At 48.8% G+C, this 72,089-nt stretch overlaps 1 protein-coding gene across 1 annotated transcript; it reads left to right on the forward strand.

Moving 5' to 3' along the window:
• The first annotated feature begins 33,492 nt into the window (after positions 1-33,492).
• On the forward strand, positions 33,493-49,514 carry LOC119977549 (transcription factor Sox-7-like). Its single transcript, XM_038818617.1, has 2 exons — positions 33,493-33,737; positions 48,674-49,514. Exons 1-2 carry the CDS (start codon positions 33,518-33,520, stop codon positions 49,477-49,479), a joined length of 1,026 nt encoding a protein of 341 aa, XP_038674545.1. The 5' UTR covers positions 33,493-33,517; the 3' UTR covers positions 49,480-49,514.
• Positions 49,515-72,089: the final 22,575 nt, after the last annotated feature.

The following is a 72,089-nucleotide window of genomic DNA, read 5'->3' on the forward strand; positions in this document are numbered from 1 at the left end:
CCCAATCAAACCGTGAGGCCTGAACCCTAAGGGCATCAATACCACAGAGGCAGCAGCCAACAATCAAAACCCAAGGTCTGGGCTTTAGCACTGGGGATATCTCCGCAACCAGAGGGTGAATGTGAAAGTACCTGAGCACAGTTCCCCGAGTGTTCCCGGTAGGGGTCTGGGACCCTGCTGTGGCCAAGGGTAAATGTACAGGGTACGGTCCCTCAGCACAACTAGCTCAGTGGACACAGGCAGACATGGGGAGAACATACAAACTCCACACAGACAGTGACCCAAGGCTGGAATTGAACCCGGGTCCCTGGAGCTGTGAGGCAGCAATGCTAGCCACTATGCCACCTTGCCACCCTTTCAAAAAAAAATTGGACATTGTTGGCATAATCTCCTGCGCATGCAGTATTTGCGACTCCTCCAATTGGCTATGCATCCGCTGGAATGTCGCTAACACTCCAGCACAGTGGCACAGTGGTTAGCACTGCTGCCTCAAAGCTCCAGGGACGCAGGCTCAATTCCGGCCTCAGGTCACTGTCTGTGTGGAGTTTACACATTCTCCCCATATTTGCGTGGGTTTCCTCCAGGTGCTCCGGTTTCCTCCCCAGTCCAAATGTGTAGGTTAGTTAAGATTGGGCGTGCTAAATTGCCCTTAGTGTTCAAAAAGATGAGGTGGGGTTACTGGGTTACAGGGATCTGGTGGAGGTGTGGCTTAAGAAAGGTGCTCCTCCGATATGCAACAATCACAGGTTTGTCCCGGGTAGGATGGATGGTGGATTCCAGAGCTGGCAGAGGGCAGGCATCAGAAGGATGGGAGATCTGTTCATAGATGGAAGCTTTCCCAGTTTGAAGGTGCTAGAGGACAAATTTAATCTGCCACCAGGAAACATCTTTAAATATCTGCAAGTACGAGCCTTCCTGAAAAAACAGTCAGTGGCCTTTCTGACGCTGCCGCCACAGAGGATACAGGACAGGGTGGTCTCCGGCACCTGGGTGGGGGAGGGGAGGGTGTCGGATATCTACCAGGAACTACAGGAGGCGGAGGAAACCCCGGTGGAGGAGCTCAAGGGCGAGTGGGAGGAGGAGCTAGGTGAGGAGTTGAAAGTGGGTCTGTGGGCAGAGGTCCTGGGCAGGGTTAATTCCTCCTCATCATGTGCCAGGCTCAGTCTAATTCAATTTAAGGTGGTCCACCGGGCACACATGACGGCAGCGAGAATGAGCAAGTTGTTTGGGGTAGAAGACAGTTGTATGAGGTGCAAGGGCAGCTCTGCAAACCATGTCCACATGTTTTGGGCATGCCTGGAGCTTAGAGAGTTCTGGCAAGGATTCGCGGGGGCAATGTCCAAGTTGCTGAACACACAGATGGTGCTGAGTCCAGAGATAGCGATCTGTGGAGTGTCAGAAGACCCGGGAGTTCAGGGGGTGAAAGAGGCCAATGTCTTGGCCTTTGCCTCCCTAGTAGCCCAGAGACGGATTTTATTAATGTGGAGGGACTCGAAGCCCCCGAATGTAGAGGCTTGGGTTACCGACATGGCTGGGTTTCTCAGCCTCGAGAAAATAAAGTTTGCCTTAAGAGGGTCTATGCTAGGGTTCTCTCGGAGGTGGCAGCCGTTTGTCGACTTTCTCGGGGAAAATTAAAATGTCAGCAGCAGCAGCGATCCGTGGGGTTGGGTGAGGGGGGTGGGTGGCTGGAAGGGGGGGGTGAGTGCTTCATTGGGATGGTGTGGGAAGACTGGGTTGCGTGGGGTAATGCCTATTTAATTGTTATTGGATATTCTCTTTTTGCACTATGTTAATGTTCACTCTAGTTTGTTTTGTTATTATGGTTACTACTGTTTCATTATGAAAAATTCTGCAAAACCTTAATAAAAATACTTTATAAAAAAAGAAAGGTGCTCATACCAAGGGCCGGTGCAGACTCGATGGGCCAAATGCCCTCCTCTCCACTGTAAATTCTATGATTCTAAGATATCCCCTCCTGAACCTCACGGCTGTGCCCGAGTGTCTGCATCAGCTTCAGGATAACCTTGTCCAGAAGCTCGGTATCTGACTGGGACTCAGCAGAGTCCTGGGATCCAAACCTCCAACTGCTGATTCGCTTGGATGTTCCTGCCTCCACCTGAGGCCCGGCCTGCGATGTTCCGTCCCCGACCGGCCGAGTCCCCAACGCCATGAGTCTCTCATGGCCTCATCCGACAGGAACTCAGAGTGGCGGCTGCGGACTGTGGGGGGGGGGGGGGGGGGGGGGGGGGGGGGGGGGGGTAGCCTCGCCACATCAGGTGGCGATCCTGCGAGTGAATGGACATGGGCTCAGTGAGAGGGAAGGATCAATTTGTCTTACACAAACAGCTCATTTGTTGCAGGTCAGCTGGGTGAAGGGCAGTGGATCCTCACCTCTTATGCGCAAGACAATCGCGCTGTCGGGAACTGCTCGCTCCTTGACCAATCACACGATCTCCAGGGCCCTTTCCTCATAGGAGGGGGGGGAGGACTTTGATGTTCAGAATCCCGCTGCCCGTCTCACTCTTTCCAGCCTATTTTCGGCTAACTGATCTTGCGGGGCAAAAAGAGGGCATTTTGAGCTACACGCATGATGCATTGGGAGTGGGGTCTAGGACAGGTGGCATGTTTGGGCACTGCTCCTGGGCAGGCAGGGTTGTGCTGGAGGGTGCCAGGGTGTGCTCAGGCACAGGCGCAGGTACGGTAATATGCTTGGGAGGGGTAGGGGGTGAGAAGTGTGAGATGCCAGCCTCTGACATGTTGTGGGGGGAGGGGTGGTGGAGGTGAGGGCGGTGGCAGGTTGAACTGATGCCGGGGCTGGTGTCAACTTACGCATGTGACCCGGTGGAGGTCGTTGGTCTTCTTCCTGCACGGGACGGCGGTCCTCCTGGTCAAGCTGCCCGAATTGACAGCCGCTGCCACTAACTCCCAGGTGGCATTGGCGGCCCTGGGGTTGGTCCGCTTACCCCCCTCAGCGGAACAGGGTGCTGGATTCTCCGTTTGGGAGACTAAGTCCCCACGCCGGAGTGAAAACGGGTGTGTTTTACGCCACGAAAACTGGCGCAAAACGTCCACCGATTCCCTGCCTCCAGGCAGTGTCGAGCTCCCAGGATCGCCCCACCACAGTGCTCCCAGCCCCGCATAATGCCACCCCTGCCCGCGGATTGGCCGTCCCCTGACTGTGGCGGTGCTGGACTGAGTCCGCAGCCGCCACTCTGAGTTCCTGTCGGATGAGGCCATGAGAGACCCACGGTGTTGGGAACTCGGCCGGTCGGGGACGGAACATCGCAGGCAGGGCCTCAGGCAATGACCTGAGGCCGTGGCTGCAGCGCGCGGTGTACTCCTCTGCGGGCAGAGCAGCGCAAAAGCAGCGCCGCCCCCTAATTTTGTCCTCATTGGGGATTCTCCGCCCTATCGCCGAATGAGATTTTGGCTTCGGGAATCGGAGAATCCAGCCCAGGGTCTCCCGTCTCCCCTCCATGGCAACCACCAAGCTGGCCAGGCTGGCATCTCTGAATCATGGGGCAGGTCTCCATGGTGGCATAGCTGTGTGCTGACTGGAGTGTATTGGGAGGGAGCCCTTATGAGAAACTCTCCTTGTTAGCAGGAAGCTGCTGAACACAGTCCAGGCGAATCTGCAGACGGGACAGCCATTTCCACCCTGGAGCTTGTGGGGGATCATTTCTGGCACTAAGTGCCGTTAAACATGGGCCGAGATCTTGCTGGCTCTGCTGGCGGGAAGCACACGGGAAGTGGGGCCCGATACAGCACTTCGAGCATTTCCTGTTTAAATTGCACCCATGGTCTTAATTCCCACATTACCTCCCCCATTTAGAATGGATAAAGGCAGGCTTCTTTCAGTGATCTTGCGTTCCCAGTAGGGAGGGTTGCGTTCAAATGTATTGCAGGTCAGGACAAAAACCAAAGGAGGAGGAGGAGCGGAATGAGAACACCCGAAAGAGAAACAGGAAAGAAAACAGGAAAAGCTTTGAAGTTATTGGTTCAAACGACAGAGCTGAAGAGTCCGCTGAGAAAATGCGCCCGAGGTTTGTATTGAACATCTTTTGGAGAGATAGACTTAAAAGATGTTCTGAAATCCAATGGAGGGTCCACCGAGTGAGGCATTTAATAACCTGGATGTCAACAACTGGTGAAAATGGGGTTGATTGTGATTGTGATTCCCCCATTGACGAATAGTCCATTGCCACCCATTCTTTGGGTTGGGTTGGGTGGGGCGGGGGGTGGGGGGGTTGGTGTCTACTGGGTAGCCCTTTTGTAGGGTGGCAGTTGACACTTGAGAAATTGTGTCATGAAGACCTTCAGCACCTTCTGGAAAGAACCATAGAATTGAATTAGCAAGAATAAGGCTGAGTTCCATTGTGTGGTGTCACCTCTCTATAAGAGCAACTGACTGACTCCAACCCTTCCGCCATTTCCCCTTGGCTCTGTCACTTTCTGCACTCCAGATAATGATTCAATTCTCTTTTGAAGGGGGAGGGGAAAATTGGAACTTCAAGAAAACCAACCAAATTGTTTCAAATTCACTTCTGGCAAGTGGCCATTTCTGGTGAGTCCAGCCTTTATCGGTAATCCCTCGGTGCACTGAGCAGGCAGTTGTGACCCTTCTTGAATCATTGCTCACTGGGCTGACAAAACCGAGTGTCTGTCTGAGTCTTTCTGGGTCACTTCATGCGGCAATTAAAGATCAAGCACTTTCAGAGCAACTTCTTTTCCCTGAAAACCAAAAATCCATTTTTAGAGTGACTTTTATGGCCAGTGGGTGGTCCAAGATGCTGAAGTGTAGCCACGGTTGCGATATTAAAAAATGTGGCAGAAATGTTGTGTACAGCAAGATTCCATAAATAGCAATGCAATAATGAGCAAATAATCTGTTTCAGCGACGTTGTTTTGAAGAATAAACAATTGCCACAACAGCAGGGATAGCTCCATGGGACCGTTTACATTCATTCTGCAAAGATAAACAGGGCCTAGGTTTAATATTTTGTCGGATCTGACAGTGCCGCACTCCCCGAATAGCAACTAGACCTGGTGCTCAATTTTTTTAGAGTGGGACTTGAAGCCACAACCTACTGCCTCAGTAGCGAGAGGGCTACCCACTGAGCCATGACTTTCAGAGTCAGGTTAAGTTCGATCAACACGGGTAGTATTTGCACGCACTGCTTGCTTCAGCTCAGTGCTGTCACTAGTCCAGGAGTGAGTATACACAGAAAGAATGGCCTCGAATGTTTACATAGGTTTGATGGGCGGGGAGGTGGAAGTACGAGGTGTGTTAGAGCCCGTAAATGAAATGAAATGAAAATGAAAATCGCTTATTGTCACCAGTAGGCTTCAATTAAGTTACTGTGAAAAGCCCCTAGTCGCCACATTCTGGCGCCTGTCCGGGGAGGCTGGTACGGGAATCGAACCGTGCTGTTGGCCTGCTTGAAAAGCCAGCGATTTAGCCGAGTGAGCTAAACCAGCCCTAAATCAGCTAAATCAGCAAATAGCCAGGGAGTTCAGGGTCAGTGCAACCCTGTTGTTCTTAATAGCAGAGTTTTATTTAAATTACAGATCCTGAGAGCCCGCCCAATAACTGTTCACATTCACCAACCCTATTGAGACTCTATCTCAATTCACTACACCGCCCACAACCACCCGATCCCTGTAACCCCACCTAACCTGTACATCCCTAGACACTAAGGGGCAATTTAGTGTGGTCAACCACCTACCTACACATGTTTGGATGCTGTAATACCATATAAATGTTCAGAGCTGGTCCTGGACAGGTCCACAGGTCACTGAAAGTGGCAACACAGGTGGAGAAGGTAGTCAAGAAGGCATACGGTATGCTTGCCTTCATTGGCTGGGGCACTGAGTGTAAAAATTGGCAAGTCATGTTGCAGCTGTATCGAACCTTAGTTAGGCCACACTTGGAGTATAGTGTTCAATTCATGTCACCACACTACCAGAAGGATGTGGAGGCTTTAGAGAGGGTGCAGAAGAGATTTACCAGGATGTTGCCTGGTATGAAGGGCATTAGCTATGATGAGATGTTGAATAAACTCAGTTTGTTCTCACTGGAACGATGGAGGTTGAGGGGCGACCTGACAGAAGTCTACAAAATTATGAGGGGTATAGACAGAGTGGATAGTCAGAGGCTTTTTCCCAAGGTAGAGGGATCAATACTAGGGGGCATAGGTTTAAGGTGCGAGGGGCAAGGTGTAGAAGAGATGTACGAGGCAAGTTTTTTTTACACAGAGGGTAGTGGGTGCCTGGAACTCGCTGCCGGAGGAGGTGGTGGAAGCAGGGACGATTGTGACATTTAAGGGGCGTCTTGACAAATACATGAATAGGATGGGAATAGAGGGATACGGACCCAGGAAGTGTAGAAGATTTTAGTTTAGACGGGAAGCATTGGCGGCGCAGGCTTGGAGGGCCGAAGGGCCTGTTCCTGTGCTATACTTTTCTTTATTCTTTGGACATCAGGAAGGTTAACTTAATCAGAGTGTAAATTTGGCTGGGGTGCAAAACGAATGTCCAACCCAAGCCAGTTCCTACTGGATGAGTTAGGATAAAATCAGCTCTCCGCTCCATTCACCTTTATAGGTTGTTTACAGTTTGAACACAAACAAAAACTACAATTGGTATGTATAAGTCTGTCATGTCTGAAATGGAAGGGCAGCACGGTGGCCTAGTGGTTAGCACAACCGCCTCACGGCGCTGAGGTCCCAGGTTCGATCCCGGCTCTGGGTTACTGTCCGTGTGGAGTTTGCACATTCTCCCCGTGTCTGTGTGGGTTTCGCCCCCACAACCCAAAAATGTGCAGAGTAGGTGGATTGGCCATGCTAAAATTGCCCCTTAATTAGAAAAAAATAATTGGCTAATCTAAATTTATTTTAAAAAATGTCTGAAATGGATTTCAATCATTCACTCATAATCAAACAGCCTGTTTGCTTTGAATATAAACATAATGCGAACATTACTCAAATAATGCTTTTATAATTCACAGTCCAAATTTTCTTCAAATCATTTGAAAAGTAGCCACAAAGATATGAAGTGACTGAAGAGAAACACCTGTTGAGCTCACTAAGATCTATTGACTCATCCTGGCAATTATAAGTATTCCCGCTCAGGCTGTCAAATCTTAAACTAGCGGAACTACAGCTCCAGGCAAAAAATACTACTTTCAAACCAGGCCTTTGGTTGAGTCTGAGGCCTTCAGGTGGAGATTAACAGAAAAATAAAAATAATTTGCATTTAAATAGAATTTAAACAAGCCCTCACAATATCCCAAAATGCTTTAGAAATAGCAAATTATTTTTGAAGCGGCCCCTCTTGTTGGGTAGGTAGACCAGCCGGAGACAAATGTTAATTGCAAAAAAAGCAAATGATTGATTGATCAGAAGATCTGCTTTTAGTAGTGCCAGATGTGCCAGAAATATCAGGCAGGATACAGTTGAACCTTCTTTATCAACACAAGCAAACAGATAAAAGTCCCCTTTTAATATTTCATCCAAAATATGGTATTTCTGATAATGCAGCACTCCCTTAATGCCACACCAAGGTGGGTCTCAAATCCATCGCCATCTGACTCAGAGGAGAGCTGTTGAACCTGTAGGAATGCAAAGCTGACTAGATTTAACCATGTAATCACAAAGTATTTCATCCTACAATTTTTTGCATTTTACTCACAACCATATTTTGAACCCGAGATATTTCAATTATTTTTTTAAATAAATTTAGATTACCCAATTATTTTTTCCAATTAAGGGGCAATTTAGCATGGCCAATCCACCTACTCTGCACATTTTTGGGTTGTGGGAGCGAAACACACGCAGACACGGGGAGAATGTGCAAACTCCCCACGGACAGTGACCCAGAGCCGGGATCGAACCTGGGACCTCGGCGCCGTGAGGCAGAGATATTTCAATTATGAGGAAATATTGAAGTGATTCAATTGGTTCATCTTGGTTTTCCTTTCATTGGCAGTTCAGGATTGCCTATTAGTAGATTCTCATGGTTGTATCTGAGTTGCTTTGCCCATTGGTCTGTAAATTAATTTCATTTTATGTATTAAAAAGGAATAGACAAGTTCTAATGTATGAACGGATCGGCAGGTGTGTTGTGTACTGCAGGCAGTTTTCTTTTGAAGCTCTCCGGCTATCTTCCCTTAAAGTTGCTAAGACCCGCTGAATGCAAATTATTGGGGAAGCCAATGAGACAAGACAAGACTTCACATTCAGTGATCAGGTTAGTCACTGGTCCAGTGTCTCCAATCCCTCTCTCCTGCACGCGGCGCTCTTCCAGAGGCAGTATCTATAGTTGGAGGGGCACCAAGAGCAGGAGAGAGGGAATCTGTAATCGGACAAGATAACTGAGTTACCATGAGTGGGGTGCGTGAGGGCTGTGTCAGTGTGCACAGGAAAGGAGGAGGGAGCTTAATAATAATCTTCATTGTCACAAGTAGGCTTACATTAACACTGCAATGAAGTTACTGTGAAAAGCCTCTGGTCGGCACATTCCGGCACCTGTTCGGGTACACTGAGGGAAAATTCAGAATGTCCAATTCACCTCACAAGCCGTCTTTCAGGACTTGTGGGAGGAAAGCGGAGCACCAGAAGAAAACCCACGCAGGCACAAGGTGAAGTGCAGACTCCACACAGATAGTGACCCAAACCGGGAATCGAACCTGGGACCCTGGAGCTGTGATGCAACAGTGCTACACGGCAACAAATGAGATTGTTCCCTCTCCACTTCCTCTATCCCCCCTCCCCCTTCTTTCTCTTCTGCATCTCTCCAACAATGAAACAATGGGAGTTGCAGAATGGAGGCAGACTTTCTTTTTTATACAGAGCAGATAGTTGAAATATATAAAACAAAACCTGAAAGATTTTCTTGCAATTTGGGTTGTACATATTGAAACTTTCCCCCAAATATAAATATACTGTCGCTGTGTACATGTGGTGCAATGTGTAGAACATGTTAATGAGGCAGCCACCAAAATTAGTGTTATCATCTGCACAAATGGGACAGTTCCCTTTCATATTAACAATATTGTATGATGCTGTTAAAGTAAAGGTTGTACTCTGATTTGTTTAATTGTCGCCAATGGATCGCCTATAGGGTGCACACATACTAACATTGCATTATATCATTGCTGCTCGGAATATAATGACACACACTGCTGAAATTTGCATGATAGTGGTAAGCAGATGCCAACAATGGGCATGCTCAATTCACCAGGGTCTCTCTGTGATTGGTAAATTGATTGTTGAATCTTGAAAGGGGAAAAAAATAACAGCTATGGTTGAGGGGGAGGGATACAGTAGGGAATGGGGAACAAGGAACGCAGAAACAGGAGAAGCACCACTGTCCATGACCCCTGGCCCTGCAGCTGGGGAACTTGAGAACAATCCTCAGCAGTCAGTTGGAGAAGTGTTCCAAGGGAATGATGGATTAGCGATGGGATGGGTCAGGGTGCTTTGTCATTAGAGGGGAATTGCGATCAAAAAGAAACAAAACTTTGGCTACGTGGGCAACTAAAGAGCTTCGAAAACTGAAAAATCAAGCTTGATTTCTAATTGCATTGGGATAAAAAATTCAAGTGAGACCCCCGCTGGAATTCTCAAATCTTTGGAACAGAAGTTAGGAGTGTGCAAGGATGTTGAATGTTTTTTTAAATAAATTTAAAGTACCCAATTATTTTTTCCAATTAAGGGGCAATTTAGCGTGTTCAATCCACCTACCCTGCACATCTTTGGGTTGTGGGGCCGAAACCCACGCAGACACGGGGAGAATGTGCAAACTCCACACGGACAGTGACCCAGGGCCGGGATTCGAACCCAGGTCCTCAGCGCCGTAGGCAACAATGCTAACCACTATGCCACCGTGCTGCGTGGATGTTGAATGTTTGAGAATGTGAGATCCAGTGAGTATCTTGGACTGAACAACGAAACAAAAGAGGCCAACGTTACCTGCAACAAGAACAAGAAGAAATCCCCTTCTATCAAACAGCAGGAGCGTTTTAAGAAAATAAATTCAAAAGGATTATAAACATTGCTGCTAGGAGGAAAATTGGATCCTCAGCCTGGCTGATATAATCGTACTACGTGGAAATTCGTGCAGGAATAATGCGATTGAGGTTCTTGGTCAGGGTAGGTGAGTGAGAAGACATACGCTTTCTCTACTTCAGATACACTACAATTTATTTAAACCGTTAGCGTTTGCATTAAAGAGTTGAATCTACTGAAGCACCACAAAAGAATTGAATGAGAATTGCTCTTATTGGGAAACACTGATGAATGTTCAGAGCTTCCTTGTGCAAAGCTTTAGTTAGTCTTCAGCCTAGTCTAAGGAGATGCTATCCCCTTTTTAAACCGCTTGCATTGGCTATATTTTAAACCATTGAATCAGATCGAGCAACATGCCATTTAACCTATTCCAACTATTTTTGAAAATATCCATATAGTTTCTTTAAAATTCAACAAATTTTGTAGAGAACTTTAACAAACGGTGGCCTATTTGTAGCAGTGTTACTGCCATTTGCTTTGAAAAATAAAGATGCGTTGTGTTTTACAAGAACACTGGGATCGATAGATAAATGGTGTGTTTAGGTGTTTTTTCCATACCTCTAAATTCAGTGCATGTAGGCTAATAAAGGGATCGTGGTCAAGCAAATGTGGTGGCCAGCGAAATAAATATTCAAGAATGACCTGCAATAGTGCTACATGGTCACGGTGAGGACTATAGCCCCACTGTTGCATCTTGCCACCATTGTCACACCACCTTCTTTGCCGACCAGGTATTTTGACTTGATGGCCATTTGGTCATAATTGGCTGAGGACTTGTCACTTTTTCTTCACATCATGAAGAATACAATCTTTGAAAGGGAAAAAAAAAGCCTTTCTTCCCCTGTAAAGAGAAATAAACCTGAAAAGTGTAAATGATGCAGAGGAATTTGAAACGGTTCAACAAATCAAAATGGAAATGCATCATGCCCTACTCTGCTGGATAGCATTTTGGAACTCCTTTCCCTCCACAATTTAAGGAACTCAAAATGGACTTGGGAGAGCTGGAAGGGGGCATGAAAAGCCCTGGCGGGAAGGATTAGGAAAAACCCCAAGGCGTTCCACACTTATGTGAGAAATAAGAGGATGATCAGAGTGAGACTAGGGCCAATCGAGGATAGTGGAGGGAATTTGTGCCTAGAGTCTGAGGACGTAGGGGAGTCCCCAAATGAATATTTTGCTTCCGTATCCACTATAGAGAGGGACCTTTTTGCTCTTGAGAACAGCATGAACCAGGTTAATAGGCTCAAAAAAGTTGATATTAAGAAGGAGGATGTACTGCAAATTTTGAAAAGCATTAGGATAGATAAGTCCCCTGGGCCTGACGGAATATACCCAAAGTTACTACGGGAAACAAGGGAGAGATTGCTCTGCCGTTGGTGATGATCTTTGCGTCCTCACTTTCCACTGGAGTAGTACCGGTTGATTGGAGGGAGGCGAATGTTGTTCCCCTGTTCAAGAAAGGGAATAGGGAAATCCCTGGTTACGCCTGTGGTGAGCAAAATGCAGGAAAGGATTCTGAGAGATAGGATTTATGATTATTTAGAAAAACATTGATTAAAGATAGTCAGCATGGCTTTGTGAGGGGCAGGTCATGCCTCACAAGCCTCATTGAATTCTTTGAGGAGACACATTGATGAAGGCCGGGCAGTGGATGTGGTGTATATGGATTTCAGTAAGGCATTTGATAAGGTTCCCCATGGACAGCTCATTCAGAAAGTCAGGGAGCATGGGATACAGCGAAATTTGGCTGTCTGGATACAGAATTGGCTGGCTGAAAGAAGACAGCAAATGGTCGTGGATGGAAAGTATTCCGCCTGGAGATTGGTGACCAGTGGTGTCCCACAGGGATCTGTTCTGGGACCTCTGCTCTTTGTGGTTTTTATAAATGACTTGGATGAGGAAGTGGAAGGGTGGGTTAGTAAGTTTGCCGATGACACGAGGTTGGTAGAGTTGTGGATGGTGTCGAGGGCTGTTGCAGGTTACAACAGGACATTGACAGGATGCAGAGCTGGGCTGAGAAGTGGCAGATGGAGTTCAACCTAAATGAATATGAAGTTATTCATTTTGGAAGGTCGAATTTGAATGCTGAATACAGGGTTAAAAGGCAGGATCCTTGGAAGTGTGGTGGAATAGAGGGATCTTGGGGTCCACGTACATAGATCGCTCAAAGTTGCTACCCAGGTTGATAGGGTTGTTAAGAAGGCGTATGGTGTGTTGGCTTTAATTAACAGGGGGATTGAGTTTAAGAGCCACGAGGTTTTGCTGCAGCTTTATAAAACCCTGGGTTAGATCACACTTGGAATATTGTGTCCAGTTCTGGTCGCCTAATTATAGGAAGGATGTGGATGCTTTGGAGAGGGTTCAAAGGAGATTTACCAGGATGCTGCCTGGACTGGAGGGAATGTCTTATGAAGAAAGGTTGAGGGAGCTAGGGCTTTTCTCACTGGAGCGAAGAAGGAAGAGAGGTGACTTGATAGAGGTGTACAAGGTGATGAGAGGCATGGATAGCGTGGATAGCCAGAGACTTTTCCTCAGGGCAGAAATGGCCGTCACGAGGGAACATAATTTTAAGGTGATTGGAGGAAGGTATAGGGGAGATGTCAGAGGTCGGTTCTTTACACAGAGAGTGGTGGGTGCATGGAATGTACTGCCAGCAGAGGTGATGGAGTCAGAGTCATTAGGGACATTTAAGCATCTTTTGGACAGGTACATGGACAGTAGGTTAGGTCGATCTTAAATTAGGATAAGTGATTGGCACAACATCGTGGGCCAAAGGCCTGTACTGTGTGTACTGTTCTATGTAATTTGTACTGTAGCAGCTGAAACAATGTCGAGTGCCAAAGATTTATTAATTGTATTCAGGTCATACTTTGGATTTCCAAAGAGTTTGGAGGAAAAAATAAATAAATGTTCATATTGAAAGTAGGCATATAGGATGCCATTCAAACTGCTTGGTTCTTTGCTTTTATTTGATTAGGAAAATAAAGAAAATTGTGGTATTGATGTCTCGCAACTCTTGGTATCAAACGTAAACTAAACCAGAGACACTTGTAAAACAAAAGTGGCATATTTTTCCAACAAAGTCTGAACTTAAGAAATGTCAAAACATTCCCCAGCACAACTTGTACTTAGTCTTAAATTATGTGATTGCTGAAATAACTATACTTCCACACAATAATGTAGCAACTGTATTCAGGGTACTGGATATGTGTGAATACAGTTTGGGGTAGTTCAGTGTTCTTCAAACTTTTTTTCTGGGGACCCATTTTTACCAACTGGCCAACCTTCGCAACCCACGCTGGCCGACCTTCGCGACCCAAGCTGGCCGACCCACGCTGGCCGACCTTCGCGACTCACGCTGGCCGTCCTGCGCGACCCACCATTTTCTCTTACCTTGTTTGTGCTGACAAAAATGGAGGAAATGGTTTTGGGTCCCTTTGGCACTCGTACACTCTCCTCCAATGGAACGTGTTGGATGAAGTGAAGCCTTCTGGTGACGGAAAGTATGGAGTCTCCATCTGTCCAAAGTTCTGAATTGTTTTCCTGTAAAATTTTATCAAATAAACCTCTCCCCCCGAACTTTTAAAAAAAAAATACAATGAGTAAAATAAATGAAAAAAATTAATAAAACCCCCCTGAACTTGTAAGAAAAATAAAATGAATAAAATAAATGAAAAAAATAAAAATTAAATGAATAACATAAATGAATAAATGAATAAAAACCACTACAGAACTTGTAAAACAAAAAGCTGCAACCGTTTTTTAAAAATAGCGGCCGCACTGCGCATGCGTGCCCGATTATCGCTGCACATGCGCAATGCGGGCGAATTTTTTTTTTAACATGTTCGCGGCCGCTTGCAGTCAGCGTTATGAAAAGCCAGCTGCTACGCGGGGATTTGTGTGATCCGGAGCGCCGCGGAGAATGGCTCCGCGACCCTCCCGACACCCACCCGCGAGTCGCGCCCCCGACTTTGCAGGCTGAGAGTAGAGGCAGCGTATTTACACTGACAAAAGGGTGTTTTCTCCAGTTATAATTGCATTCTGGGAAAGGCCTGGGCCTTTTCGTGCCATAATTTGGAGATTGTACTGATGGGGAATTCGGATCATTCCTCAGTGATCATGGGTTTCCTCCGGGCGCTCCGGTTTCCTCCCACAGTCCAAAGATGTGCAGGTTAGATGGATTGGCCATGATAACCTGTGTGTCCTAAAAGGTTAGGAGGGGTTATTGGGTTACGGGGATAGGGTGGAAGTGAGGGCTTAAGTGGGTCTGTGCAGACTCAATGGACCGAATGGTCTCCTTCTGCACTGTATGTTCTATGTACCTGTTGCTGTCTTGTGAGCTTACAGCTGTAGAAAACAGGAAAATAAAGTACACTGAGAAATAAAAAAATTAGAGGGGATCTGAAGGTCACAGCAGAATGGAATTATGGGGATGGACATTCCTTCAAGATCGGGGGCAATAACCACTGGCAACCACTTTGGAGTACAAATGCCTCTCCTTCTGTTATGTAAAAGCTTTAAAAAGCTGCTTTGCAAGTGACAGGAATGTTTGGCAGGTCACATTTAACCTTCCACACAGGCCCATCAGTTAGTGATTTGCATATAGTTAGATTTCTCACTCAAGTTCCCACACTCTGATTTGCATAGTTCTGTCTCCAAAGGACAATCATGTTAAAATTCTTTCTGATTTGATGGGCAAGTAAGGAGGCTTATTTTTGTGGTTCAATAAGCAGCACTCTTCCCTCTGAAGGCAGTGGCTTTAAGTCCTTCTGCAAAGGCTTGGACCAATAATCTAGGCTAACATTTCTGTACCACTATTGAAGGAGTGCTGCACTGTTGGAGGTCCACTCTTTAGACAAGCTATTAAACTCATGCCCTGCCTGCCCTCCCTGATGAATAAGAAAGATGCCACAACACGAATTTGAAGAAGAGCGGGGCGTGTCCTCACTGATAATTAACCCTTAACAAGCATGAGTGACTAAAATTAATGATCTGGTTATTTATCACAATGCTGCTTGTGGGGGCTTACAGTGAATTTTACAGCCGTGACTATTCTTTGAAAGTACTTGAATACCTGTAAAGCGATTTGAGATATCCTGAGTGATGCAGCAGTGCTAACTACTGGACTACCATGCCGCACCGAGTCCAGTTCACCAATTGCCCTTACATTTGCTGACTTAAATTGTCTCCCAGTTAAAAAATGGCTTGATTTTAAAACTCACATCCTCATTTTCAAATCCCTCCACGGCCTCTCCCTTCCCTATCCCTGTCATCTTCCATGATCTATCTACAATGATTCTGGACTCTCGAGCATCCCTAATTTTAATTGCTCCAATATTGGCAGTCATACCTTCAGCGTCCAAGGCCCAATCCTCTCAACCTCGCTCTCCTCCTTTAAGATGCTCCTCAAAATGTACCTCTTTGATCACACTTTGGTTATCTGCACTAGCTGCTGTCTCCTTGCGCAGTTCAATATGAAATTGTGCTTTATAGCGCTCCTGTGAATTACATAGGATGTTTTGTTACTTTAGAAGTGTTATATTGGTAAGTTAACATGATACCAAGGTTAAAATTCTTGCCACTTATTTATATTAACACTCAACCCACCACCATTGTGGGTGGGGTCTTGAGATGTGCAGCCGAGAGCATGCCTGTTTTAAGGGGTAGCCTCCTGTAGATTGCAAATCCATGTCCTAACACTGACTGCACATAGAACTCCAATTGCAATTTTGAGATGCAAATGTGCAAAACATGCACCATTATTAGTTCACTGAGCATGAGCTGTGTCCTCTATCGAATTAATACTGACATTTCCCCTTCCCAGTTAATACTGACATCCTCTCAATTAATGCTAAGACCTTCCCCTCCCAATTGATACTGTTTTCTCGTTACAGGTATGACTGATTCTGATATTTTCCTACATTATCAGAACCTGTTTGACGGGTTCTAGATGTGAAGCTGGCTCATGCCAAAAAAACAAAATAGATTTGTAGCTAATTTTTTTTTCTGTATAGAACCATAGAATTCCTACAGTGCAGAAGGAGGCCATTCAGCCAATCGAGCATGGTAGCATAGTGGTTAGCACAATTGCTTCACAGCTCCAGGGTCCCAGGTTCAATTCCCTGTTTAGGTCACTGTCTGTGCGGAGTCTGCACATTCTCCCTGTGTGTGCATGGGTTTCCTCCGGGTGCTCTGGTTTCCTCCCATAGTCCAAAGATGTGCAGGTTAGGTGGATTGGCCATGCTAAATTACTCCTAGTGTCCACAATTGCCCTTAGTGTTGGGTGGGGTTACTGGGTTATGGAGATAGGGTGGAGGTGTGGGCTTGGGCTCTTTCCAGGAGCCGGTACAGACCCGATGGGCCGAATGGCCTCTTTCTGCACTGCAAATTCTATGATTCTATGAGCCTACACCAACCCTCTGAAAGAGACCCCTATATAGGCCCACCCTTCGCTCTATCCCTGTACGTCCACCTAACCTGCATATCTTTGGATTGTGGGAGGAAAACCAGAGGAAAACCATGCAGGCACGGGGAGAACGTGCAAACTCCACACAGTCACCCAAGGCCTGATTTTCTTTCGATTAATGTTCACAGAAGAATCACTTAAACTCTATTTGGAGACTGATTCCATATTTGACCATCACTTTTATTTGGTTTCAAATTAAAAACCTGGGCAATAATTTCTAAGTCAGTAGTAGTACTACCCATGTACCCTGGTTAGATGGCTGACTCATGATCGGCCTGGTGCTGGCCCGGAACCCCATTTGGGGTTCTCCCAGGATTCACCTGGCGCGCCCAAATCCGTGCCAGGTGCAATGCGATCGCTGAATCGTGCCCAATATCTTTTAATTTCACCTTTGATTATCCTCCCATTTTGTGAGAATTCTGTATATCTCCCAGAAACTGTGAGGGTATCAGGTTCTACCCAAAGATCTTATCAGTTGCATTCACAGATGTGAAGCATGAACAATCAATTCTTTTAAACATTAGTTCGTGGAAGAGAGATAGAACTTGTGGTTTCACAGAGAGTTTGGAATGGTGCCATGCTTAGGCAGGTCACTTGGGGGCAATGGATTGTGCCCAGGGCTTCTGTCATTTCTGGATAGAACATCATTTATTGTGGCTGCGCAGGCTGATTCATTAGGATAGTTCCTTCCATTGCTGGCACTGATGGGTAGCATTGGCCCAATGTCGACAGAAGGTTTCTCCTTCCAGTGGATATCTTTTCTGCCATCTGGTCATTCCCTTTGTCCTCTGCTTCCTCCATACCCTTACTGACTGCTTACCTCCGAGCATTCTGGTCAGCAACAAGGGCCTCCCACGCACTGACTCCAATCCTAGTTAATTTGAAATTTTACTTGCAGACATCCTTGCAGTGCAGTCGTGAGTGACCGCTTGGCCGAGGTGGGGCCACAGCCAATGGTGGGGCCACAGCCAATGGTGGTGAGGGTGGGGGGTTGCAGCCTGAGACAAATGTGAGGTCGCCGGCCTAACATTGGGGTGTGAGCCAGTGAAACCTTCAGGAAGGTACAGAGGAGGTGCTAGTGCTGGCTAATGGCTGTCAAGATGAGCAGCAGGTGACCCTCAACCTCCAGACCCGGGTTCAGGAGGGTGGTAGGCAACCAACCAAAAAGAACAGCGGCCACCAGGTAAGATAGCTAGCAGAGGCAGCCAGGTAACAGCACACATGGCCATCGAGGGTCAAGGCTTGACTACCTGAGTGAGAGGAGAGCCGAGCAGCAATCGGGAGGTACGACGAAGGCCAGGCAATCATGTCTCAGGGAATTGGGGAGAAGTGGCCAGCGGGAGCGGGGTGACTTGAACAGAGTCAGAGGTCACCCAGGCAGGACTGAGAGTGAGAGGGCTGGACAGCAACCAACATCTTCTTTCTTCTTGTTGTTTTTGTATGTTGGACTTACTGTATTTTCTAGTGCAGGTCATTTCTCTCTCTGGTGTCTTTTATGCTGCCCGTCTTCTTTGACCCAGCCATCAGAATCGGCTGAGGGTCAACATTCTGGGGATCAGTGCAACTGGTGTATTTCCATATTCAGCACTCTGTCCTGTCAGGAGATGCCCAATATTTCTCTGACCCAGCCGTGGTGGAAGCCGATCCGCCACTTTTCTTAGCTTGCATAAATTGTTGATGCTTGACTGCTGTAAAGGAGGGTACAGAGAGCAGCTGGTAAACACAGAGCTTCCTATTTTCAGTTTGTTTGCTGTTGGTCCACACTCAACTTTAAAGTGACAGGGGCAGCACGGAGGCGCAGTGGTTAGCACTGTGCCTCACAGCGCCAAGGTCCCAGGTTTGATCCCGGCTCTGGGTCACTGTCCGTGTGATTTTGCACATTCTCCCCGTGTCTGCGTGGGTTTCGCCCTCACAACCCAAAGATGTGCCGGGTAGGTGGGTTGGCCTCAATAAATTTCCCCTTAATTGGGAAAAATGGATTGGGTACTCTAAATGTATTTCAAAAAGCTTTGACCTGACAGCTGCACCCTTGGCAATCCTACTGCTAAATTCAGCATCAAGGGACTGGTTATTTTCTTTTAGAAAACATTTTATTGAAGCATTTGTAATTTTCACAGTTTAACAAATTAACATTCTAAACCGCCTAGTGGCCTGACACACGCAACATTATTACAATAATATAACCAACTAACCCCCGCCCTAGCTCCTAACTACCTGTATATTAGACTCCCTGGGCGGGATTCTCCCTTCTGGGGGCTAAGTCCCCATGCCAGCCAGAAAAGGGGCGGAAATCACTCTGGACTTTTTCCTAGAAAGTCCAGGGTGACTCTCCATCTTCAAGGGGGCTAGCAGGGCCCCGGCGTGCGTCCCGCAGCTCCAGCTTTGTGCTGGCTCCCGCGCAAAATGGCAGAGCCGTACAGGGGCTCAGCGCGGAGGAACATAGGCCCCACCCCGGAATGAGCGTACCCGCCGATTGGTAGCTACTGATCATGGGCTTGGCCACTGTGGAGGCCCCTCCCGGAGTCGGATCCCCCCGTCCCCACCAGGACGGTCCCCGCAGCCAGAATGCCGATGTCCCGTCGGGTGGGACCACATATGAACCATGCCGGCGGGACTCAGTGGGCTCTCGGCCCGTCAAGCACGGAGAATCGCCACAGGAGCCGCTTTCAACGGCCCCCAACTGGCACCGCGTTGCCCGCGCACGCGCAACTCGCGGCGATTCTCCAGTCGCCGGAGAATTGTGTGCCGGTGTGGAAGCCTATTTTGGGTAATTCTTCGCCCCCGTGCCGAGCGCGATTTCAGAGCGGAGGTTCGGGGAAACCCGCCCAACCTCTCTTATTTTACACTGCCATGCCTCTCAATGTTTCTACCCACCTTTCCCCACCCCCCCCCCCCCCTTTCTGCTGATGTCCAGTGTTCCTTAAAAAACGGACATGCTCAGAACATGTGTAGGCGTTTTGCCGGGTTACCCGCACACAGCCCACGCCTATCCCCCACTTCCTCAAAAAACCTATTCATCCGGGCCACAGTTTTATGGGCCCTATGAACCACCTTGAACTGGATCAAGCTAAGCCTGGCACACAACGAGAATGAACTGACTCTCTTCAAGGCCTTTTCCCGTAGTCCGACTTCCAACTCCCCTCCCAACTCCTCCTCCTACTTCCTCTTCACCTCCCCGATAGGGAACCCTTCCCACTCCATCAACTCCTTGTATATCTCCAAAGCCTTCACCTACCCAACCCCGTTTTTGACCTCATTTTATCCTGTAGCCCCCTTAGAGGGAAGCGAGGGAAGCTTGGAACCTGCCTCCGGACAAAGTCCTGTACCTGCAGGTACCAAAACCGTTCCCACCTGGCAACTCAAACTCCTCCTCTCGCTCCTCCAGTCTGGGGAAACCCTCCTCAATGAAGAGATCCCCAAATCTCTCTATCCCTGCCCGCTGCCACCTCCAAAAGCCCCCCCCCCCCCCCCCCCCGAGCAAACCTGTGATTATCACATATCGGTGACCATATTGACACCCCCTCCGAAATCATTCCTTAGTTTTTCCTAGAAAGTCCAGGGTGACTCCATCTTCAAGGGGGCTAGCAGGGCCTCGGCGTGCGTCCCACAGCTCTGGCTGCCGCGGGGCCCTGCAGTTACACCTGCGCGGCCGGCCGCGGGTCCAGGCATGCGCACGGCAGCCGTCTTCACTGTCATGTGCTGTCTCCATTGTCCCCACACCCTCAGGGCTGCCATCACCACCGGGCTTGTGGAGTACCGAGCCGGTGAGAACGGCAGGGGCGCCGTTAGTAAAGCCTCCAAACTCGTACCCTTGCAAGATGCTGCCTTCACTCGCTCCCACACAGACCCCTCCCCCACTACCCACTTCCTAACCATCGATATGTTGGCGGCCCAGTAATAGTTAATAAAGTTCAGAAGGGCCAAGCTCCCCTCCCCGCACCGCCAAAAGTATCTTTTTCACCTTCGGGGTCTTACCAGCTCATACAAAACCCGAGACTGGCGCGTTCACCTTCCTGATAAAAGCCTTAGGGATAAACATTGGAAGACATTGAAAAACAAAGAGCAATCTCGGGAGGACTGTCACCTTCACAATCTGTACCCTCCCCACCAATAACAGCAGGAGCACGTCCCACCTACGCAAGTCTCCTTTCATTTGCTCGACCACCCTACCCAGATTTAACTTAATGAACTGATCCCAGTCCCGAGCCACCTGGATCCCCAGATACCTAAAACTCTTCTCCACCACTTTAAAGGGTAACTCCCTCAGTCACCTCTCCTGCCCCGTATCTGGATTGCGAACAACTCGCTCTTACCCATATTTAACTTATAGCCTGAGAACTGACCAAATTCCTCCATTATCTCCATAATTCCATGCATCGCCCCCAATGGGTCTGTTATGTAAAGGAGCAAATCGTCCGTGCAGAGCGAGACCCTATGCTCCAATCCCCTATCACTATCCCCCACCAAACATTCGATGACCTAAGGGCCATTGCCAAGGGCTCTATGACCAGGGTAAACAGTAATGGGGAGAACGGACATCCCTGTTTTGTCCCCCTACACAAACTAAAGTATTCTGACTGGGACCGGTTGTTCCTTACATTTGCAACCGGTGCTTTGTATAGCAACAGGACCCAATCCATAAATTCCTGCCAGAACCCAAGCCTTCCTAGGATATCCCACAAGTACTTCCAATCCACCCGATCAAAGGCCTTTTCTGCATCCATGGTTACCACCACCTCAACCTGGCACCCCTCCGCTGGCATCATTATAACATTTAGTCTAATGTTGGACGTCAAGTGGCGTCCCTTCACAAATCCCGTCTGGTCCTCCCCTATTACATCGGGACACAGTTCTCTATACTTGTGGCCAGGATCTTTGCCAGCAACTTCGCATCTACATTCAAAAGTGAGATCGGCTATATGAGCTCGCTGGATCCTTATCCCACTTCAAAATAAGGGAAATCAAAGCCTGCGATAGCGCCGGGGGGAGCACCTCCAGCTCTTTGGAGCGACCAGGAGCGGCCCCAGCAACCCGGAGAACATTTTGTAAAACTCGACTGGGTATCCATCAGGTCCCGGAGGCTTACCCGATTGCATCGCCCCCAGTCCGTCTATCACCACCCCAAGACCGATTGGGCCTCCCAAGCCTTCCACCAATCAAGGGACAGGTTGCTGGTAATTGTTGACCCGATATATGTGAAGCTGCTGATGACCTCCAGAGTGAGGTTGTCAATGTTGATGGAAGGTGAAGTCTCTGCGTCCTAGCCCATAACTGTGGTCTTCCTGACGCTCTTGGTCAGTCCAAACTCCTTGCAGGGCCAGGGGAAGCAATCGAGAAGCTGTTGAAAGTCAACTTCAGTTTGGGATCTTAGGGCAGTGACATCAGCACTTTGGTCTTGGAGTAAAGTCTTGCCAAGTTGAACAGCTTTCCGTCGGATATGGCACTCAGGTGAGTCACCAAAAGCATACAACAGCAGCATGGAGAAAGATACACCAAAGAGAGTTAATGCCAGGACACAGCCCTGCTTTATCCTACTGCTGGTCTTGAGAGCATCCAATGTTGATTCTTTGTAACTGAAAAAACTGTTCATGTTCTCATGGAAAGAAAAATTGATGCCTTGGAGTCCAAGGAGATAGCATATATTCCACAGCAGTTTAAAGAGTTTATCGCTGCTACATGCTGAAGTCTCTGGAATAAATAGGCAAAAGTTCTGAAACATAGCACATTCCTGCTATCAGCTTCATCCACGGTTATGTTTTTAGTCTTTTAGCAAATACATTTATTCAACCCATCCAGGAAATGGCCGATTGAAGGGAAAATTATAAAAAATATTCTGGCTGGTCTTTCCCTTCAGTCTGCCAGAAGCAGACTAGCAAGGCTTCAGCTAAGCAAAGTGATGGTCAGGGAAGCATGCCAAAGGAGCAAAAGTAGGGATAAGAGTGTGCATTGTTTCACTGGGTATGGTCAGAAAATGTTGCTGTTATAATCTCTGTGAATAAATGTGTTGATTTGTGACTGATCAACAGTCAAGTGAAGAGGAGTGACAATGGAGGCAAATCTCACCATTTTCTTCCAGCTTCTGACCCCTGCCTCCCCCAGTAGGCAGATTAAAAGATCAGCAGACAGCAGTGGGAGCTGAAGCAAAGGATGAACTTGAAAAAGGGATGATGCAGACACTGAATAATTATTGACATACAGGGCACGGCAATGTTTGAACAACTGAACTAGAAATACAAGCCGTTCCCAATATAGCCGGTGAGATCCGTTTGTGTGACCTGCAGAATCTTGCTAACTAATTCACTCTTGCAGCCACTTCTCGGTACCTGTTTCTATTATGGGTTGCATTTTCAAAATCATGAATGGTTTGGCTAGATTAAATAAGGAGGAATTGTTTTAAGTCACAGAAGGGTCAGTTAACCAGAGGACAGAGATGGAAGATGATTGGCAAAAGAACACGAGGGCAACATGAACAAACATATTTTTACACAAGGAGTCGTTGTGACCGTTGCTGTTCGTTCGGGACCTTTGCTGTTCGTAGTATATATAAATGGTTTGGAGGAAAATGTAACTGGTCTGATTAGTAAGTTAGCGGACGACACAAAGGTTGGTGGAATTGCGGATAGCGATGAGGACTGTCAGAGGATATAGCACAATTTAGATCGTTTGGAGACTTGGGCGGTGAGATACACAGGTGGAGATGATAGTCAAGAAGGCATACGGCATGCTTGCCTTCATTGGCCGGGGCGTTGAGTATAAAAATTGGCAAGTCATGTTGCAGCTGTATAGAACCTTAGTTAGGCCACACTTGGAGTATAGTGTCCATTTCTGGTCGCCACACTACCAGAAGGATGTGGAGGCTTTAGAGAGGGTGCAGAAGAAATTTACCAGTATGTTGCCTGGTATAGAGGGCATTAGCTATGAGGAGAGGTTGAATAAACTTGGTTTGTTCTCACTGGAACGACAAAGGTTGAGGGGCGACCTGACAGAGGTCTACAAAATTATGAGGGGCATAGACAGAGTGGATATTCAGAGAGTTTTTCCCAGGGTAGAGGGGTCATTTACTAGGGGGATAGGTTTAAGGTGCGAGGGGCAAGTATTAGAGGAGATGTGCGAGGCAAGTTTTGTACACAGAGGGTACTCGCTGGAACTCGCTGCCGGAGGAGGTGGAGGAAGCAGGGATGATAGTGACGTTTAAGGGGCATCTTGACAAAAACATGAATAGGATGGGAATAGAGGGATACAGACACCAGGGGCGGGATTCTCCCCTACCCGGCGTGACGGGGGGTCCCGGCGTAGCGGAGTGGTGCCAACCACTCCGGCGTCAGGCCTCCCCAAAGGTGCGGAATTCTCCGCACCTTTGGGGGCTAAGCCCGCGCCGGAGCGGTTGGCACCACGCCGACTGGCGCCAAAACCGGCACCAGCAGTCTTTGACACCCGCCGCCCGGTGCCGGGGCTGGACGAAAGGCCTTCGCTGGTTCGCGCATGCGCCGGTGGTGATGTCAGCGGCAGTCACCACCGCCGCATGCGCGCTGGGGGATTCTCTTCCGCTTCCACCATGGTGGAGGCCGTGGCGGCGGCGGAAGAGAAAGAGTGCCCCCACGGCACTGGCCCTCCTGCCGATCGGTGGGCCCCGATCGTGGGCCTGGCCACTGTGGGGGCACCCCCTGGGGTCCGATCGTCCCGCGCCCCCCCCACAGGACCCCGGGGCCCGCTTGCGCCGCCGATCCCGCCGCCACCAGAGGTGGTTCAAACCTCAGCGGCGGGAGAGGCCTCCCAGCGGCGGGGCTTCGGCCCATCGCGGGCCGTAGAATCGTCGCAGGGGGCTCGCCGCTCGACGTGGCGCGATTCCCGCCCCCGCCAATTCCCGGGTGACGGAGAATTTCTGCCACGGCGGGGGCAGGATTTTTGGCGGCCCCGGGCGATTCTCCGACCCTACGTGGGGTCGGAGAATTTTGCCCCAGAAGTGTGGAAGATTTTAGTTTAGACGGGCAGCATGGCCGGCACAGGCTTGGAGGGCCGAAGTGCCTGTTCTTGTTCTGTTCTTTGTTCTTTGATCTTGTTCTTTGATCTGGAATGAGCTGCCTGAAAAGGTGGTGGAAGCAGATTCAATTGTAACATTTCAAAGGGAATTGTGGATAAATACTTGACAATGATATTGCAGGGCTACAGGGAAAGAACAGAGGGCTGGATTTATTGAATTGCTTTCATGAGCTAGCACTACACATTCGACTAAATGCTGTTTCATTCTACGATTCTGTGATTTAGTCATGCCTCCAACTTTGCGTTTGGTGGGAATGATGCCTCTGCTTCCTTACTGTTGGATCAATCGTAAATAATTAAGCCACCGTTTTCCTACATTAGAATACTGACCACAGTTCAAACAAGTATTTAATTTGCTATGAATTGTAGTGGGACATCATTGGGTTGTGAAGCATGGTGTATAAATGCAAGTTCTTTATTCACTCTTGCTCATCAAGTGCTAATCCATTTTTCTAACTTTCGCTGGTTCAGTTGGCTATCTACCAGTGCTGGTGCAATATGTAGTTCAGTTCTGGAGTCTGAATACACTGAGCAGAAATGGCATCAATTAAGACCCCAAGAAATACATGGACCAGTGGTGTCAACATATAAGCCAGATTTGCACTCAGCAGGAATCCATGTCGCTGATCCGCTGTCGCTGGATGGTTTCCTCATTTGGGTGCAAATAGTGACAGTCTACATCACTAAAGGGACCAGACAGTAAAGCCCATCATATAGCCCGAGCTGGAAAGTCTGGCTTAATGGCAAAGTGGGTGCACAGTGGGAGACATCCAGACATCCCAGAACAGAAATATAGCCCTCCCCAGTCTTGCAAAGGAATCCATATAAAAAAATTAATGCCAAAAATTTAGATGTAAATCTTTGGGGTTCTGGGCCCTCTTTTTGTACCCCCACACTCTCCGGAACCCTGCATCCCTCAATCCTTCTCCCTACTTGGCACTATTCCTAAGATTCTCATAGCTCCGACAATCTTCCAAAGCTCATCCTGTCTGGCTGTAAGTGCTAAATACTCATTTAACTGCAATAAGACTTCGGAAACAGTCGCCTGCCATTGCTTGTTTTGTGGACAGTGCCTTCTGCTTTTGTGTGTCCACATTTCAAGCGCTGCTTTTGACTGTTGCAGACTATTTCTGTGGTGATTTTCTATCAAACACTTGTGTCTCCACAAAGTAATCTGAAGCAATCAGATTCTGGTGTCCCTCTGTACCAATCACGATCTCGCAGAGCCACAGAAATTGACTGTTGCATTTTACCAGCCTAGCAACAATCTCATTCTGAATTATTCTGAATTATTTGCACTGTGTACCTTGTGCTGCCCTATTACATATTTTCTTTTCATGTACTAAACCATCTGTTTGAGCTGCCCACAGAACAAACTTTTCACTGTATCTCAGTACACGTGACAATAAACAAATCCAATCCAATTCTTTCTCTCTCCTCTTGAAATCAGTACTGAGCATTCTTCACCCTCCAATATTCCAACTTGCATCTAAACTCATTAAACCCTCACCAATTTCTCTGCTCCTCTATCCTCTCACAATCTCTTTTTTTTTAAATTCTTTTTATTGGCATTTTCCATATTTATAAGCAATTGTATATATGCACCCACATTTTTCTTAACCACATTAAATTACTTTATTGTACAGGAAGGTTTATCCTGTCCGTCCTTTAATTAACCCTATATACATTTTGCCGCTCTCTAGCTCAGCCTATGGTCCCTTCTGCACCCCCCCCCCCCCCCCCCCCGCACCCTCCATTCCCCCGTCCCCCTTTTTGCGTACTCCCCTTGTCCCCCCACCCCGCCTCAGTTGGCTTTGGCTGTGCTTTGCTTTTGCGTTCCAGGAAGGGGGGGGGGGCTATTTTCATGTACTAAACCATCTGTTTGAGCAGCCCTCAGTCTCTGGCTATTTGGATCCCCAGGTAACGGTAACGGAATCTGTTCTGGGACGTTTTAAATGGGAGTCCCTACAGCTCTGCCCTCCCAATTTGGGTTCACTGGAAGTGCCTCACTTTTGCCCAGGTTAAGTTTGTAACCCTAGGGGCAGCACGGTGGCGCAGTGGGTTAGCCCTGCTGTCTCACGGCGCCAAGGTCCCAGGTTCAATCCCGGCTCTGGGTCACTGGCCGTGTGGAGTTTGCACATTCTCCCCGTGTCTGCATGGGTTTCACCGCCCCCCCCCCCCCCCCCCCCCACAACCCAACGATGTGCAGAGTAGGTGGATCAGCCAAGCTAAAATGCACATTAATTGGAAAAAATTAATTGTGTACTCTAAAAAAAATTTTTTTAATTTGTAGCCCGAAAAGGTTCCAATCTCTTTCAGGGTCTGCAGTATTGCCTTCAGTCCCTCCTGTGGCTTCGAGACATGGAGGAGCAGGTCATCCGCATAGAGTGAAACTCTGCGCTCTCTGTCTGCTCTCCGGATGCCGTTTCAGCTTTTCACGATCCCTGCAGGGCCATCGCCGGGGGTTTGATCGCTAGCGCGAACAAGAGTGGGGACAGGGGGCAGCCCTGTCTTGTTCCTCTCTGTAGCTGGAAGTATTCAGAGCTGGTGGTGTTAATCCGGACGCTCGCCTTGGGAGCATTGTACAGGAGCCTCACCCAGGCAGTGAACCTCGCTCCTAGCCCAAACCATTCCAGTACCTCAAGGAGGTACTTCCATTTGACTCTATGGAAGGTCTTTTCTGCGTCCAGGGAGACAACAAAGAACAAAGAAAAGTACAGCACAGGAACAGGCCGTTCGGCCCTTCAAGCCTGTGCTGACCATGCTGCCCGTTTAAACTAAAATCTTCTGCACTTCCGGGTCCCGTGTCCCTCTATTCCTATCCTACTCATGTATTTGTCAGGATGTCCCTTAAACATCACTATCGTCCCTGCTTCCACCACCACCTCCGGCAGCGGGTTCCAGGCACCCACTACCCTCTGTGTAAAAACACTTGCCTCGTACATCTCCTCTAAACCTTGCCCCTCGCACCTTAAACCTATGCCTCCTAGTAATTGACCCCTCTGCCCTGGGAAAAAGCCTCTGACTATCCACTCTGTCTATGCCCCTCATAATTTTGTAGACCTCTACCAGGTCACCCCTCAACCTCAGTCGTTCCAGTGAGAACAAACCGAGCTTATTCAACCACTTCTCATAGCTAATACCCTCCATACCAGGCAACATCCTAGTAAATCTCTTCTGCACCCTCTCTAAAGCCTCCACATCCTTCTGGAAGTGTGGCGACCAGAATTGAACACAAAACTCCAAGTGTGGCCTAACTAAGGTTCTATACAGCTGCAACATGACTTGCCAATTTTTATACTCAATGCCCCGGCCAATGAAGGCAAGCATGCCACATGCCTTCTTGACTACCTTCTCCACCTATGTTGCCCCTTTCAGTGACATGTGGACCTGTACACCTTGATCTCTCTGACTGTCAATACACTTGAGGGTTCTACCATTCACTGTATATTCCCGACCTGCATTAGACCTTCCAAAATGCATTACCTCACATTTGTCCGGATTAAGCTCCATCTGCCATCTCTCTGCCCAAGTCTCCAAACGATCTTAATCCTGCTGTATCCTCTGACAGTCCTCATCGCCATCCGCAATTCCACCAACCTTTGTGTCATCTGCAAACTTACTAATCAGACCAGTTATATTTTACTCCAAATCATTTATACATACTACAAACAGCAAAGGTCCCAGCACTGATCCCTGCAAAACACCACTCGTCACAGCCCTCCAATCAGAAAAGCACCCTTCCATTGCTACTCTCTGCCTTCTATGACCTAGCCAGTTCTGCATCCATCTTGCCAGCTCACCCCTAATCCCGTGTGACTTCACCTTTTGTACCAGTCTGCCATGAGGGACCATGTCAAAGGCCTTACTGAAGTCCATATAGACAACATCCACTACCCTACCTGCATCAATCATCTTTGTGACCTCCTTGAAAAACTCTATCAAGTTAGTGAGACACGTCCTCCCCTTCACAAAACCATGCTGCCTCTCACTATTACGTCCACTTGCTTCCAAATGGGAGTAGATCCTGTTTTGAAGAATTCTCTCCAGCAATTTCCCTACCACTGTCTAAGGCTCACCGACCTGTAGTTCCCTGGATTATCCTTGCTACTCTTCTTAAACAAAGGAACAAAATTGGCAATTCTCCAGTCCTCTGGGACAGCACCCGAAGACAGTGAGGATCCAAAGATTTTTGTCAAGGCCTCAGCAATTTCCTCTCTAGCCTCCTTTAGTATTCTGGGGTAGATCCTATCAGGCCCTGGGGACTTATCTACCTTAATATTTTTCAAGACACCCAACACCTCATCTTTTTGGATCTCAATGTGACCCAGGCTATCTACACATCCTTCTCCAGACTCAACATCCACCAATTCCTTCTCTTTGGTGAATACTGATGCAAAATATTCACTTAGTATCTCACCCATTTCCTCTGGCTCCACACATAGGTTCCCTCGCCTGTCCTTCAGTGGGCCCACCCTTTCCCTGGCTACCCTCTTGATTTTTATGTATGTGTAAAAAGCCTTGTGATTTTCCTTAACCCTATTTGCCAATGACTTTTTGTGACCCCTTTTAGCTCTCTCGACTCCTTGCTTAAGTTACTTCCTACTTTCCTTATATTCCACACAGGCTTCGTCTGTTCTCAGCCTTCTAGCCCTGACAAATGCCTCCTTTATCTTTTTAACGAGGCCTACAATATCTCTTGTTATCCAAGGTTCCTGAAATTTGCCATATTTATCCTTCTTCCGCGCAGGAACATGCCAGTCCTGAATTCCTTTAAACTGACATTTGAAAGCTTCCCACGTGTCAGATGTTGATTTACCCTCAAACATCCGCCCCCAATCTAGGTTCTTCAGTTTCTGTCTAATATTGTTATAATTAACCTTCCCCCAATTTAGCACATTCACCCTAGGACCACTCTTATCCTTGTCCACCAGCACTTTAAAACTTACTGAATTGTGGTCACTGTTCCCGAAATGCTCCCCAACTGAAATTTCTACCACCTGGCCGGGCTCATTCCCCAATACCAGATCCAGTACAGCCCCTTCCCTAGTTGGACTATCTACATAGTGGTAGAAGACAATCACCTCTGGTGTTCTCTACCGGTGGGGGTCATTATCACATTCAGCAGCCGCTTGATGTTCACTGTGAGCTGTCTACCATTGACAAAGCCTGTTTGGTCCTCTGGTACGCAGCCCTCCAGCCTTTTGGTCAGGACCTGTGCAAGTATTTTCGCATCCACATTCAGCAGTGAAATGGGTGTATATGATCCACATTACGTCGGGTCCTTATCTTTTTTGGGTAAGTTTGTGGCTTGCACTGGCGTGGAAGACAAAGTGCCCCTTGCCAGTGAGTCCGCGAACATGTCCCTTGGGTGTGGGGCCAGGATAGGCGTGGATATTTTAAAAGACGTCTGCCGGGAACCCATCGGCTCCCGGTGCCTTCCGCGCCTGCATGGAGCTGATACTCTCCAGGATTTCTCCCAGATCTATTGGTGCTTCCAGTTCCCACCTTCTGCTTTCCCTCACAACTGGTAATTCTAGTCCATCGATGAACTGCTTCATCCCCGCGTCCTCGTCGAGGGGCTCGGAGGTGTACAGTCCCCGGTAGAAGGTCTCAAAAACCCAGCTGACCTCTTTTGGTTCTATTACCAGTCTGCCTCTGCTATTCCTTACCTGGGCTGTTTTCCTCGTGGCTGCCTGCTTTCTCAGCTGGTGAGCCACGAGGCGGTCAGCCTTGTCTCCGTGTTCGTAGAAGGTCCCCCGTACGGCCGCGTTGGTACATTGCTTTCCTGGTGGATAGCAGGTTAAAGTCCATTTGCAGCTTTTTCCTCTCCACCAGCTCTACGGTTGAGGCCTCGGAGTACCGCCTGTTGACTCCCAGAATGGAGTCCACTAGTTTACTCTCCCAATCTCAACCTTTATATAATCCTCACATCATCTATTCCACCTATATCCTCACCAATTTCCTCAAATCTTACTGAAAAGAATTCAGGACTGGCATCACCTTCCATGGCCCTCTTTGCTCAAGGAATTAAAATTTGAACCAGATCAGGACTCGGCACTGTCTTAACTCTTTTGCCGTTCATACTCAAATCTCATCTCACCCTTCATTTCACCATTTCTTTTCATACATCCCATGAAGAATCTCTTGCTAGCTTCCTCGCTAACTTGTTTTCAGCACCTCTATTTATTGTAACATTTCTGTCACTTCTGAGTCATTTGTGTCTTTAATGCACTCGTTCCCAGCATCAGTCGTTGTCTCCCATCTTCCTTATTTTCAAACCCCCTCCCCTGGCCTCCCCCTTTTACAAAACTGCTGCCAATGATGAGCTGTTAAACGTTGCCATTTTCCTGGGTGGAAATGAGAGGGAGAGAGGGGGGGGGGGGGGGGGGGGGGGGGGGGTGAGGGTGCAATCTTACATTGAATTACAACGAAGTTACAACTCATAAACAGGCCACTCAGCCACTGATATATGTCTGTGTTTATGTTTCGGACAAGAACATAGAACATACAGTGCAGAAGGAGGCCATTCGGCCCATCGAGTCTGCACAGACCCACTTAAGCCCTCGCTTCCACCCTATCCCCGTAACTCAATAACCCCTCCTAACCTTTTTGGGCACTAAGGGCAATTTAGCATGGCCAATCCACCACCCTGCGCGTCTTTGGACTGTGGGAGAAAACCGGAGCACCCGGAGGAAACCCACGCAGACACAGGGAGAACGTGCAGACTCCGCACAGACAGTGACCCAGCGGGGAATCAAACCTGGGACCCTGGCGATGTGAAGCCACAGTGCTATCCACTTGTGCTACCGTGCTGCCCTCTTGTGCTACCGTGCTGCCCTCTTGTGCTACCGTGCTGCCCAAGCTTCATTACACCCCTCTATCTCACTCTATCGGTATATCTTTTTGATTTCCTTCCCCCTTGCTTGCTGATCCAGATTCCCTTTAAATGTATCTACGTTATTCACTTATTAAGGGAGGCAGAGGTGTAGTGGTATTGTCGCTGGGCTATTAATCCAACGACCCAGATCAAGATCTGGGGATTCGGGTTCCAATCCCGCCACGGTCGGTGGTGAAATTTGAATTCAGTAGAAATCTGTAATTTTTTTAAAGTCCATTCATGACCATGGCCGCAATTTACCGTCTCCGCCGCGCCCGACTTGGTGTCGTGATGAGGCCACCGAATCACGCGAGAGGCCTCTCACAAGATTCACAATGCTCGAAACATCTCGCGAAATTCAACTGACATGCATGTTTAAATGAGCCGACAGCCAGGAGCTAATATCCTGCCCAACGAGGCTAGGGCCTGGACCAGGTGCCGTTTCGTACTGGTCCACACAAACATGGACCAGGTGTAATGGCACTTGGAGGTGGGTCTCCCAGGTCATTGGAGATACATGGGTGGTCGGGGACAGGACAGTGTGGCACGTTGGCCCCCCTCAGGCACCTTGGCGTAGTGACTTTAACCTGATGAGCTTCTGCTGAAAGTTCTTTTAAGTCGTCTGGATGTTAAAAGGACAGCTTAAGAATTACTTAGTGTTGTATTCTTTGTGGGTTGTATTTGAATTAATTATTGCTAAGATGTTCACTGTATGGTTTAAAAAGGTTACTTGAGTTCATAGAATAAACATTGTTTTGCTTTAAAAAATGCTTTTCCACTTCTGCTAGACCACACCTGTAGAGTGGGCTGTGTCCTCCCCATACCACAATCTAGTAAAAGTTGTGTCAGATGAATTCCATGATACACTTTGGAGCTCTCTAAACCCTGGCCCATAACAATATGCCTATGGGCTGTATCATAGTTGGATGGTGTGCTCCAACCAGCAGAAGGCGGCGGTACAGGCACACCATGCGGTCTCCAGACAAAGGTCATGTGACCGGCGACCCAAAATAAAGGGAGACACATCCGGCCATCTTCAGAAGAAGATTGAGAGGGTAATAAGACCTACATGTAAATGGTCAATGCCAGGTGTAGGTTACAGAGGAGTACCAAGACTTCATGATCATGTGCGCTGAACCAGATTGCCATCTTACTAGACAAGATCCTGGTTTGGACATATCGAAGTGTTTGAGTTACTTTATAAAGGACAAGGGACCAAACACAACACTAACCTATTGTTGTCAATAAACATGAGCATACAGCTCCTTCTGAAGAAGAATTTGCATACCCTGCATCTGTAATTGATGTTTCTCAGCTCTTGTGCAATATTCAGCAACGGAGAGAGAGGTTTGTCTCTTACAGACTAAACTGTAGTTATTCCATTTTCACACTAATTGACATGCTTGAAAACTTAGTCCATCAAATAGCTGGATCACAGGATATCAAGGCAATCCCATCCATTCTCAAAATTTTGATTTTGGGAGTTTTATTCGTTGTTCGTTTTACTTGTTTTTGAACAGGTGGTGAAGAGTTTATAAATGCCTCACTCTTATATGGGCAGTTCCTAATTTAGTGGATTGACCTGGAAAAGCACACATTTTCCTAATGGGCTCACCTTTTTAGCTGGTTATGGGCACAGAGCCATGAGAAAAATGTTCTAATTTGACATGCAAATTTGTGCGATCCTCGACATTTCACTCCTCTACTTCCAGTACACTTTGTATTCACATAAATTGCTTCTTAGAAATTCTCTTAAAGAGCATATGGAGGACACTAGATTTTGAACAGTCAATTGACCATCAGTTCAAACGGTGTGTAATGCTGATGTGAAAGATGATACAATGTACCATCTAGGGGGGAAAACATCCAAACAGGTTCTTAATGGTATTTTCTGTTTGCCTTGAATCCAATGTGTGGATTTGGACCGGTAGTCATATTGTAATCATGTAGGAGGAGCCTATATTCAACACTGAACCTGATATAAATGCTGAGCCTATCTGTTCTCACAGAAGATTTGGCTTTTCAGATGAGGAGTGAGAGTAAGGTCGCTCCTGCAAATTGCCAATGAAGATGAGGGCTGCCGATACAGGCTATGTCGACGCTGGTGCTTTCTTCCTGAAAGCCTCTGAACCCCTTCACCAGCCAAGGGATTGCGGGACCCACATCACCATCAGCCGAATTCCCCGGCCCATGAATGCCTTCATGGTGTGGGCGAAAGATGAAAGGAAGAGGCTGTCTTTACAGAACCCCAACCTTCAGAACACAGAGCTCAGCAAGCTATTGGGTAAGGATTGGTATGGCAGGGAATAGCCCCGACGTTGTGTTTTTATGTACTTAACTCTCTCTCAAAGAAAATGACCACATCTTTAAGACATTGTTAGTCATTGAAATCGATAGATTGTAAAATACTGGCTGTGTTATTTCTTTCACGGTATATTATCTGTACATTGAAAGACAAAATTACATTTTTTCTTTCTTCCTGTGCTACAACACATTACCAGACTGTGTGTAAAAATGTGTATCAAAACATGTACTTTGCGTGTACGTGTGCAAAGTAATGGCAAATACCCCGTCTGTGTTTTTACATGTGTGAATGCACGTACACTTATGAAGCTGCACATATATGTGTGCATATACCGATGTATATAATGCTGGTGATCATGCAAGCATCGACATGTAAATAAAAGAGAAAAAAATTGCATTTCTATCGCACCTTTCACAAGGATGCCCAAAGTGTTTTTCAGCCAAGGAATAAGTACTTTCTGAAATGCAGTCACTGTTGAAAGGTAGGAAAAGCAAACCCCAATTTACACTTTGCTTGGCCCCACAAGTAGCAATGAAGATGACCAGATAATCTGTTTAATGATTTTTGTTGTGGAATAAATATTGACCAGGACAGTAGAGAAAACTCTTTCAGAATTGCTGTTATGGGATTTTTACACCCATCCAAAAGGACAGATGGGACTTCAGTTTAACGTCCTACCTGAAAGATGACACCTTCAACAGCAACGCTTGCTTGGTGCTACCAACCGAGCCATAGCTGACAAATCTGAAAACCCAGTGCCGCTTTGGCGGTTAGGAAATGCATGTGTCATATTGACCCATTTTTTTGAAGGGACAAAGCCGACACTTTCACCGACATAGCTTCACTCCTGCTGCCTACCAACAGCTTTCAGTGCATTACGTTTCATTCGTCAGTTAATGCAGTGCGTTGCTTACCATACAAAAGAAGGAAATTCTCAATTTGTGCCGGGTTAAGCAATAAGAACTTGTGTAGCAATCAGGGTGCTCACATGGCATTAGAACCCCAGGGTAGCTAGAGGATATCATAGCCACAGTTTCTAGCCCCCAGATCTTTGTCCAGTGAACTCAGTATGAAAGCTGTCCAGTGAAAAGTCAGCTGTCTAGGGAAAATTCAGTATCTAGGAGTGAGTAATATTAGATGGGATCGGGCGGCACGGTGGCACCGTGGTTATCATTGCTGCCTACGGCGCTGAGGACCCGGGTTCGAATCCCGGCCCTGGGTCACTGTCTGTGAGGAGTTTGCACATTCTCCCCGTGTCTGCGTGGGTTTCACCCCCACAACCCAAAAGATGTGCAGGTTAGGTGGATTGGCCACGTTAAATTGCCCCTTAATTGGAAAAAATGAATTGGATATTCTAAATTAAAAAAAAAAAAAAAATATTAGATGGGATGAAGCACCAAGGGCTGGATTTTACATTTCCTTGTTCGTCAGTTCATTTGTAAAATCCAGCACCTTGCCACTGCCTACCTATCTACACCTGACCTGGATGAAATTTAATGAGGGGTTGTGACGGCACGAGTGATCGATCCACCCTTGAGCTGATTGGGGCACTGAAGTCGCCAAATAATAGCCACTTAAGGGTCTCATCCCGCACCCGTCACTATTTAACAACAGCAGGGGAAGCCTACACCAAGTGAGGCATGGGCTGGTGTCGGGCAAGTGAAGGCCCATTGGAGGTAACATCACACTCCCTAAAATCATACTTTCCCCTTTACCCTCTCCGTCAGCCCTACACCCCTTCACTGAGGTCTGCCAGCCTCGCCTAGGTAATACCCTGGACTTATCTTTAGTCCAGGCCCTCTTCGTTCGTACTGCCATTTGTTCCAGCAGTGGCACTGTTGGGAGTATAGAGCTGCCAGCCATCCAATTGGCTCCTTAAGACGGCACTTCGTCCCAAGAAAGGGGCAGAAGTCTAACTGTATAGTAAGTAACACTGCTCCCAGCATTCTATTGCTGAGGGACAGTTGCCATATGGTGGGCAGGCTCATCAATGCCTTTTTAGCCAGGCGATTGGAGACTATCCAGTCTCAAGGGTTGCCCACGTTTTGAAAATTGAGCTCAAATCAGATGCCGAACACCATGACCCCTGTGGTGCACAGGTGACTGTATAAACAAATGCCCATTCATTTTGTGCCAATGAGAACTGCATGTCAGGAGAGTTTAGTCAGAGGGGTGTCGTAGTTATACCAGATCCAGATATGGATAACAAATCAGGTGCAGTTTTCTCCTTCTAATCCCAAGGGCAGTAAATATATTCAATTATGATGGCCAGACTTAGATCATGTAACGTGGATTTTGCATAAATATCAAATAGTCCAGGATTCTGGTACCTATGTATATAATAGAGTGTGGAGGGTGGAACAGGATTAAGACTGGGGCTCAGTTTGCTTGCTGAGTTTAATGTCCACTGCAGATGTGCCATTGATGAAAACTACTGTATCCACTCTCACGAAGTTCCATTCTTCCATCACTCCTCCACAATGGATCCTGTTCCGCCAATGCCTTTTTTCTGGCCTCTTGTTCCTTTCCTCCACCACTGGAGGTCATACCTTGGCCTACCTGGGCCCGAAACTCTGGAATTCCCATCCTACATCTCTCCATCTTTCTACCTATCTCACCTCCTTTCAGATATTTCTGAAAGCCAAGTTAAAGCCATATTTATTTTACCAAGCTCTTGATCATCCATCCTAATATCGCCTTGTGAGCCTCAAGTGTTCAATTGTATATAACATTCCTTTGAACCACCTTGAAACATTTTATTAATTGATGAATTTATTGTCACATGTACCGAAGTACAGTGCAAAGCATTTTACTGCGGCCAAGGGAACATAAACAGAACGTACATAGTAGACAAAAAGAATAATCGACAGAGTACATAGACAAATAGTGATGGGTTACAGTGCAGTAAAAGGGCCAAACAAAGCAAATACATGAGCAAGAGCAGCATAGGGCGTCAATTAAAGGTGCTATTTAAATGCAAGTTGTTGTGGTAAAGCGACAGGTGATGTGATGTTTACACAACTACCTCTCTGTTATGCTTTGTAGCAGTTGGCTGTGGAGCAACATGGGCAATGTCTGGTGTGTTTGTCAATTCCTGGGAGAAATACGCTCAGGGAAGCGTTCATACAAAACACCCCTTGGGATCCCACCAATTTCCTCTCTCCAACATTGCAACAATGTCATCATCATCATGAAGCATGCTTTTAGACTCAATAAGGACAAACTGCTTCCACTTGCAGGAGAGTCAGGGGGACTCAGTTTGAAGGTATTCAACAAGAGAGCTGGAGGTAACATGAATTGAAGAGGAATAGAAAGATTCAAGCACGTAAGGAGACAATTTAGTCCCTCATGTCTGTGCCAGCTATTGGCAAGAGCAGCTCAGCTAGTCCCACTGTTCTGCTCTATCGCCCTATCACTGTAGTTTATTTCCTCCGGATCCATATACAATTTCCTCTTGAAAGCCACCACCACCCTCTCAGGCAGTGCATTCCAGACCCTAACCACAAACTGCACAAAAAACATTTTCCTCCTGTCACCTTTGCTTCTTTTGTCATTCACCTTAAATCAGTGTCCTCTGGTTCTCAACCCTTCCCCCAGTGGGAATAGTTTCTCCCCGTCTACTCTATCTAGACCCCTCATGATTTTGAACATGTCTATCAAATCTTTTCTCAACCTTCTCTTCGCGAAGGCTAACAACCCCAACTTCTCATGTCAATCCACGTAATTGATGTACCTCACACCGGGAACCAACCCCCCTCACCACAGGTGCCTAGTGGCAGATGGTTACTCCCCTTGGCACTGCCCCTTGGCACTTCCCATTAGTGGCATTGCCAGGAGGCAATTCCTAGCCTTGTCCATCAACTTGCGAGACCTCCAATCACCTCCGCACCCCCGGTCTGGTCATCACGACTGGTTTTCACACTGCCAGGCGGGGAGGATACGTCTTAGGCAGGCGCTTTGGCATTAAGCCCCATTTATTATCTTTAAATGTATTTAAATCTGTGGAAGTCTGGTTTACACACAGGGCGTGAACCTATTACATCAGTGACAGGGGGTGGGGATGATCTGAAGGTTTACCACACTGATTCCAGGGATGGCAGGACTGTCATATGAGGAGAGGTTGTCTAGGTAAGGATTGTTGTCGCTGGAGTTGAGAACAATGAGGGGGGATCTCATAGAGACTTGCAAAATTCTAACAGGATTAGACAGGGTAGATGCAGGGAAGATGTTGCCAATGATGGGTATGTCCAGAACCAAAGGTCACAGCCTGAGGATTCAGGGTAAACCATTTCGGACAGAGATGAAGAGACATTTCTTCACACAAAGAGTGGTGAGCCTGTGGAATTCATTACCGCAGGAAGTAATTGATGCTAAAACATTGAATATATTCAAGAGGCAGCTAGATATAGCACTTGGAGAGAATGGGATCAAAGGCTATGGGGTGAAAGCAGGATTAGGCTATTGAGTTGGATGATCAGCCATGATCGTGGTAAATGGTGGAGCAGGCTCGAAGTGCTAAAAGCCTACTCCTGCTCCTATCTTCTATGTATCTATGTATCATAAACTGAAATTTCACCAGCGCAAATTTTGGCTGCTCGTGAGATTTAACTGTCATTATGGATTTTGCGACCACGGCTAGCTGGGCTACTAGGTCACCCCCAATATTATAGTTGAGGGTGAACCAGTGTTTTATAAAGTTTAATGAACTTCCTTGTTTTTGTATTCAACACATTGTTTATAAAATCCAGTATCATCAATGGCATTCTAATCGCTTTCCGAACCTGCCCTGTTACCTTCAATGATTTATGCAAATATACTCACCACAGGTTCTTTGTTCCTGAACTCCCTTTAGAATTATTGCCTTTATTTGATATTGCCTCTCCTCATTATTCTCACCAAAATGTATCACTTGAAATATTTTCTGCGTTAAATTTAACACAATTCCATCAGCCTACGTCCTCTTAAAGTTCATCACTGTCCTTCTCAATGTTCGCAATACTTCCACATTTTCTGTCATTGGTAAACTTTCCCTCCTCATCTTTCTAATCCTGTCTGCAGCCTTTCACATATTTGGCCACCTTTCCAAAACCTCTCCACTGTCGTCCAGCTGGGTGGGTTTTTTCTCACCCAGTTCCATTCTTATCCATCTAATCGTAGTGAAATAATCACTTGCAATGGCTCCTCTTCCTGCTCCCGCCCCCTTCCCTCTGGTCTCCCTCAAGAGTCTGTCCTTGTCCCCTCTCCCCCCAACCTTCTGTTTCTCATCCACAGTCTGCCACGTGGTGACTGTCAGCTTTACCTCATCACAGGGCAGCACGGTGGTGCAGTGGGTTAGCCCTGCAGCCTCACAGCGTCGAGGTCCCAGGTTCGATCCCGGCTCTGGGTCACTGTACGTGTGGAGTTTGCACATTCTCCCCGTGTTTGCGTGGGTTTCGCCCCCACAACCCAAAGATGTGCAGGTTAGGTGGATTGGCCACGCTAAATTGCCCCTTAATTGGAAAAAAAATGAATTGGGTATACTAAATTTATAATTTTAAAAAAGCTTTACCTCACCATTGCCTACCTCGATTAGTGTGCTGTTGCTAAATTATCAGACTGTTGATCTGACATCCAGTACTGTATAGCAGAAATTCCCTTCAAATAAATATTGGGAAGACTGAAGTCAATCATCGCTCCAAACTCCCTTCCCTATCCATGGATTCCATCCCTCTCCCTACCAACTTTCTGAGATTAAGACAATCTGTTTGCAACCTTGGTGCCACGTGTGTTCCCAAGTTGAGCTTCAGACCTCAATTTTGTGCCATCACTAAAACTGCCTATTTCCGTTCTGCAACATCACAAGACTTAATTTCTATCTCCGTTCATCTGCTATTGGAACCCTCTTTCATGCTTTTGTTACCTCATGGTTTAACTATTACAATGTATTCCAGGCCGGATACCACATTCTACTCTCCCATAAACTTGGAAACACCTAAAATCCAGCTTCCTGGGTTTCAACTCAAACTATATCCTGGGCTGGATTCTCCGTCTGGGAAACGAGGTGCTGATGCCGGCGAGGGAACGGTGGCGTTTTACACCCCAAACAGTTCTGCCAAACCTCCACCGATCCTCCGTCTGGTGGGGGGGCCAGCAGGCACGCAGCGTAGAGTCCCCAGCTCTAGCTGCGGATACGGCCGGAGAATTGCTGGGTCCGTGGCCGTGCATGCGCCCGGCGGCGGCCTGCAGCAGATGTGCCATGCAACATGGCGCCGGCCGCACTCGGACCCGGACTGTCAAATAGTGCCCTCCTTTGGCCAGGCTCGCCATCCCCCACTAGTGCCCCCACCCCCTGCCCGGAGATCGGTTTCCCCCCCCCCAACTGTGGCAGTGCTGGACGTAGTCCGCATCCCTCACGCCCGGTTCCCGGAAAAAAGAAAGCACATGCACCCCACGCTGTTGGGAAATCGGCCCATTGGGGGAGGGCCTCAGGGAACATCCTGAGGCCATCCCGACGGCACACGGCGGACTCTGCAAAAGTGGCGCGGCCCCTGATTTTGGCACCAACAGGGATTCTCCGGCCGATCGCTGAAAGCGATTTTGGCATAGGAGACCGGAGAATCCCACTCCCTGTTTTCCGATCACTCCTGTGCTCACTGAACGCGTTTGTCCTCACGGGTGCAAATTTCCCACTGCATTGCAACTGGCGCTGATCCGGTGGCGCAGGGTGCATAGCGGGAGAGACCTAAAACGGATTTCGCAGCAGGTGCCTAACCGTGTACAATGCACCCCATGCATTATGCATGGCGCAATCTGGATCATGCCCATGCTGGGCCTGATCCAATCTACCCTTGAAACTATATTCCCATAGTATATGAAGTCAACAGAATGGACACCAAATGGGCACAAGAAAACTGTGCAAACATTCTGGAGTCAAAGATCATTATGCCCGTGGACTGGGCCTGATCCAGATAATCAAATTTAAATGTACCATCAGGCTCATTTAAATATGTGCAGCCCATTTGAGGTCACATTCTGCCAGCTCCCCGGTAGTCACCAGCCGCACCGGCAAGGCCTCACACCGGCACCAATTAGTACTGGCCTCCACAAAAATGGAGATCAGGCGTGATGGCCATGCCAGGGGCTCAGAGACTATTGGAGCCCCTGGGTGGTTCGGAAGCCGGGCACTCAAATCTGGCACTGCAGGGGTGTCGGTTGACACTGCTAGTGTGCCAGGAGTAGTGGCCTATTGTCAAGTTGGTGCTGCCAGGTGCCCAGTTGTCACTGCCAAGGGATGGGGGCCTGAAGGGGGCGATGCCCAGAAAGGGGGTGGAAGGGGGAGTATGAAAGGTGGGAGGGGGGCAGAGGGGGAGTTAAGGGGGGGCCTGCAAGAAGATGGCTGAAGGGGGCCCTAAAGGTGGTGGTGGGGGGGGGGGGGGCCCTCAGCGACCAATAGCCAGATGTGCTCATTTGGGAGGGGGTTGGGCACTGTCCCAATGCCCACAAGGATGGATGGGTGTGAGGCCGGGTCACCCGCATGCCCAGGTGGTGGTGGTGGGGGAGAGGTGTGTTTCACAGACATTCAGTGATGAGAGGGCACAAACCCTCACTTGAGAAGGTCGTAAACTGTTCAGTAAATGGAAAGAAACCTAACAAGAATTGAATCCCAGCTGAACTACTCAAGCATAGTGAGTCCCATCTATTTCCACACATTTAAAACTTTCCGCCTTCTCTGCTGGGATGTAGGCTGCGATACAAAAACCATTCCACTATTCAAATACGTAAGCAACAGAGGAGACTGCAACAACAACTACGAGAGCATCTCACTCCTCAGTATCATGAGGACGGCCTTGGCTGGAGTCCTACATGTAAAATTCCATCTACTTCAGATACGTTGGGCAGTATCGGAGGCATCATAGGGCTTTTCGAGGAATTTGGCCAGTTTTCAGGGCACAAGTTGAATTTGGGGAAGAGCAAGGTGTTCCCGATTGAGACTAGAAGGCAGGAGAGTAGGTTAGTAGAATTACCATTTAGGGTGGTGGGGACATGTTTTAGATATCTGGGTATCCAGGTGGGCTGGGCGCAGCTGCACAAGTTGAAGCTGACTCGGCTGGTGGAGCAAATGAAAATGGACTTTAGGAGGTGGGATGTGCTGCCGCTGTCGCTGGCAGAGCGGGTGCAGACAGGAAAAATGACGGTGTTGCCAAGGTTCTGATCGTGTTCCAGAATCTCCCCAGTTTGTTTTTAAGAAGGTCAATGCAACGATCTCTGGGTTTGTGTGGGCGTGGAAGACCCCGTGAGTTAGGAGGGCTTTCCTAGAGCATGGGGTGAGGGGCGTGGGGGTACTGGCATTGTCGAACATGATAAATTACTACTGGTCGGCGAATATGGCTATGGTTAGGAAATGGGCCGTGGGGGAGGGGTCAGCGTGGGGTCGGATGGTGGCAGTGTTGTGGAGGGGAACGTATCTGAGGGCTTTGTTATCAGTGCCGCTGCCATTCTTGCTGGGCTAGGTACTCCGTGAGCTCAGTGGTGGTGTCGTCCCAAAGGGTGTGGGGGCAGTGGAGGCAGCATTTGGGACTGGAGGCACCGATCTGCGACAGCCATGGGTTTGCGCCGGAGGTTGGGGTGGTGGGGTGTGTGGGGGCGCGTTGGATGCAAGGGTTCAGGGGTGGCGGCAGGCAGGGATTGAGCGATTTGGCAATCTGTCCATTGGGGGCAAATTTGCAAAGTCGGAGGACATGGAGGAAGAGTACAAGCTGCCCAGGAGGAACAGTTTTATGTACCAGGACTTCATAAGGAGAAAGGTGCCGTCCTATCCCCTGTGGTAGCAGGATAAGGTGTCTGATGTCTGACAGGAGTTGATGGATTTGGAGGGGGCCCTGGTGGGGCACATAAAGCACAAGTGGGAGGAGGAGCTGGGAGGTGAGATAGGGGCCAAAACATGGGTAGAGGCCTTGGAGACGATGAATGTGTCCTCATCATGTGTGAGGTTAAGCCTCCTGCAGTTTAAAGTGATACGTAGGGCGCATATGATGGTAGCAAGGATGAGTAGGTCTTTTAGAAGGTGAAGGATAGGTATAGGCAGTGTGCGAGGAGGCCCGTGAATCATGTCCACATGTTCTGGACGTGTCCAAGGCTGAAAGGATTCCAGCAGAGGTTAACGGGCATGATGTCTGAAGTGCTGGGGGTGAAGGTGGTTTTGAGAGCAGAGGTGGCGATATTCAGGATGTCGGAAAACCCGGGAGTCCCGGTGAGAAAGGCTGATGTTTTGGCCTTTGCCTCCCTGATAGCCCGGAGACGGACCTTTTTCGGATGGAGGCACTCGGAGCCGCCGAAAGTGGGGGTATGAGTGAGCGACCTGGCAGAATTCCTGAGGCTGGAGAGGATCGAGTTTGTCTTGAAGGGTCCACCCGGAGATGGAAGCCATTTGTTGATTTCTTTAAGGAGGTTTGAGGGGGATTGGAGGGGGTTAAGCAGATGAAAATGGGGAAGGTGTGATATGAGAAGCGGGTGGTATTAGGGGAGCAGGAGGGAAGTGGGTGTCGGTTGTTTATAATGCTGATGGACAAAGCCTCGTCCAATGAGAAGCGGGCGAGGATGACCTCATCCCTGGTCGTCCAGGCATGCCGGACCCTCACTGCTGTCTATCCTCCATCCTTTTGCTCCTCCTGAGGCTCCTCCCAGGGCTCTTCCTCCATCCCTTCCTCCTCCTCCTCATCCTCCTCAAACATGGCCGCATATCCCTTCTCTTCCTCCTCCAGCATGTTGCCCCGCTACTGAGCCTGGTTATGGAGAACACAGCAGACCACCACAAGTGGGAGACCCTCTGGGAGGTATACTGCAGTACACCACCAGAGCGGTCCATACTTCAGAGCCACATTTTAAGCAGACCGATGCACCACTCAATGACAGAACGGGTGGCAACATGGACCTCGTTATATCCGGTCTCCACCTCGGTCTCTGGCCTCCACATTGGTGTCATCAGCCAAGACCTCAGTGGGTACATCTTATCCCCCAAGAGCCAACCCATTATCCTGGGGTGGTCCTCAAAAATGCCGGGGATGTCCGAGTGTCCCAGGATGTAGCTGTTATGCGCACTCCCTGGGAAGCATGCACGCACGTGCATGATCTGGAGTTGGCCGTTGAACATGAGTTGCACGTTCACGGCGTGAAACCCTTCCTGTTAATGAAGGGCACTGCCTGATGCCCTGGCGCATGCATGGTGACATGCATGCCATCAATTACTCCCTGGACTTGGATCCCGGCGATGATGGAAATTCCTGCTGCCTTGGCAACTTAATGGGCCTGGTCCAGTTCAAAGTTGCCAAAATCTGATGCCCAGGCATCACAAAATATGAGGTGTAACATGATTTAATCGTGACCTCACAAATGCACTTTGGGCTGTAGCTTGTGAAATGCCTCAAGTCCCCGCTCGAGCCCTGGAATGAACCGGTGGCACAGGAGTTCAGGACTGTGGTGACTTTCATGGCCACCGAGAGCAGGTGTCCCCTGTAGGCTGAGTCTTTAGGATTTGCAGTGGCCCCCTGCAAATGGGGTGCTGTCTCCAGCCTGCGTCGATGCTGCTGCCGCCTTCTCCAGCATCTGGCCGCCTGGGCTGCCACCAGCACCTCGAGGGATTGCTCTGCAGGACTGGCACCACCATCCATTCTAGTCTATGTAATGAACTGGAGAAGGAGAGAGACCAACAATCAGTTTGGGCTTCCACCCCGGGACCCTCAAACTCCCCCACTCTTACATGTTCCGCCTTCTCTCAGAGTGTCATCCAGCAAGCCAGTTGTACTGCAAAACCTCACTCTGCACAACCACCCCCCCGGCCACAGCATGAGGCCTTCGACTCCAGACCCCAGATCCCTGTCAGTTACATCAGGGAGACTGTGCCCCGGTGCCCTCCCCTAATCCACACACTCACCTTACAGTCGTGAGGATATCCCCAGTGCTAAAGCCCAGCTCGAGTGTTTGATTCTTGGCTGCTGCCTCTATGGTGCTGTTGCTTCTAAAGGTCAGGTAAACCGTTCAGGCTTCAAATTTTGATTGAAACGTGATGCAATAATCATCGTCTGAGACATGGCACGTGTTTATCCACAAGAATGCACATGAGAATATTTTATTGGCAAAAATGGGTCAACATTAACAAAGATTTGAAAATCAACTATGTAACATTCCACATACCACATAAACCATTAAACTACAAGGAAATTACCCCTGGGCCCCGGAGATCACACTATTAGAGGACTTGATGAACATGGACAATAAGGAGGGGGGGACTTGGTGAGAAAATGTACAGACAGCTACTGGACAGAGTCCGAACACCACTGGGCGAGACCAGATGGAAATGGGAGGACGAACTGGGGACAGAAGTGGAATGGGGACTCTGGAGCAAAGCACTGCGCTAGGCCAACTCCACCTCCTCCTGCACAAGGCTAAGCCTAATGCAGTTCAAAGTGGTGCACAGAGCACACCTGACCAGAACCCGAATGAGCAGGTTCTTCCCAGAGATGGAGGACAAATGTGAACGGTGCCAGAGGGGCCCGGCCAACCACACCCACATGCTCTGGGTGTGCCCCAAACTTGTTGGGTTCTGGACAGCCTTATCCGAGGCAATAGCCAAGGTTTTGGGGTGAGGGTGAAGCCATGCCCAAATATGGTAACCTTCGGGGTATCAGAGCAGCCAGAGCAATACATGGGGAAGGGGGCCAACGCCATCGCTTTCGCTTCCCTAATCGTACGCCGGAGAATCCTGCTCGGCTGGCGATCGGCAGCACCACCCAAAGCTGCAGACTGGCTCGCTGACCTCTCGGAATTTCTCTACCTGGAGAAGATCAAACACGAAGGTCGGAGGAAAGCTTCCTTACTGCATGGGAGTAATTTGTCGGTCTGTTCCAAAACCTGTTCCAGGCCAACAGCACGCAATAGACAAAGGAAACTGAAAGCATTAGAAAAGGAAAGGGGGAAAAGAAAGACAAGGAGCAACGTCAGGGACGCACAACCCAGCGGAGAAGGTGGCAGACAGCCTGAGAGGGACAAAGAGAGACAACACAGGCGAGGGGGTGCAACCCCACCCCCCCATCCACAAAAAGAACACGGTTGAAGCCGATGGAGGGAGAAAGGAAAGGGCACGTACAAGGATAAAGTGGAGCACCCCCCCCCCCCACCGGATCAACCAGGGAGGACATCAGGGGGGGCTGTGAGGGAAAGGGGGAGCGGTTAGTCAAATGGGGGTTGGGGAGGGGGGACACGCCAAACTAGTCGGAAATAATTTGTAAATAAAGAAATGTAAGACAAAGCCTTTTTTACACTATATAATAAATGAAAACAAACGGCAATGTACAGAATTTTGAAAATGCCAATAAAAAGATTTTTTTTTAAAACAAGGAAATGTCACCTTTCAAGTGGTACCGGTACAAAGCTCAGGAGAGACCCCTACCTTAGATCGCTGCTGCCCACAAGTAAGTCCAACCCCATTGATGATCCCTCAGATCCCCTCAGCAGCCACCGCGCCAGCTTCAAGTTTTCAAAAAGGAGTACTAAATGACTCCAGCCTGATATTCCCGCTGGGGCGTCGGTTAATTCCCAGGCAGCCGTTACATTCAACTTCAATCTCGCTAATGAGATGGAAATTGCCGCTAATTGCGGTTAAAGATATGCAAGCCATATTTGGGCCTGATCAGGAACCCGCCATTGGGAGCGGGCTGATTAGATTGCAAACTCATTGGCACCTCGTGCAAATCTCAATATTGGCCTTTAACCGATGCACACAGAATTGCGCCGGGTGCAACGCGGTGGTTAAATCACACCCAAGGAATCACAAATAGATCTGTCTCTGGCCATAGCTGACTAGTGCATATATCTTGTCCACTATCATTTGTGCTGGCTTGACGAGGAGAATTATACAGTGCAAGGAGTGTTATTTAATAATAATCTTTATTAGTGTCACAAGTAGGCTTACATTAACACTGCATTGAAATTACTATGAAAAGCCCCTTCACACACCAGCACTTGTTCGGTTACACAGAGGGAGAATTCACCCAACCAGCACGTCTTTCGGGACTTGTGGGAGGAAACTGGAGCACCCGGAGGAAACCCACGCAAACATGGGGAGAATGTGCAGACTCCACACAGACAGTGACTCCAGCTGGGAATCAAACCCAGGTCCCTGGTGCTGTGAAGCAAAGTGTTAACCACTGTGCTACTGTGCCGCCCCTCTACCGTGCCGCCCACCAGGGTTTTGATGTGTTAACCGTTGTCCATTTTTAAACTGCTGGGAAATTTCCAGAACTCTCGTTACATGGTCAGCAGCAGCCATTTTATAGTGCAGTTATTTGTCCATTGAAAAAAAACTTCTTATAATGTAACCCGGATGGTATAAAGATATATATGTTCATTTTTCCTTCATATCTTCAGATCATGACATATTTCAGATTTCCAGAATGTGATGTATTTTGTTTGCACCCTCCACCAACTTCAGTATAGTCAATCAAATTCCGATACAAAACTGAAAAAGACTACTGGGTAGAGGCATCAGCCAGTTCGCAGTGTGCAGTCAAATACCCAGCATTCAAATTCTGATTTGTGTTGAGTCAGCAGATTTCAGCATGTGCTTTCACTGGGTCATTCCAATTGGCCTCAGCCATTCAGTGAAGTCTGTTGGAAAGCACGTTTCCATGGACGTTGAATGAGAATAGGATTAGGCTCCATTTCGTTTCGTCCACAGCGTGGATCAGCTTTGTCAAATAAATATGTTTTAGAGAGAGGTTGGCTTGAAGGAGTGCCGGTTTCTCAGAGGGTTGTAGGGCAACAGAAGGATGTTACAGAGTTAGGGAAGGGGCAAATCCAAGGAGGACTTGAACACGAGGATGTGAATTTTAATATCGGGGAGCCAGAGTAGGTCAGTGAACACTGGGTGAATGTGCAGATGCAGGTAATAATAATGTTTATTAATGTCACAAGTAGGCTTACATTAACACTGCAATGAAGTTACTGTGAAAATCCCCTAGTCACCACATTCCAGTGTCTGTTCGGGTACACATAGGGAGAATTCGGAATGTCCAATTCACGTAATAGCACATCTTTCGGGACTTGTGGGAGGATAGGGGAGCACCCGGAGGAAGCCCACGCAGACACGGGGAGAATGTGCAGACTCTGCACAGACAGTGACCCAAGCCGGAAATCGAACCCAGGTCCCAGGCGCTATGAAACAACAATGCTGACATCTGTGCTACCATTCCGCCACAGCACAGGTAAATTAGTTTTCGTTGAGCTCAAGTTTACTAAGTGAGAGGCTGGCCATGTAAGTGGAATAGACGAGCCTGAAGTCAACAGAGGCATGGATGAGGGTTTCAGTAAAAGATGGGCTGGACATTGAGAAAATATAAATAAGAAAGCAAGAATATCCAGATTGAAATTTGGTCAAGAAATGTCTCCAGGTGAAGACACTCTAGTTAGAATGGAGCTCCGGATGTAGAAATTATGTAAACACTGATGTGCAATGTCATGTATCGTGCTGAATTTCTCCCCATTAATTTAGAAAAATGCCTTGCATTTTTCTAGCACCTTTCATGATCTCATGTTGTCCCAAAGTGCTTTGCAGCCACTGTGTTTACTACAATCGCTAAATTTGATAAGTTGTTATCAAGTGATCAGGATTTTGAATGTCTTCCCTGTTGGGGAGGTGGTTAGTTCGTAGAAAAAGATTCAATAGGCGGCATGAAGAAATTGTGGAGATAATTAGAAAGAGCAGGTCAGTGGGAGCAATTAAATGACAAGTAAGATTCGATGGGCTGAATAGCCTTCTTCTGTGCTGTACCATTCTGATTTTGTGTGATTAAATTCTCTATAAATATGGGTTCTTTCTTTCTGAATGTGTATTTCTTACACCATTTTCAGTCAGTCTCAAGGTTTCTCCTTTCATTTTCCAGGACGGTGTTGGAAATCACTTACTGTGGTGCAGAAGCGGCCATACATCCTGGAAGCAGAGAGGCTGCGGGTGGAGCACATGTTGGAGTATCCCAACTACAAGTACAGGCCACGGCGTAAAAGCCAAACGCGTGGCCCTTACAGGAATGGCATTTCTGCTCACAGAGATAGCACTGATCAACAGGAATCAGGAGGCCATCAAGACAAGGGGCCCCCTATCAGCACACAGATAATGAACCATATCACTCCTCCAAACCTTCCCCCAGAAATAAACCCACTGTCCAGCAAGCAGGAAATGTTCCCCTTTGGAAAACAACCTCCAGTCAGCAGTGGGCGCCTTACTCACCCACATATTGCAGAAACCGGGAGTGGGTTCATAGGGATGGACTGGTCTATGTCTCACCCGATTTATAACCATCCTCAAACTAACTGGAGTCTGTGCTGTCAAACCCACCAGACACACCCATTGTCCGCCCCCCATGATACGACACTGTGTTCCCACAACATGACAGTGGGACCCTCTCCATTGCTTGGAACTTTAGCCCACTGCTGTGGACAGTTATATCAAGCTCCACAACCAATGAATGACCTGGAAGCCCTGGACAATTTGTGCTACGCTGAACTATTGGCTGATGTGGATCGGAATGAGTTTGACCAGTACCTCAACAACGACTCCTGGTCTGATCCACTTGGCCAGCTACTGAATGAAAAGGTCTTTGGGAGCAATGACACTGCTGAAACGGATCTTGTGTCTGTGTTGGCTGACATGAACACATCCTGCTACAATACCATTTCCAGATTCATTTGACACTGTTGCATAGTGACACTCACTGTGCAGTACTGAAAGAGCACTGCGCTTCTGAAGGTGTCACCTTTCAGATGAGATATTAAACCGAGGCCTCCCTTATCTTCTCTGTACATGTAAAAGATCCCATGGTACTATTCAAAGACAAGATTGGGGGCTCTCCCTGTTTTCATTGACCGTAAAGTGCTCTGAGATGTCTGGAAGTCACTGTATAAATACAAGACTGTCTGTCTGTCTTTTTTTTCTCAGTCAGCGAATACAGCATGTGGAAGTGAGAGCATTGTACGTACTTTGGTGCAGAAAGGAAGATGCAAGTTTGTGACAGCAATAATGAATTGTGAATAAGATTAAGTTAATCGACCAATAAATGCATTGAGGATTTAGGTTAAAATTTTAGTGGGCGACACGGTGGCGCAGTGGTTAGCACTGCTGCCTCACGATGCCAAGGACCTGGGTTCGATCCTGGCCCCGGGTTACTGTCTGTGTCGAGTTTGCACATTCTCCCCGTGTCTTCTTGGGTCTCAACCCCACAACCTAAAGATGTGCAGGGTAGGTGGATTGGCCGCGCTAAATTGCCCCTCAATTGGAAAAAAATCATTTTAAAAACTTAATTTGTTCATTTTAGGCTGCTGGGGATACAAAGATTGAAAGTCAATCTGGATTGACTTGGTGGTACACAGAATTAATCTGGGAGGAGCTTACCCACATCTCTCGGGGACATAGGTAGGTCCAAAAAGAAGCAGTAAAAAACAGAACAAAAATATTGAAGGAAAATTACTTGTAAAAAGTGAAGAATTAATCCTAGGGTTTGATTTTCTGGTACATTTTATAGGTTGTCCCGTATTCCTGATCTAGTTACTGTGATGATTCTCTGACTAAAGCTCAGTCTTGAGCATTGAGGGTTGGGAGGATCACGAAGTTGGAGGAAGATGCTGGAATCAACTGAGAAGTCTTGGAGAGATCTTTAACCAATGGGAATTGGGGAAAGAGGAATCTAATGACACCTAAATGGTTGCTAAATTGTAAGGAAAGGTTTTGTTCTTATCTTGATGAACTGCAAAAATCTAGAAAATCCATTTATAAATTAGAGTTGTGCAGAGCAATTGTGACTACTTTCACTGGTGGCTTGAGCCTAGAAAATGAGTGACTGCTGAGTGCTTTATGGATTCTGAGGACTTTGCTGCTGGGAATGTGTCAAAAGGGAAAGAAGTGACCAACACAATTTTACCACTAATTAGCCAGCGAACCTGTCCCTGACCCAACTGGCAGTTCACCTCTACCAAAATGCCATTAAGTTTCCACTTCCCACTGGGGGCAGGTTAGCAATCCCAGGATGAAGTCTTCTCTCAATTCCCAGCTCCACCATGAAAATCCAACCCTAACTTTCTTTAATCGTGAAATTGCACTGTGTGTATTCTCTCTTAAACCGTGAATGCATTTTAAACAAATTTTCTAGCAAAGACGAGGCGGAAGGAGGCCATTCGTCCCATTGGGTGTGCAGCAACCCTCCGAAAGAGCACCCTACCTAGGCCCACTCCCCCTATCCCCATAACCCCACCTAACCTTTGCACACTAAGGGGCAATTTAGCATGGGCAATCCACCTAACCTGTACATCCTTGGACTGTGGGAGGAAACCGAAGCATCCGGAGGAAACCCACACAGACATGGGGAAAACGTGCAAACTCCACAATCACCCAAGGTCAGAATTGAACCTGGGTCCCTGGTGATGGCGGTAGTGCTAACCACTGTGCCGCCTGTGGTAAGCAATTTCTTGTTTAATTACTTGACTTGGGTGCCTTCCATGTTTAATCTAATTGGGTTAAGACCTCTTAACAAAAGAAAATATCAAGAAATTTCAAACAAAAGTTTAAGTGCCGATATACTCACGTCACATGGTATAATGTCAAGGCCGTTGATATCATGGATAGATGAGAAAGCACTTGCCAGTGGTTGCCGGAGCAGTGCTGAAGGGATGGAACTCAATTCAAAAAGACATATATCATAGAATCTACGGCACAGGGACAGGCCCTTTGGCCCAAACTGGTCTGTGCCAAACAAAGAGCCCATCTAAGTTAACCCCATTTGCCTGCATTTGGCCCATATCTCTCTACAGAATCATAGACTCTATGGTGAATTGTTTGAGTTCCCAACATTGCGCCGTGCTTAGTGGGAGCATGGATTAGAGAGTTGGAGGAGTTCAATGCCCCTGATTCCCCATCAATTATTGAGTGAGTCCGGGACCGAAAAGCATAGAACATATCCGAAAAATTGAAGACCACCCTGGCAATTGTGGCACATGAGCTCACCCAGCCAAACCCAAGGACAGCAATTAGGATGGAAGGAAACTTCTCTGGAGCCAGTCAAAATAATGGCTAGAGCTCAGAACCTCAGACAGTGGAAAAGCTTGGCTGGTGAATTGTGGCCTATGTTCTTAATGGGGAACAACTTGTTATTTCTCAAGATGGTAGTGGCAGCAAGGAACGAGGATCATTGACCACACCCACTGGGTAATCACACCTGTGCTTTCTACAATTTTCCTTTTTTTTTTCTTTTTTTTAAATTTAGGTTATCCAATTATTTTTTCCAATTAAGGGGCAATTTAGCGTGGCCAATCCACCTACTCTGCACATTTTTAGGTTGTGGGGACGAAACCCACGCAGACACGAGGAGAATGTGCAAACTCCACACAGACAGTGACCCAGAGCCGGGATCGAACCTGGGACCTCAGCGCCGTGAGGCGGTTGTGCTAACCACTAGGCCACCGTGCTGCCCTCAATTTTCCTTTTTTAAGGTTGCTCATAACACCTGGGTTCAGACGAGCAAGACTGCTATTTCTTGTAGCGTCATTGAACTGGCGCATGGTATGGTTGAACACACTCTACTCACTATAGGTGTTGGCTTAATATGGGGAAGGGAAGCAAGGGCTTTTTTAGGTGAGGGGAAAAGCCATGAACTGAATATGTTAAGAATGTGAAAGAACAACTCTTTTGAAGATCTGTATTTTGGGAAAAAAACGGTTTCTCACGCTTTCTATTTTAACTTTCCAGAGGTTTTTTGCTGATTATATTAATAAAGAGACAATTTGCATAAAAGACATGCCCAGTAATTATTTCTTGAGAATGTCTTTGCCAACTTTTTACGGTGTCCTGTTATGTCCAAGCCAGAAAGTTGTACATTCAAATCTTACTCCAGAGTACATTATTTGCACCGTCCCTCCAGGGCAGGACTGTGGGAGCTCTTATGTGGCTGACATCTCCTCCTTTCGATCAGAGCAGATTGAGGCCCTGTCTGCCCAGGAGGATACTGGAGATCTGAAGTGTTATTCTAAAAGGAACAGGGAGTTCTCCTGGTATCCATTCCCTCCTTCAATTAACATCACAGAAAGCAGTTTACGGCATCATTCATCTTAAGTCTGTTTGTAAGTTGCATACATGGCACTTCAAAGTAGTTCATTGTATGCAAAGCAATTTGAGATGTTTCTGGGAGACACATCATCCACACAAAGACATGCCTTTTCATATATTTCCTTTGCTTCCTTTTCTCGGGTCTTCTCACACCACCCTTGCCCCAAAATGTGCTTGGGCAATCTTTGATCAAGGCTCCTCCAAAGCCAATAGGTGTAGAAGAACATTGGGGTTGTTCTTGACTTTCCAGTCACCGTCAGTAGCTTGTGAAAGATTGCCGGTGTGACAGGTGTGTTACCACCACACAGTGCAATGCATTGGAGTTTCTACACACTGCTGCACTAGTTCCCAAATCACAGACACACCAAGCTACTGTAATATCCTGACAGACGGGTGACCAGCGGGTTGATTAACGACTGGACGGTTTATTAAAATATGAAACAATATACAGAGAGTAAGAGAAAAGCTACCATGTTCTAAGACTCCAAACTCCTAACTAACTGGGAAACCCGTATCCGCCCCAGGGTTTGCACGGTCTGGCCCCATTGACCACTCAGGTCACACGACCCTCCGGGGAATTCACATCCTTAAAGGGCCACACTACCACAGATACAAAACCTTGAAAAGCTGACAACTCAAAAATAAATGTACAGCTGAAGTGTTAGCCAAGAACTAAGGACAAGGACGGCACGGCAGCACAGTGGTTATCACTGTTGCTTCACAGCACTAGGGTCCCAGGTCCCCGTGTCTCCGTGGGTTTCCTCCGGGTTCTCCTGTTTCCTCCCACAAGTCCTGAAATACATGCTGGTCAGTGAATTGGACATTCCGAATTCTCCCTCTGTGTACCCAGCCACCAGAGTGTGATGATGAGGGGATTGTCACAGTAACTTCATTGTAGTGTTAATGTAAGCCTACTTGTGACAAAAATATAGATTATTATGATTATTATTATGATCAAAATCACATTTTTGTTTGGTCTTGGACCTCAAGATCGGGATTTATTGTTCATCCCTAACTTCCCTTGAGAAGGTACTAGAGAGCTACCCTTTTGAGTTGCTGCAGTCCAGGTGGTGTAGGTCCATCCACATTTCTCTTGTAGAGGATCGATATACTTAGTGGCTTGCTGGGCTCTGGAAGCACATATAGTTCAAGCCAGGTAAGGATGGCAGATTTCCTCTCTTGAAGGGGATTAGTGAAGAAGATAGCTTTTTACAACAATCCAGTACTTTCATGATTAGTATTAATGAGATTTTATAAGTTGAATTTTTTTTAAATGTCCTAGTTGCTGGGTGGGGTTTGAACTCAAGGGGCTGGATTTAATATTTCCGAGTTGGGTCCTGTCCGATAGTTGAAGAGCCAGTGGGAGACGCACATCGCTTTGGCAGGGAAGGCTCAGTGGCTGTCAGATATGTAAGTGGCCAGCTTTGGGCCTTTCCTGGGATTTAGGACCCCAGTAACCAAAGTCCTTTCTGCTGCCGGCTAATTAGCGGCTGGCAGCACTCCATTCCCATCAGTGCCAGAAGGAACGATGGTTGCTGCAGGTGCTGCACCCACCAGAGGCCTAGGATTGACGAGGGACACAGGTTTAAATGAGTGAGGCTGGTATGGGGTCCACCGGCAATGGGGTGGGATGGTCGGGTGCAAAAGCGGGGACGTGACTCTCAGCAAGCTTGCTACTGTATTCTCCTTCCTGATACCTAGTCCCTTGATTGGGCACTAAGTGCCTTTGAAAGATGGGTCGTCTTGGAAGGCGACTAAGTGAACCTATAAAGTTTGTTGGGAAGCCTTAAGGAGGCATGGGAATCTCGTATGAGTTGGGAAGAATCCCCGAGTCAACATTAAATCACAGTGGGCTCAGGGACAATGACCTTTAAGTGGTTCATTAATGAACCTAATACGCCAAGCTGACAGGTTGCCCACATCAACCCATTCCCACCACTGATTGATGGAAGATTAGTTTTCCTGTTGGCAGGAAAGGAACGTACAGCCATCGCCTGCTCCTGTGAGCTTCATTAAATCCAGCCCATTGCTCCAGAGCATTAGTCCCATAATGTTGCCGCTATGTTATCATTTCCTCCTCAGTTTCAAAGCGGCTGAGTCAGTGAAAAATACTTATTATTAGGTTGGATTTCACAGTTTCAATATTTTGGGATTATCTAGCACTGCTGCCTCACGGCACCAAGGACTTGGGTCACTGTCAGTGTGGAGTTTGCATTCTCCCTGTGTCTGCGTATGTCTCACCCTCACAACCCAAAAGAAGTGCAAGGCAGGTGGATTGGCCACGCTAAATTGCCCCTTAATTGGAAAAAATTTAAAGATTTTAAAAATGTTTTGGGATTATTTTCTTCAATTCAGTTTGGCTTTCTGAGAAAACAGAAGCCCAGTGACATAGCAGCAGACACACACAGTGGGAGATCAATACGATGAGAAATTATCGTGATTTAAGAACGCAGCCATATTCAGTATTAATTCAGCCTGTATAAATTTTGCAGCTGTAGATTTATAAGTCAGAGCTCATAATGTAATTACTGGCAGCCCTCCTCTTCCCCTCAAATGAAATCTTGATTCCGACATTTTAAAGTGTGAAATATCAGGTGACAGTTGGGATGACATACAGATAGAGACACTGCTGGAGCAAATAATTCTGCTTCAGAGGTATCAGCCTTTTCTCAGTTTGCAGCACACTTATAAATTGGTAGGAAGGTTGTGTGTCCAAGTCCCAATACAGAAACCTGAATACATAGTCTAGGCTGACACTTCCAGTGCAACACTGAAGGAGTGCGACACGCTTGGAGGTGCTACCTTTCATCTGCGATGTTAAACCAAGTTCCTGTCTACCATCTCAGGTGCATAGTAAACAAATCTCACTAAAAGCTGGTTATCTGGTCATTTTCAGAGCCCCCGGCTGGGGTGGAGGGGATGAGGCAGTTCTTGGGTCAGCTGAGGTTCCCGAGGGTGGAGGAAGAACTGGTGGAAGGCCTGGGAGCCTCAATTGAGATTGAGGAAATAATCCAGGGGCTGGAGGTCATTGAGTCTGGCAAGGCCCCGGGGCTGGATGGCTACCCGGTGGAATTCTACAAAATGTTCTCGGAGATATTGAGCCCACTGCTAGTGAGGACATTTGATGAAGCACGGGAGAGGGGAGCCATTCCCCCAAAAATGTTGCAGGCCTCGATCCCATTGATTCTGAAGCGGGAGAAGGACCCTGAGCAATGCGGGCCGATCTCCCTATTGAATGTGGATGCCAAACTGCTGGCTAAGATATTGGACACAGAATAGAGGACTGTGACCCGGGGGTGATAGGGGAAGACCAGACGGGGTTTGTAAAGGGCAGGCAACTCACGGCCAATGTCAGAAGGCTCTTAAACGTTATCATGATGCCCTCAGAGGGGGATGATATGGAGGTGGTGGTAGCGATGGATGCGGAGAAGGCCTTTGATCAGGTGAAGTGGGAGGTGTTAGGAAGGTTCGGGTTTTGTCACGGCTTCATTGATTGGGTGCGGTTGCTGTATCAGGTACCATAGCAAGTGTGCGCACGAATTGGCTGATGTTGGGCTATTTTAAACTGCACCGAGGGACAAGGCAAGGGTGTCCCCGCTCCCTGCTGTTGTTTGCTCTGCCATAGAGCCATTGGCTATGGCGTTAAGAGCTTTCAGGAACTGGAAAGGGCTGGTCTGGGGTGGGGGTGTAGCCACCTAAGATGGACACTGGGCTACCAAAATGGAGAACTGCTAAGGCTGTAGGCAGAAAACAGTCTTAGCCAGGACAAGTAGTTTGCAAAGGCTAATTAGCATTCTGCACGTATCGAAACTAGTTTATGGCCAGGTGCAAGATCTCAACCAAAGGTGTAAATAGCAAAACGCTTTGCATAGTAATGAGGCGATCCAGATCTGGGCCCACACAATAGCAACATTTGAGTTTGAATGGATACTTTGAGTGGACGCCCAGACGAAACGGCACCAGAAGTATCCATCACAAAAGACCCTAGAGACCGCCCCACCCATCGAGAAGAGACCCTCAGATTGGGGGATTTGTAAGATATCGATTGCGAAATGACCCAATCGATACATGGCAGGTAAAGGCTCACCCAGAAGAGGCACGGACATTGGGGGACCTATAAAGGTAGACCCCGCACATGGTTCTGTCTGTTTTTGTGCTCCGGCTTGGACTGCTGTTTTGACTCCGACTCCAGATCCTGTCTTCCATCACCAGCCGTTGAGCACCAGCCATCGATCAGTAAGTGCCAAAACGACGCTCGCTACGTGAACCCGGCATTGCTTATACATTATCCGACTATTAGAGAACAGAAGGTGCAGCCCAGAAAGGAACAAAGGCCTTGTCCCCTGACCTTGCTGGTTCCTACTTAGATAAGTATTTAGTCGTTTAAATAGTAGAAATAAGTATTAGTCTTTAGCGTATGCATGCGTATTTATTATATTTGTATAATAAATATCAATCGTTTGAACTTACTAATCGGTGTATAGTTTTATTACTTTGAACCTGACCTTGACATACTTGTGAGGTGTCTAAATACAGCACCTGGCGACTCCGAGCTGAAAATACAGACACAGAGCTGTAGTAGTGTTAAGCACACGGCCTTTAAACGGAGGCGTGTTAATACACTCCAATAAACGCGTAATACACTCAAGTAAAACGTGCAACGGGGGGGGGGTGGGGGTTGTGGAGCATTGGGTCTTGCTTCACACGGATGACCTGCTCCTGTACATTGCGGACCCGTTAGAGGGGATGGGGGAAATTATGCGGATTATAGGGGAATTTGGTAGGTTTTCGGGTATAAATTGAATATGGGGAAAAGCGAGATGTTCGCGATCCAGGCGAGGGGGCAGGAGAGGAGGCTGGGAGAGCTGCTGTTTAGAATGGTAGGAAGAAGCTTTCACTATCTGGGAATCCAGGTGGCTCGGGAATGGGAGACATTGTAGAAGTTAAACCTGTCCCAATGCGTAGAACAAATGAAGGAGGACTTTAGGAAATGGGACATGCTCCCGCTGTCATTAGCGGGGAGGGTGGGAGATCCATTTTGAGACAGGAGCATCCCTATTTTGATGGATTTGGAGGAGAAATTTGAACTGCCGGCAGGGAATGGGTTTAGATATCTGCAGGTACGGGATTTTCTGAGAAGGCAGGTTCCCAGCCTCCCGCTCCTGCCACCATGGGGGATACAGGGCAAGGTAGTTTCCAGAACACGGGTGGAAGAGGGGAAAGTATCAGATATCTACAAAGAACTTATGGAGTCGGAGGAAACTCAGATAGAGGAACCAAAGGAAGACGAGCAAGGGGAGAGATAGAGGTGGGTCTGTGGGCGGATGCCTTAAGCAGGGTTAACACATCCTCATCATGTGCCAGGCTTAGCCTGATACAATTTAAGGTAGTCCACTGGGCACACATGACGGTGGCCCGGCTGAGCAAGTTCTTTGGGGTAGAGGACAGGTGTGCGAGGGGCACGGGAGGTCCAGCAAACCATGTCCATATGTTTTGGGCATGCATGGCAGGGGTTTGCTAAGGATAAGTCCACAATACTTAAAACACGGGTGGTGCAGAGTCCAGAGATAGCGAACTTTGGAGTGTCAGAAGAGCCGGGAGTCCAGGGGGTGAGAGAGGCTGACGTTTTGGCCTTTGCCTCCCTGGTAGCCCGGAGGCGGGTCTTGTTAATATGGAGGGACTCAAAGCCCCCGAGTGTAGAGACCTGGGTTAGTGACATGGCTGGGTTTCTCAGTCTCGAGAAAATAAAGTTCGCCCTAAGAGGGTCGATGTTAGGGTTCGTCCGGAGGTGGCAGCCGTTTGTGGACTTTCTCAGAGAAAATGAAAATGTCAGCAGAGGCAGAAATCTAGGGGATCGCTACCTCCGGACTCGGAACCACCCGTGTTTTTAGTGCCGTGGACATTGCCTTAGCAAAACCCTGCCAAAACCCTCTAAGCTTCGGGCATGTCCAAAACATGTAGACATGGGGCGGGATTCTCCCCTACCCGGCGTGACGGAGGGTGCCGGCGTAGGGGAGTGGCGCCAACCACTCAGGGGTCGCGCCTCCTCCAAAGGTGGGGAATTCTCCCCACCTTTGGGGGCCAGCCCCGCGCCGGAGCAGTTTGCACCGGTAGACTGGCGCAAACACCCGGCGCAGTCGGTAGCGGGGCTGGCCGAAAGGCTTTCGGCGGTCGGCGCATGCGCCGGCAGTGACGTCAGCGGCAGCTGGCCGCTGACCTCACTGCCGGCGCATGCGCGATGCGGGGTTCTCCTCCGCGTCCGCCATGGCGGAGGCCGTGGCGGCGCGGAAGGAGAAAGAGTGCCCCCACGGCACTGCCCCGCGGAGTGAGCGGGGGGCCCTGATCGCGGGCCAGGCTTCCGTGGGGGCACCCCCCTGGGTCCGATCGCCCCCCGCCCCCCCCCCAGGACCCCGGGGGCCCGCTCGCGCCGCTGAGTCCGCCGTTTCTGAGGTGGTGTACACCTCGGCGGCGGGAGAAGGCCTCCCAGCGGCGGGACTTCGGCCCATCCGGGCCGGAGATTTAAAGGTGAGTTTTAAAAAAATGAAATCCCGCCGGCGCCAGCTGTTTTCACAGGCTGCCGGCGGGATTTGCACAACGCCGGTTTTTTACCGGCGGGAGAATTAGGAGACCTGCGGGAGCGGAAATCACGCCGCTTCCCGCCAATTCTCCGACCCTGCGTGGGGTCGGAGAATCCCGCCCATGATTTGCTGGGCTTCCCACACACCTATCCTCTACCCCGAAGAACTTACTCATCCTAGCCACTGTCATATGTGCCCGGTGGACTACCTTAAATTGTATCAGACTAAGCCTGGCGCACGATGAGGCGGTATTAACCCTGCTTAGGGCATCCGCCCATAGACCCGCCTCTATCTCTCCTCCTAGCTCATCCTCCCACTTGCCCTTAAGCTTCTCCACTGGAGTTTCCTCTGCCTCCAAAAGCTCCTGGTAAATATCTGATACCTTCCCCTCTCCCACTCAGGTACTGGAAACTACTCTATCCTGTGTCTCCCTTAGTGGCAGCAGCGGAAAGGCCGACACCTGTTTTCTCAGGGAGTCTCGCACCTGCAAATACCGCAAGCCATTCCCTGCTGGCAATTCAAATTTATCCTCCAAAGCTTTCAAGCTGGGAAAGCTCCCGTCTATAACTAGATCTCCCATCCTTCCAATTCCTGCCCTCTGCCAACTCCGGAACCCACCATCTATCCTACCCAGTACAAACTGTGGTTATTATAAATCGGGGTCCAAATCGATGCTCCCTCCACTCTCTTATATCTCCTCCACTTCCCCCAGATCCTCAGAGCCACCACTACCACTGGACCTGTGGAGTATCGGGCCGGCGAGAACGGCAGAGGTGCCGTTACCAATGCTCCCAGACTGGCGTCTTTACATGACGCTGCCTCCATCCGCTCCCATGCCGACCCCTCCCCCACTACCCACTTCCTAATCATCGCTATATTAGCCGCAGTAGTAATTGCAGAAGTTTGGCAGCGCCAACCCACCCTCCCCCCGACTGCGCTCCAGCAACAGTTTCTTCATTCGCGGGGTTTTACCCGCCCACACAAAGCCCAAAATAATCTTATTCACCCGCTTGATAAAGGCCTGAGGGATGAAGATGGGGAGGCACTGAAAGACAAACAGAAATCTGGGTAGGACCTACATTTTCACGGTATGTACTCTCCCTGCTAGTGATAGCGGGACCATGTTCCATCTCTTAAAGTCCCCTTCCATTTGGGATAGGATTAACTTGTGTAGTACCTTCCATTTCCAAGCCACCTGGATTCCCAGATATCGAAAGCTCTTCCCTACCATTCTAAGCGGCAGCTCCCCCAATCTCTCCTGCCCTCTTGCCTGGATCGCAAACATCTCGCTTTTCCCCATGTTCAATTTATACCCCGAAAAGCTGCCAAATTCCACCAAGATTCGCATTACTGCCCCCATCCCCTCCAACAGGTCTGAAATGTACAAGATCAGGTCATCTGTGTAGAGCGAGACCCGGTGATCCGCCACCCCCCCCCCCCCCCCCCCCCCCCCACCCCCCCGGACCAGCCCTTTCCAGTTCCTAGAGGCTCTTAACGCCATGGCCAATGGCCAATAGCTCTGTGGCCAGAGCAAACAGTAACAGGGAGAGGGGGCACCCTTGCCTCGTCCCTCGGTGTAGTTCAAAATACTCCGACCTCAGCCAGTTTGTACGCACACTCGCTACTGGTACCTGATGGAGCAACCGCACCCAGTCAATAAAGCCCTCACCAAACCCAAACCTTCCCAGCGCCTCCCACAGGTATTTCCACTCCATCCAATCTAAAGCCTTCTCCGCATCCATCGCTACCACCAGCTCTGCCTCCTCTCCTTCTGACGGCATCATAATAACATTTAGAAGCCTTCGAACATTGGCCTTGAGTTGCCTGCCCTTAATAAATCCCATCTTGTTTCCCCTATCACCCCCGTGACACAATCCTCTATCCTTGTGGCCAGTATCTTAGCCAGCAGTTTGGTGTCCACATTCAGTCGAGAAATCAGCTTGTATGACCTGCATTGCTCCAGATCCTTCTCCCGTTTCAGGATCAATGAAATCGAGGCCTGCAACATTGTTGGGGGGAGGACTCCCTTCTCTCTTGCTTTGTTAAATGTCCTCACCAGTAGTGGGCTCAATATCTCTGAAAACTTCTTATAGAATTCCACCGGGTAGCAAATCCGGCCCCGGGGCCTTGCTCGACTGCATGCCCTCCAGCCCCTTGATTATTTCCTCAATCTCAATTGGGGCTCCCAGCCCCTCCACCAGGCCCTCCTACACCCTCGGAAACGTCAGCTGATCCAGAAATTACTTCATCCCCTCCACCCTAGCCGAGGGTTCAGACTCATATAATTTACTCTAAAAGTCCTTAAACACCCCGTGCACCCCACTGGGTCCAGGACAGTATTACCGTCTCTACTCTTTACTTTACCTCCCTCCCTGGCCGCCTCTCTTTTCCTGAGCTGGTGCACTAACATTCTGCTTGCCTTTTCCCCGCACTCATAGATCGCCCCCTTGCCTTCCTCAACTGTTCCACTGCTTTCCCTGTGGTCAACAGCCCAAACTCCACCTGTAACCTCCGCCGCTCCCTCAGTAGCCCCGCGTCCGGGGCCTCTGAGTATCTCCTATCCATCTGGAGTATCTCCTCCACTAATCTATCCCTCTCAGCCCATTTCACCTTTTCTCTGTGGGCCCGTATCGAGATTAATTCCCCTCTGACCACTGCCTTCAAAGCTTCCCAGACCGTCGCTGCGTATCATTTGTTTCCAGGTAGTTATGGGTGGACTTGTTAACCCGCCCACAGATTGGTTTGTCTGCTAGCAACCCCACTTCCAGTCTCCACAGTGGGCATTGCCCTCTCTCCACACTAACCCGTAGATCCACCCAGTGCAGGGCATGATCCGACACTGCAATTGCAGTGGTATCCACCACCTTCGGTATTCGCACCCTGCTCAGAACAAAAAAGTCGATGCGAGAGTATACCTTGTGGACATGTGAAAAAAAGGAAAACTCCTTCGTCCTCGGCCGTGCAAACCTCCATGGGTCTACTCTCCCCATCTGTTCCATAAAACTCTTCAATTCCTTTGCCGCAGCCGGCCTCTTCCCTGTCCTGGATTTTGACCGGCCCAATTCCGGATCAATGACTGTGTTAAAGTTTCCTCCCATGATCAGGTTATGTGACTCTAAGTCTGGGATCTTACCTAACACCCGCCTCCCCTTGCCTTCCTCAACTACCTGGAAACATTGTTGTGACTTTACTACAGGCCTCCCAAAAGCGAGCGTGAAGTAGAGGTACAAATATGTAGACAGATTATAGAAAAATGTAGGAGCAATAGGGTGGTTGTGATGAGAGATTTTACCTTCCCCAACATTGAGTGGGACTGTTGTAGTGTTGGAGGCGTAGATGGAGCAGAATTTGTAAGGAGCATCCAGGAGAATTTTTTAGAGCAGTATGTAAATAGTCCAACTCGGGAAGGGGCCATACTGGACCTAGTATTGGGGAATGATCCCGGCCAGGTGGTTGAAATTTCAGTCGGTGATTACTTTGGGAATAACGATCACAATTCCGTAAGTTTTAGAATACTCATGGACAAGGACAGGAGGGGTCCTAAAGGAAGAGTGCTGAATTGGGGAAAGGCCAAGTATAACAAAATTCGGCAGGAGCTAGGGAATGTGGATTGGAAGCAGCTGGTTAAGGGTAAATCCACATTTGAAATGTGGGAGTCTTTTAAGGAAAGGGTGATTCCCGAGTTGGACTATTTTAGGATTGTTTTCGTTGGAAAGACGGAGGTTGAGGGGGGACCTGATTGAGGTCTACAAAATTATGAGAGCTATGGACAGGGTGGATAGCAACAAGCTTTTTCCAAGAGTGGGGGTGTCAATTACAAGGGGTCACGATTTCAAGGTGAGAGGCGGAAAGTTTAAGGGAGATGTGCGTGGGAAGTTTTTTACGCAGAGGGTGGTGGGTGCCTGGAACGCTTTGCCAGCGGAGGTGGTAGAGGCTGGCATGATAGCATCATTTAAGATGCATCTAGACAGATATATGAACGGGCGGGGAACAGAGGGAAGTAGATCCTTGGAAAATAGGCGACAGGTTTAGATAAAGGATCTGGATCGGCGCAGGCTGGGAGGGCCGAAGGGCCTGTTCCTGTGCTGTAATTTTCTTTGTTCTTTGTTCATAAATTCCACGTCGACCCAATTTGGAGCATATATGTTCACAAGTACCACTCGCACACCCTCCAGCTTCCCACTCACCATTATGCACCTACCCCCTTGTCTGACACGAATCTCCCTGCCTCGAATTCCACACGTTTGCTGATCAAGATTGCTACCCCCCCTGGCCTTTCAGTCTAGTCCTGAGTGGAACATTTGGCTAACCCACCCCTTCCTCAATCTCATCTGGTCTGTAACCTTTAGGTGTGTCTTTTGTAGCATTGCCACGTCCGCCTTCAGTTCCCTCAAATGCGCGAACACACGAGCCCTCTTGATCAGCCCATTCAGTCCTCTCACGTTCCCGGTGATCAGCCTGGACGGGGGCTTCCACAAACCCCGCCCCCACCAGCCGACTAGCCATCACCCTATTTAGGCCAGCCTCGAGCTTGCGCCTTCCGCTTCCTCGAGTCCCCAGCCGGGCTGTCGCCATTCCCGACCTCCCATTTGTCCCCTAGTACCAGTTCCTCCCCACTACAACAACACTAAACACCCAATCCCCCAAGTCCAGCTCCAGCTTAACACCTGTCCACCCCTCATTGTGCTTCCGAGAGTCAGCTGACCCATGCTGACTCGATAGCTCCCGCCCCTGGCACCAAGCAGCCTGTCCCCTTATTGTACTCTCCTCTCCCCCCCCCCCCCCCCACATGAATAAACATGCATCACATTCCCCAGTAAACAAACAACAGAGAGGAAAAAACAGTGAAGGAACAATCACTTTAGAAAAAATAGTCACCCAAAAAGCAGAACTAAATTCAAAGCCCATCCCCCCCTAACAAGGTCCCTGCAAGACAGATCAACTTTTAACCATCCACACAGCCCATTATTTCACATAGAGATATCTTTTAATTCGCCTCCAGCTTCATTTCTTTAATGGAAGTCCATACTTTGTCTGGCGTTTCAAAGTAGAAGTCCCGTTCCTTATGTGTGACCCACAGGCGGGCTGGATACAGCACCCCGAACTTCAGCCCTTTCTTAAAGAGGGTCGTTTTTGCCCAATTGAACCCAGCTCGCCTCTTGCCCAAATCCGCTCCCAGGTCCTGATAAATGTGCAACTCACAGTTCTCCCACTTGCTGCTCCGTTCTTCGTGGCCCACCGCAAAACGTGTTCCTTGTCCATGAAACGGTGAAAACGTAACACCATGGCCCTCAGCGGTCCGTTCGCTCTGGGCTTCCTCGCGAGGGCTCTGTGCGCTCTGTCCAATTCCAGGGGCCGAGGAAACGCCCCAGCCCCCATCAACTTCTCCAACATGTCCGTCACATAGGCCTGCGCATCCGATCCTTCACTGCCTTCAGGGAGGCCAACAATTCTGCGATTCTGCCTCCTGGACCTGTTCTCCAGGTCCTCCAGCTTCTCCTGAATTCTTTTCTGGCGGTCTTTCATCATCCCCGCCTTGCTTTCTAGCACGGTTACATACTCCTCGAGCTCGGACAACTTGTGTTCGACCTCCTGGATTACTCTCCCATGGGTTTCCTGATTCTGAACCACTTGATCAATCGAAGCCTTAATCGGGTCCAGCGTGTCCTTCTTCAGCTTGGCAAAGCAATCCTCAAAAAACTTCACCAGCTGCTCCGTCGATCACTGTACCGTCTCCCTGCGGCCCTTGCCCTCCGCCATGCTGTCCCGTGTTACCGGCTCTGCTTGCGTCTCCATTATAGGGCTTTGCTGTCTCACACAGCCACTTCTGGTCCAATTCTCCACACGGGATTGTCTCACTCTTCACTGCTTTATCCCATAAAATCCAGAAAAAAACGAGGGAAAAAGGTCCAAAAGTCCGTTACAGGCGGGAGCTATCAAATGTGCGACCTACCCCTCCATGGCCGCCACCGGAAGTCCTGCAACACAAAATCTTTGTCACCAAATTAATTCAAATGAGCTGTGAGAGAGAGATGAGCTATGTTCATAAATGCCTTTTAACTGGACATTGCCCACGTTTGAAGCAGTCTTTTTGAAAACTTTCTTCCTATTCTTCTTTCTTTTCTTCCTTCCTCCCTCTGTCCCTACTTGGCTTTTACAATAATGTACCACGCTCCCCCATCATTGAGGATGGGAAGATTTGAGGAGCCTCCTCCACCGGTTAGTTGTTTAACTTTTTTTTTAGTCCTCTGGATCTGAGCGTCGCTGGCTGGGCCAGTATTTATTTGCCATCCTTAATTGCCATTGAGAAGTTGGTGGTGAGCCACTTTCTTGAAATGCTACAGTCTATGTGGTATTGGTGCAACCACTGTGCTGTTAGATAGAGAGTTCCAGGATTTTAACGCAATGAAAATGAAGGAATGAGGATATAATTCCAAGTCAGGATGGTGTGTGGCTTGGATGGAAACTTGAGGTGCTGTTTCCATGTGCCTGCCCTCTTTGTCCTTCTAGGTGGTAGAGGTCATGAATTTGGAAGGAATTTAGTGAGTTGCTGTCGTGCATCTTACAGATGGTACACACTACTGCCACTGTGTGTTGGTGAAGGAAGGAGTGAATGTTAAATATAGAGGATGGGGTACCAATCAAGTGGGCTGCTTTGTCTTGGATGGTGTCAAGTTTCTTTTTTTTTAATAAATTTAGATTACCCAATTATTTTTTCTATTAAGGGGCAATTTAGCGTGGCCAATCCTCCTACTCTGCACATTTTTGGGTTGTGGGGGCGAAACCCACGCAGACACGGGGAGAATGTGCAAACTCCACACAGACAGTGACCCAGAGCCGGGATCGAACCTGGGACCTCGGCGCCGTGAGGCGGTTGTGCTAACCACTAGGCCACCGTGCTGCCCTTGATGTCAAGTTTCTTGAGTGTTGCTGGAGCTGCACGCATCCAGACAAGTGGAACTTTGCAAATGTTTCACCCTTTTCAAAAAAGGTTGAAAGGATAACCAGATAACCAGGCCAGTAAGTTTAACATCAATGGTGGGAAAACTCCGAGAAACAATTATTTGGGATAGAATTATCAGTCACATGGAAAAATATGGATTAATTAGGAAGAGCCAACATAGATTTCTAATGGGGAAATCATGTTTATCTAATTTGCTGTCCTTTTTTGAGGAAGTAACAGAAAGGGTGAATGAGAGCAATGCTGTTGATGTGATGTACATGGACTTTCAATACAGTGCCACATAATAGGCTTGTGAGAAAAGTTGTAGCTCATGTAACTCACAGTATCAACATGGATACAAAATTAGCTGAGTAAAAGGAAGCAGAGAGTATTGGTCAATGGATATCATTCAGGCTGGAGGAAGGCTTGTCGTGGCATTCCCTAGGGGTTGGTATTAGGACCCTTGCTATTCTTTGTATGTGTTAATGATCGAGATCTTGGTGTGCAGGGGACAATTTCAACGTTTGCAGGTGATCCAAAAATTGGAAATATTGTTAACAATGAAAAGGGCAGTGTAGAGCTTCAAAAGGATATGGACAATTAAACAAGTCACTGGAGGAGGAGGGTCCACAAATATCTCCAACCTCAATGATGAAGGAGCCCAGAGGAATGGTACTAAGTCACAATGCTTGTTCGGAGAGCCAGTCCAGACACGACGGGCCAAATGGCCTGCCTCTGCACTGTAAAGCTGAGGTCTAGCTAGTGTCTTGTATACATTCTGCACCATAGCAGTTCTGTGATTCTGTGGTATTCCATCACTATCCTGACTTGAGACTTGTTGATGATGGACAACTTTTGGGGAGTCACAAGGTGAGATACTCTCTGTGGAATTCCCAACCTCTGACCTATTCTTGTATCCATAGTATTTATATGGGTGGTCCATTTCAGTTTCTGGTCAATGCTAAACCCAGGATGTTAATAGTGAAGGGTTTGATGATGGTAAATGCCATTGAATGGCAGGGGGAGATGGTTAGATTCTGTCTTGTTGGAGACGATTATTGCCTGGCACTTGTGTGGCACGAATGTTCTTTGCCATGTGTTAGTCCAAGCCTGAATATTGCCCAAGTCTTGCTGCATATGGAGACAGACTGCTTCGGTATCTGAGGAATCACGAATGGTTCTCAAAATTGTGCAATCATCTGCGAATACTACCTCGGTTGGGCAAATTAGTGAAGAGGCTCCTGGGAGGGGATGACGGCCGGCTTCCAGCACCTGCAGGCGAAGGTGGAGGAGTCCATCCACCTGCAGGACCAAGGAGTGCTGCCTGTCATGCGTGCCCCCCAGGCCGAAACCGCATGGGTGGCGTCCGCGGTGGAGGCAATGGGGGTGACGGTGTCGGACATGGGTCAGCGTGTGCAAGATGGTTAGCTGGGCAGCACAGTAGCATAGTGGTTAGCACAGTTGCTTCACAGCTCCAGGGTCCCAAGTTCGATTTTGGCTTGGGTCACTGCCTTTGCGTAGTCTGCACGTTTTCCTCGTGTCTGAGTGGGTTTCCTCCGGGTGCTCCGGTTTCCTCCCACAGTCCAAAGATGTGCAGGGTTAGATGGATTGGCCGTGCTAAATTGCTATTAGGTTAGGTTGGGTTGCTGAGTTGCGGGGATAGGGTGGAGGTGTGGGCTTAAGTGGGTTGCTCTTTCCAAGGGCCTGTGCAGACTCGATGGGCCGAATAGACCCCTTCAGCAATGTAAATTCTATGATCGGCGGCATTGGCCAGGTGATAGCCCAGTCACAGCAAGCCATTGCTGTGAGCATCGGTGCCATTGCCCAGGTGCTGGCCGGCGTCGCACAGACCCAGAGGGAGATGGTCCAGTCCCAGAGGGAGGCCGACTCCCTGTGCTCCATTGCCACTAAGAATGTCGTGGGGGGTGCCTCAGGTGTTGGCTCGGTTTGCACCCCCATCCCATGGGCACACCGAGGGAGGAGGAGGTGCTGGGGCCCATGCCGGTGACTCCTGCAGCGGAGGTAATAATAATAATAATAATCGCTTATTGTCACAAGTAGGCTTCAAATGAAGTTACTGTGAAAAGCCCCGAGTCGCCACATTCTGGCGCCTGTTCTTGTAGGCCGATACGGGAATTGAACCCGCGCTGCTACCTTGTTCAGCATTACAAGCCAGCTATTTAGCCCACTGTGCTAAAACACGTACCGGAACACCGCAGCACCTCGGAGTCCCCCCTCTTGTTCCTGGTGCATCTGGTGGGCAGCGGGCAGAGCAGGGTGGCACCATCCAGGCCAGGCTGTGCCAGGAGATGTGCGCCAATGGGGACCGTTGTCGCAGGGCAGGGGTCACAGCAATCCGCCTCCACTCCTGCTGTAAAAAAAATAAAAAATGAGGGCAGCACAGTAGCACAAATGGATAGCACAGTTGCTTCACACCGCCAGGAGCCCAGGTTCGATTCCCTGCTGGGTCACTGTCTGTGCGGAGTCTGTATGTTCTACCCGTGTCTGCGTGGGTTTCCTCTGGGTGCTCCGGTTTCCTCCCACAGTCCAAAGACTTGCAGGATAGATGGATTGGCCATGCTAAATTGCCCTTAGTGACCAAAAAGGTTGGGGGGGGGGGGGGGTTATTGGGTTGCAGGGATAGGGTGGAAGTGAGGGCTTAAGTGAGTCGATGCGGACTCGATGGGCCGAATGGCCTCCTTCTGCACAGCATGATCTATGTTCTGGGGAACCACCTAGGTGTAGTGTTAGGGCCCATAAGGCAAGAAAGTTAGGCACCAATTAAGTTGGCACGGGTGTACAGCACAGCTTAGTTATAGGGGCTAGGGCACAGACTGTGCATACCTCTTCACAATAAACACACTGTTGAAACCTGCCTCTGTGCTCTGTCTGATGGATGTGGGGCGGTCAGTGATGGCCACTGGGAGTGAGGGGTGGTGGACGAGTGAGGCCCAGTGGGGCACCTCCTATCCTGACCGTCCCACCACTCAGTCCCCAGCGATTCAACAGGGCCTTGAGATGGACAGGCCAGCTCAAATGCAGGGATCACCCAGGTGGAAGATGCTACAATGGGCACTAGATAGACATTGTCTAACAATGTTGAGCATGGAGCTCATCACAGAGCAGGCTGTCATCATCCTCCATGCCATGTACCAGACCCGCTGTCACTGCCAACCCCGTGCCCCCGGCTCGTAGTGCCGCAAGTATATATAACGGAGGGTGGTTTGGTGGTGTGGAGGATAGGCAGGCGGGTGGGAGGTGAAGGTGTCGGGTGGTGAGGGGGTGTGGTATTGTGGTGTCCGTGCCCCTGCCGAGCAACACCCTCCCCCTCCAGTTGGTGAAACATGTGTCGACTAATGTGTCTCGCGCTCACTGGCCCTGCCGAAAGCGTATTGTGGCCTCCTGTGTCTGTCCAGGCCCCATGTCCCGCTCATTGTCCCCTCTCCCTCATTCTCCTCATCTGACAAGGCCTGCCCTTGCTCCTCATCCTCCTCCAGCACATTGCCCTTCTGCTGGGCTATATTGTGGAGGACGCAGCTGACCACAACGATGCGGCCGAACCTCCTAGAGTCGTACTGGAGGGCCTCTCCAGAGTGGTCCAGCCACCTAAAACGCATTTTCAGGATGCCATAGCACCTCTCAATCACACCCCTGGTCTCACAGTGGGCATCATTGTAGCGGGTCTCCGCGTCAGTCTGGGGCCTCCTTATAGGCGTCATCAGCCACGACCACAACGGGTAACCCCTGTCGCCCAGCAACCAGCCCCGCAGTGGGGAACGTCCCGCGATCATTTCGGGAATCACAGATTGTGCCAAAACAAACGAGCCATGCACACTGCCCGGGTATCGGGTGCAGACGTGCAGGATCCTCATCTGGTAGTCACAGACCACCTGAACGGTCATAGAATGGTGCCCCTATCTGTTCATCAACAGTGGCCTGTTATCCACCGGTGGCCGTAGAGCGACATGCACCCCATCGATTACCTCCTGGACCAGGGGCATCACGGTGACGGCAGCGAAGACTGCTGCCCGGACATCCTGGTGGCCACGGTCCACAGGGTACTGGATGTACTGGTCCACAAGGTCATACAGGGCGTCGGTGATGGCAAAGGATATGAGGTCGCGGTATACGCGTGGACTCATCCGGCGCCTCCTTGGCACCACCACCACCTCCTCCTCCTCCTCCTCGGCCTGTGGGTTTGGCAGCCCACCAGCCTGAGCGGCCTCCACCTCCTCTCTGAGCTGTCCCCGCTGACGCTGCCACAGGGCTGCATGCTGGGCAGCGGCTTCCACCTCGCGGCCAACATCGCAGGTTGATGCCCAAACATGATTATCTGCAGGGGGTGTTTCTGCACGCATAACATGTTATCATGGCGCTTACACCCGTGCATATCCAGGTGCCCTGGGCCACACGGTGACCCCGGCTGGCACCGTGTGCCGCAGCCACGCATATCCCCCACCCAGCACCCTGGCCCCGTCAGTGCCCCCGGTCTTGCCGCCCGTCCCTGCTGCCAGGGCCACCGTTTCATGGCACTGCCCTCACTGGAGGCTGCCATCAGTGTGGCCTTGTGTGGTCCCCCCCCGTGGGTGTCGCCAGTTGAGTGGGGTGGCTGAGGAGGGGGTCGGCACCCACCCATACGGCTGTTTTCTTGGGATCCACCCAGGGGCTGGGTTGAATGGCCAACAAGAAGGTCGCCATAATGAGGCTTGGTTCATAGGCACCGCCCTGTCATGTCGGGGGCTCCCCGGCTGCTCAGCCTGTTACCCCCACTTCCCCGCCCATCCCCGGCCCTGGCAAGAACCCCTGCAGGAAGCATGGCCGGTGTCCGATACGGGAGCCCGCAGTCCCCCTACACCACATCTTACCTCCGCTCGCAGCCACCTCAGCCAGCACGCCGGCTTCACGATTTTTTATGGGTGGTTAGAAACACTCCTTCGGGAAATCGGCCCATCCGAGGTGCAGAATCGCTGAGGCCCCGAAGAATCGGTTGTCAGGACCGATAATGAGATGCATACTGTACTTCCGGACCGCGTGGCAGGCGCCGCGATTTAGTCGAGTTGGGGGGTCCGGAGAATTCCAAATAGCCGCAAAACCGGCGTCAACCAAATTTCGGCATCGGAGCCGATTGTCCACACGTTTCGCGATTTTGGCGCAATGTCACGGAGAATCCAGCCCAGGGCTCAAATAAAATTAACAAATGTATCTGGTGACTGAGGTCTGTGTATGATTGTGCTGCCAAGGCACTTGTGGCAAAGTCTTTCCACTGATATCTATTTTTCACGGTTCAGGCAGCTCCCTGAGACAGCTCCTCGGTGGCTGTCCTCATGAGGGAGCATGTTGGAAGCGCTAGTCCGCACCCTCCCTTTTCTCAGCACCTGCGCTCCCTCTACCCTTCCTGCTAGTGCCTGCCTTTCACAGCTAGTTTCACACCGGCTGGCCGTTATTTGGCCATCTGAGTGATTTGCTAGGCCAATTCAGAGGACAATGAAGAGTTAACCACACTGTGATAGATCTGGAGTCACATGTAGGCCAGACCAGGTAAGGATGGCAGATTTCCTTGCCCTGAAGGACATATACTGAGCTGGATGTGTTTTGATGCTAATGTAACAGTTGGTCACGATTACTGAGATTTGCATTTTATTCATGATTTTTTTAACTAACTGAATTTAAATTCCCCAACTGCCATG

This window comes from Scyliorhinus canicula, chromosome 1 (genome assembly GCF_902713615.1).
Source record: "Scyliorhinus canicula chromosome 1, sScyCan1.1, whole genome shotgun sequence".
In the NCBI taxonomy this organism is placed as follows: Eukaryota; Metazoa; Chordata; class Chondrichthyes; order Carcharhiniformes; family Scyliorhinidae; genus Scyliorhinus; species Scyliorhinus canicula.

Bases quoted from the DNA above. Each gene is read 5' to 3' on its own strand.
- LOC119977549 (XM_038818617.1), top strand. From the start codon at position 33,518: ATGAAGATGAGGGCTGCCGATACAGGCTATGTCGACGCTGGTGCTTTC. The intron at 33,738-48,673 runs GTAAGGATTGGT...TTCATTTTCCAG, and splicing joins AGAGCTCAGCAAGCTATTGG to GACGGTGTTGGAAATCACTT.